A 72,089-nucleotide genomic window follows, 5' to 3' on the forward strand; every position below is an offset into this window, starting at 1 on the left:
TGTGGGAAACTATCTAACCAGTAATAATAAAAGAAAATCTTAGAGACTGTTCAAATAAAAGAGGTGTTTGCACTAAGCTGTACCAATATCTGCAGAGAGAAGTTAGCAGTATGAGACAGAAAGTGAAAAAAACATATCAGGCTGAATGTGCCACAGGAAGCAGAATTACACAGAACAAATAACATCTGACCTGGACAAGGTAGATAAGCAATAAGCATGATCCCAGCCCCACGCAAGCAACATGAAAAACACACAGGGTGAATGAACTGGGCTGTCATCCAGGGCTGCAGGGGAGTGACATCTGATATCACTGGGATGACTGCACTGGGAGGCTTTTTGTTAGTGCCCAAATTGCAGTGTGGGGGTTGGAATGGGGAAAACGGTGTCTGAAGAGTTCACATCAGAAGCAGACATGTACCTTGACATGACTCTGAACTACCTGTGGGTATGACTTTGTTTTTTATTCTATTAAATAGGATTATTTTCTTTGTTTTCTGACCATTCCTTTTTCTCTTCTTGTACTATGGCAGAGCTTGATACAAAACATTTCGTTCCTGTTCCTAGTCTTGCTTTAAAAAAGAAAATCTTCACCTGTTTGAAACAATGAGCAAATCCGTTGCTTGTGTAATACAGAGTTCATTGCACTAAAAGGGATTATATTGCTCTGTGTGAACTGAGCACCAGGCCTGATACTTTCAGACTCTAAACTCACTGGAATGGGAATTCTCTTTGTGCATGATACAACCAATACAATGTGGTTGACATGTGAGTAATACTAAAACAAGCTGATGTTGTTGTGGGCAGAAGCTGCTGGCTTTGAGTGTCTGTGCATGGTATGTAGATTTTTCTGAAGCAGATATGGAATGAGGGTAGAAGGAATGAGGCAAAGCACCTGATGAATTCTCACATTTGCATAATGGAATATGGAAAGCATAGAAGCCACCAGGACAAAGGCTTTCTGTTCCAGGATGTGCTGGACCTAATGAAATGGATTTTCCTAATTTCATCAAAGTATATTATTTCCATGGATTTACACAAAGTGCTTGTTTTAACACACACTTCTTCTGTATTTATGGAACAAGGATAAATTATTTTCACAGTATGTTAATTTTTGAAGGCACCTATTTTCTCAAAACAGCTTTGAAACATAATGTTTTTAAACAATTCTTTCATGTATGTACAAGTGCTGGTAAGCTTTCTTCAAACAGTGAACAGGAATATATGGAGACAGAATTGGCCCATTAATGTAAAGGCAGGATCAAAAGATCTACAAGTAGAGTAGGCAGGGCTGATTATACATTAATTTAGAGTATCTTTACACTGGACTAACTAAAATTATTTCAACCTTCTCAGTTCAAAATTGAATTACATTTCCTTCTGATGGGTCACTGCCTCCTGAGAGTCATTCAAACACATCATCCTTTGTGACCTTTGTGACCAGATTACACAGACATAATAAACCCCCCTTTAAGATATGTCTGTTTCACTTGCAAAAACTGTTATGCATTTTAGACTTCAAGAATTTTATACTGAAGTATTCATTAGAGTAAAATTTTAATTTTTGCTCAACTTTCAACACAATGGCAGAAATCAAAGAAAATAAAAATGCTTCATTTCAAACCACAGACTACAGTTCCTCCATTGGTTAATATACCCATTGTCACAGCAAATCTAAATTTAGTTTTCCAAATAATTATTTTTAGACTGATGGAGATGAAATGCTGTTTAATTATAGTTATAAAATAACATTCACTACTATGTTTAGACATTTTAGTGCTGTAACACTTCTGGAGAGTCTAAATTCATTTTGACACAGAGTATTTTGAAGGAAGGATTGACTGAATTACCTGTGACACTTCTGCCACTCACAGAAATTTGAACATAAAACTTATATAAAGTACCATTTTCATGATTTTGTAAACTCAATCACACCTATTAATTGTATTAGCACTCCAGTTGTAGAAATCATAAAACTTAAGCTAATTTCTCAGATAATATCACATAGATATGCATGTCCTTACAGAAGATGTAAAGCATGACAGTAACTAAAAAACAGAAATAAATGACAGTGTTCCTGCTTTAACACAACTGTCTTAGAGGTTCCAGTTAGAATTTTATATAAGTTCTCAGCCTAAATCAGGAGAATGAATTGCTTAGATAAGATAAAGAATGCAGTATTTACTGATTAATTGCCCAGGCTTGATGCAAATAAATAAAGAGAATTAATTGTCCTGTTATGTGAAGGATTTAATTCTGTGCCTCAGCCTGTTCCTAGGATTTTCACACAATTTTGATTATTAACTTTATCTATAACAATATATTTTTAAGAACAAAAGAGCTGACAACAATAAGATTGTCAGCTTTTACAGCAACCAGACTGAAAAGACTATTTGCTTAAGCAAAATTGTCGTTGTTCCATTTAGCTCAAATTTTGTGTGATAAAAAAATTATCACAAGAATTCAATGGATGATTGTGCTTTGGATTCAAAACAAGCACAGTCCTTGGCTCAAACTGTAATCACCAAAATCCCCAATAATGGAATTAAAAGAAAAACGCTTCTAAGACAGATTATCCCAAAGCAGTGTTTTACTTCTCCCCCTGATTCACCTGATACAGAGCCTTGAGGTTAAAGATCGGAGAGATCTGAAATCTGTGCTGCCAGATTAAAGTGTCTTCAAATTTGACACAGAAGAAATGAGAGGACAGTGTGGAAAGATTTTAGGGCCACAGCTCCCTTGTGCCTTGCTGTTACAGAAAGCCCTGAGAAGGGAAACCAGGAGTCCTTCAGGTGCAGGCACAGAACCCACACCTGCTGCAGTGGCTGAAATGGGAAAAGTACCCTTTTAAATGTTACACACACTTGTTAAAAAGAAAAAAAAAACAAAAAAACAAAAAAACAAAAAAAAAAACCCTGCTCTTACCTGTTTATATTCTGTCATTTCAAGTATTTAAGAAAATTGAGCATTAGTGAAAGAAGAAAACACTAAGTAGTAAGGGATTGCATTATCTCACTTTTTCTTTGCAGCAAAAGTAATAAACCTTTGTTTACTTTGGATGAAGGGATGAAGATGTGAACTTCTGGGTAGTACCTGAAGAAGCCTCCCCCATCAGTTCACTGGTGAGGGAGACAACAGCCAGAGTCTGCCTCTCCTCCTGACAGGCTGCTCACAATCCTCCATCTGCCTCTTTCTTGAAGGGAGATTAAAACCCTTTTCATCCAGTTTATGACAGACAGAACTAATTACAGTACCTGGGAGAGTACAGAATTATCTCACTTCAAAGCCAAGCAAACCTGCTTCTTGTAATGCCAAGTCAGGGACAGAGTGCCTGCATTCACCAGGAGCCACCCACAGCACAGTCCCCCCTCTACCCTGGTCTGCACAGAAGTGAAGAATTTTTCTGTCACAGAGAGAAGTACCAAATATTGCTACTTGTCTTATAAAACACGTTTTAGATACTTCACTCTCTCCATGGAGTTACAGAATTAACTTCAAGCTGACCTATATTAGCAGTTAATTCTTAGCCCAAAAGAAGAAAAAGCTTTACAAAAAATATGTATTAATTTTCTTATTATCATAAGTGCAGCTGTAACATTTTTGCTACCTATAGTTTACTTGGTAGTAACAATGAACTAATGAAGATGTTCAGTTTTACAATCCCCAAGCAATAACTTTCAGAACCTATTTGCAAGGATAATTTTATATTGCTAGGCACTCTGATTTGGAAATTTCAGACATATGGCTGAGAGAAAAGCCACAAATTTCTCAACAGGAGTTCGTTTGCAAATATCCTTTTCCTCTTTGGGATTAAGATTGCCATTTTAGTTTTTAAGTATTGCAGGTACTGTGAAGAAAAGATTGTACCCTGGGAAACAGACCAGCTTTGTTTGAAGTTCTCAAAGCATGTTTTGTACTATTTTGTTCTGAACAAACAATACCAATGATTTTAGTTTGCTGTGCTCTGAAAACAGTATTCTGGGCAGAAGTTTTGCTGGTCATGCACAGATGTATTAGACTGATGAAAAGCTAGATTTTGGGCTGCAAAGCATTTTTGTCCATGACAGGATGGCGGAGACGTGTATGATCTCTCATTTCTTGTACGTGTGTGCACTTAGACACCAGTATGTATTTTACCTGAGCAGGATACACGTCTGTGTTTGAACAAGCATACACAGGAATTGTGGTCTTGGCTGAAGAAAGAACATGTTGATGATTTCAATGTTATATCCTTAATCTCACATTGTGATTGCTGTGCTTTATCAGGGCTCAAGCTTTTCTAAGCTTTTTAAGATTATATTTAGAGAGCTCAACTGTGGCTATTTACAGATTTGGAGCCAAATTGCTTTCTGATGAGATTGCCCTGGTACAAGTGTACCTCCAGCAGGGTTGATAAATTTAGCCTCTCTTGTTCCTAATTTAAATACTCCTACCCTCTTCTGCATTGATGATATTTGGATCAAAGGAGTCAACAGAAGTCTCTGTTTCTCAGTAGCCAAGTATTTTGTAGCAGAGAAATGACTTTGGGGAAAGAGCTGCTAGGACATAAAGGAAGCATTGAGGTTCTCACGGGTTTGCATGGTTGGATGTGGATCTAGGGCAAAAAGAAAGGCTCCTCCGACAACATTCATCATCAAGACTTCTTATATTCTTTGAAGTAAAAAAAGACTTGTCTAGTGGTTCATTTGTTATAGATCCCTTTTTTTTTCAGTGAGGATGAGGAAAGGGTATATCTGTTACAAAACCAAGTACTTGGTTCAAAATCAAGTTTGGTTTTGCAATGCACACACTGATGCATTCAGAGATGTTACCATTACAGATGAGCATTTTGGTACATGATCAATGCTTTCTGCCCTGCCTCTAATTCCAGTTGCAACAGTTCCTGGAAAATTGTAGTCCCACATTTGATCATTTGACAAAATAATCCTCTCAGTTTTGCTTTGCCCTGGTCACTGCCACGTCTCATTGTTGACTGAAACTTTTACTACTTCTGATGACATCACAGTCCTCCTGTCATCATCTCACATCTTAACACAGAGGTCGAAGAAGAAAGATAAGAAATGATGTCAAGTATATTGGCTGGCATGTGCAACTGTCAGAAAACGGTTACAGCACTCAGGAACTGTGACGATACAAAAAGTAAAATCTCTAAGCTAAAGCTGTCAAACTGCAAGGATCTCAGCGGGACAGATTCAAAGCAAAAGCAACAGCACAGTCAAAACTGGCAAGAAGTTAAAGTGGGGGGGGGGGGAAGGGAATGTTTTAGAAATCTCTGCAACTAAATAACGTCTACTTATACTCTAAAAAAATGGTCACCTATCAAGCACTTAGAGGCAGATTAAATACCAGTATTTACATGCCACAAAACCCTGCACTACAGTGCCTTCAAATGAAGGATGAAATGAAGTCCTAAATAATTGTCTGAAGGAAAAAGGAAGATAAAAAGAAAGGGGAAAAAAAAAGTGAACCAGACAGAGAATCCAGTAGATTATCAGAGGCAGCTGTAGGTACTGTATAAAAATATCTACTTATGTTAGAAGAGTAATTCCTTTGTTAGGATGGTGGAATGTTTAATCAGTTAATTAGAGAGTCAGTCAAACTGCTTTTTGATTTTTACACTGGAATAAAACTAGATCAACTCTTAATTTACACTATGTGAGCTACTCTGAGTTTATTACTTATATAAAGAATGTAAGCATGACTCCAGAGCCGTATTAGCTTATGAATTAAATATAAATTAAAAGATACAAGCTCATCTTTTCTATTTACTGAATGTTTTTTACCTGCACATTGGGCATGCATTAACAATTGCAGTCATTCATAACCCAGGTCCTGTGTGCCTGAACATCAACCCCAGTTTTACTGGGGGGAAAAGCCAGACATTAATGCTAATGCACAATGGTTTGAATGGCAGCATCTTTGCTAGAATAAACTAGAGTCCTAAGATAAAATTGAAGGATTTTTTTTCCTCCTTGCATGGACTTCTGTAATTTTTTTTTTAGGAATCTGTTCTTTGATTTTATTAAACTTTTCTGTGCTTGTCAACTCTTCTTAAATCCAGTTTTATCAGTTTACAAAAGACTACAAAACTCAACTTTCTTTTTAAGTGTCTTTTCATAGTAACTATGAGCCCAGATCATAGGCTAGAACTTTGCTGTGCCAGAACTGTATGAACACAGAGTGAAAACATAACTTATAACGTCTTTGAAACAAGAATCAGAGTTAGTTAATAATGAATTAATGTAAATTGACCATCAAAGAAATGGAAAGAAAAGCTTCCATGAGCAGGTCCTTCAAAATTTTGCAGTTTTAGATCAAACCATGGTAAACAAATATCTGTTGACGAATACAATTCCTCCAGAAAGAAATCTGTTAAAGGGGAAACCTTTCAGGAAGAAAACAATAATACTTCAGAACTTCATAATTCCTGAGTGTGTTTTGGAAATGCCACTGTTAGGGCCTTTCCTCTTGCTAAGGCCATACTCTCTCTGCCAGCTAGTCTGTGGGTAACTCCAGATTATTTTTTAGGAATTATCCCTGACTGTACCATCCTCCAAACTCTGCACTGGTCTGAGTCAAATCCACAGACATGACCATGCTAAGGCTTGGACAATATCAAAATACTGGTTATGTACTAGTCCTTGGTCCTCGAGACAGAACTAATTGAGAACAGTTATGAGCTGAAGTGCAGCACAAGAAGGATTTCTTGAGTTGGCAGAGGTTGTTCCAGGGAAGCAATCTGAGTGTCACTGTCAGACACAAAATGATTCACATGGATGCAGCTTGAAGTGTGGTGAATAAAGAAGTTTATTTTGTTCTTTCAGTATTTATAGGTTTTTGACAACAACCAGGGATTGGCTAGTCAGGTTACCACCTTCCCAACCACACTGGCTATGAGAGATGTCCATCAGAAGACATATCTTTAATGGAATGTATAAACACTTATGTTTATAGTTACTTTCCTGGGAAAATGGCTAGAAATTATGAAAACAATATCGAAAGGTCTGATTCTCAGGGTGACATCTGAGTAAGACCACTCTGCACACTGGTCACATCATCAATAAGAATAGAGTGAAAAAGCACAGAAGGATGGTGCCCTGTTATTAAGGGAAGCTCACTGATGCTGTGCAAGCATTTGGCACATCCCACAGCATCTTGTGTGCATTGTGGCTGTATTTACTCTGCTCTGTAGGAAAAGAAAACGTGACCTTGGAGATGGAATCATTTAAAATGTAGAGCATTATTCTGTGGGCTATTTTACATCAAGCAGCAGATGGCTGGACATGATAAGCAGCTAAACACAATATCGTACTTCCAAAAATGAGAACCTAACGTCTGTATTTCTGAAAGGAGCATGAAAGGGTGGGTGTTGTTGAGCTTGTGGAGAGACAGTGTTTTTGATTCAGTATGTTATGATCATGTTTTGACTTCAGCATAGTAGTAGAAGACCATAATGGAGCAATATGTTAGAGGAGTCCTCCCACCTAACAGAGACGGTGATGGCTGAAGGTTACCACTCTCTCAGAGGGAGCACAATATAGGATTGTCTTCCACACAAATGTGGTGGGCAGATCACTGGTAGTATCCACAGTCAACACTGATAAAGCTTATTTTATTAACAGGCATGGGATTATTTACCAGCATTTCTCACTGCCTACTGACTACCTACTGGCAAGAGATTAGATATGAAATGCCTGGGAAATGAAACTGCAGTTGTGTATTACTTTCTCTTCGGGACTAAGACACCCTTGTTTGTCATGCCTGGGCAGAAACTGTCTTCCCTGACTTTTCTGTTCTAAAACTGAAGTGCACTCAGTTGTACAAGTAACCAGGAATAGAGGAGAGAACAAGAGGTAGAGGCTGGAGTCTGTGAGTTTGCACTGGGTCCTATCACCTAGTGTTTCTGTCTTAGCTCTGAGCTGTACAAAGATTGGCCAACTTAGAAACCTAAGAGAGCTATAGGAGGAAGACATGTCACAGAAAAACTACTCGAAGGGTTACAATCGACCTAGAGAAGATTCTACTAAGATTGTTTTGGTGTGTAACCATTAATTTAACAGAAATGGAAGGCTTAAGCACTAATTACTCAGCAGGGTACTCTTCCTGGGCTTCAGCTGCATGTACATTTTGGGGGCTACAACACAGAGATACAGCTCTCAAAAACTTGTTCTCAGGCCTAAAACTAGCAGAGTGCTTCAATAATGACCTCTGATTTTTTTTTTTTTTTTTTGTGTGTGTGTGTGTATAATTTTTGTCATTTTTTTTTCCTCCCGTGTTACTCGTTTCCTGTTCATTTGTTTTGTACATAGCACCACCCTCTCCTGAGTTCTGTAAACTAGTCTCCAAAAAGGCTTGGAAGATTCCTTCAACACGAACATCCACTTCCCTTTTTAGCTGTCTAAGGCTCTCAGAGCAAAGTGAGGTTACAACACGGCTTACATACAAGGAAACAGCTGGAAAAGCTTTATTTCATCGCAATTATTTAAAGCTATAAAGCGTCTGATGCTGAAAGACGTGTTCCCGTCGGCGATGAACGCTAGGCTCCGGCAGCCCAAGCGACGCCTATCATGGACCTGCCTTTGGTCAGCCTGGGCTGAGCGATTCTCATTTCCACCCCGTTTTTCCCAGCCAGGAACCTGACTCGGCCGCGGGATCACCCCACACCAGCGTGTCCCGGCCCCGCCCCGGCCCGCGGCGGCTGCGGCAGCTCCGGGCCCGGCGGGCGGGCGAGGTTGGCCGGGCCCAGCGCCGAGCCCCTGTCCATCCGCACCTTCTCCGGGCCCAGCTCTGACCCCCACCGAGCCCCTGTCCATCCGCACCTTCCCCGGGCCCAGCGCTGAGCCCCCGCCCCGCCGCGCCGTCCCCGGGCGCCGCGCTGCTCCTCCGGCCCCTCCTCCGGGGCGGCACCGTCAGCCGGCCCCAGCGGCCCCGCGGCCGCGGCGCGCACAGAGACGGCGGCGAGCGGAGCTGCGGGAGCCGGCCCGAGGCAGAGGTGGGTGCCGGGGCTCTGGCGGCCGCTGCGGGAGGAGGGAGGCCCTTCCTCCTCCGGCTGCCCGCCGGCAGGGAAGGCAAGGCCAGGAGCCGCTGGAGGCAGCGGGTCCCTCCGGCCTGGGCATCCTGGTGGGGCTTCGGGCGGCTGTCCGCATCCCCTGCCCGCATCCCCTGCCCGCCTTTCCTGGGAAGCCGGAGCCGCCTGGCTCCGGGCAGTGACAGCTGCGCCCGGGTTGCCGGGCCATCGTGGCTGAACGCTGCTTTGTGCACGGGATTAGAGGGAAGATGTGATGTGCCTCAGAGGGAGGCACCCTGCGTGGGGATCTCGGTGTGGGGTCCGTCCCGCGCCCAGCTGTGTGAGCTGGTGCTGCCCAGTGCCCCTCTGTGTGCCGCTGCTGCTTCCCCTTCGGCTTTAGGAATTTTCCTTCCCTTTGCCTGGCAGCTGCTGATGCAAATCACTGCGTTATGCCACAGCTTCAGTAATACTTTGCCTGAGCTGGAATAATGACAGCAGTAACAGGACAGAGGGATTTAATGACATAGCAGAGCCTGGCTGGCAGCAATGCAATGGCTATACAGGAAACTAAACTTTCGGATATTTTGTATTTCTTTTATGTTACCCTCCCCGCTCCCCAGTTACTACTTTTCTGTTGATTAGTGTATCTTCTCTACCTTCAAGAAACAAAACTAAAAGCAAGTATGTCTTGAGGGGAGGAGACAAAACACTGCAATATGGTTATCCCTGTCAAATAGAGGAATTTCATAGAGGTTGTATCCCAGCCTTGATGTTGCAGATCATCATCAGATCATTTTTCTTTTCCCATCTAAAGTCATCAGCCTTGATAGATCTTCTGAATCCTAATTTGGCTCCTAGTCTGGAGGGTGTTTTGAAATGGTTTATTTTTTTGGATAACTTTATCTGTGTCCCTGCCTCTACTGTCTCCGGAAGCAAACACTGGTAAATGCCTAGCTTACATACATAAGGTTTTGTTGTCATCAGTGCAGTTACATAGGTGAACTCCTGTTATTAAAGTAAGATGAGCCTGCTTCCATGAAGAGAACTGGAGAAAAACTGCAGGGACAGTGAAGGAAATCAGATGGAAAATGCTCAACATAAATATATTACAATTTAAGGCATAAAGCCAAGGAAATAGCTTCTAATGGTTTTAGATTCTTTCTGCCTTTCTTATAGCTTCAGGTCACTGAGGCACATATAGACTAGCTGATAATATCTGCTTACCTGATGCAGTGGGGCCTGTTTCTAAGGGAGTTGGGCAAGTTTTAGTCTTTGGCCCTTTTCCATACCTGAGCATGTGCAGATGTACAGATTTGTTAATCTGTGAACATATATAGATACAGCAGTCATCAAAACCAGTTGAAATACACTAAAAGCTTACTTTAAACTCTAAAAATGCAGAATATACAGAGTCTAATGAACAGATTTGTTTTCCAGTTCTGCTGAGAGAAAGCATGCCAAGTCACATGAGGTGTCTGTATAGAGCAGAACTACTGGTGTTTTGCCACTCCGATTGCAATGTTCCCTCACTGACATCAGAACAGTAGCACAGGGCAGCACAGTACATGACTTACCACAAATTCTTCAGCTACTGCAAAGGCTCTTGGTTTTAGGCATCAGTTTGTGCTTTTCAGTTAGGTGTAAAGTTTGAACTCCTTTATGCAGTCAGTTCAAAGAGGTCTCAGTCCTTCTGTACATTCCCTCAAAGTGTCTCCATGAGGTGGGAGACACTGTACAGTTGGGAAGGTACAATGAGACCAAGGAAAATGTGGAAGGTCTCCCAAGAAATCTCTGGGAAAGGAGTAGACAAATTTTGAGATGTGATTTCAGGACTGCCTGGAATTTCACTAGAGGTGTCCCTTGTACTGTGTACTGCTGACTCGTAGTTTCTCTCTTTGGTAGTAGCAATTGTACAGGTATGTGGTGAGTCACATCATCCCACTGATCTAGCTAGATATTATTTTTTTCTGGCTTTAGTGGTGTTACTTTTCAGTGCTGACAAAAGGGCAAGATTTAAGAGAGTGAGGAATGTGCAGCTGGGAGGTTGGTATGGGGACTGTGGTTGTACCCTTCAGCTGGCCTTGAAATAATTCTCCTGGACTCTTGGGTGCCAGTTTGATACCATGACTGTGGGGCTATGGGCCAGTTTTCCCTTTGTTTTGAACATGGGGATTCATTGCAGGCAAGTTTTGAGTCTTCAGTTTGAATTTTTGATTTTATCTGCTCTCAGGAAAATATTCTGTCATTTACAGGGACTTCATGAAGTATTTCACCAAGTAAAGTTTTAACTATTTGAAATACAATATCAGAACCAGAGGAATAATCATCTCTTATTCAAATCCATGACTATGAGTGGGTGTGTTATTGCAGGGACAGGCAGCTTGGAAAATAAGTTTGACATTTGATCCATTTGACTCTGCTGTTGTAAGAAGTCACAATTTTTGGCACTGGCCTTGGGTAACTTGGAATAGAAGTCAAATAGAATTAAGCCCAGAATAATACCAACCCTGAAATATTTCTGGGAGTTTGACTGGCAGGAAGCATAATGCTGTTACTCTGGTGTAGAGCCAGCCACAGGCTGAATTTTCCTTTCTGATGAGGGACATACAAGTGAACTGCACCTGTCTCCCGACTGACCAGATGTATTGTCAGATCACCTGCAGGAATGTGGTCTGTCCCGTGCAGCTGTGACTATAGGGAAGGCTGTAACAAATTTGAGTATAAACAGACTTGGACAGAGATTGTTCTCCTGTTTACAGAACAACCAAACTCACACTGCTCAGCAGAGTGATCTGGAGTTCTCCTACAGCAGCTTGTCCAAATTGGGCTCATGGCTGCTCATCATCCCTTTCAGGTCATGTGTCCAGCTTTCCTTTCCTGGAAAAAAGAATATGCAAGGAGACTGCTTGTCTATGTCTCACTTGGGTGAGTTTGGCCTGCTGCAGCTGGCATATGGTCACAGTCGTAGACCCTGCTTGAAACCAATGGGAGTTACACTCTCTGAGGTAAAAGCTTCAGTAACTTGCCCAAAATTAGATGTGGATCTTGTAGGAAAGTAGAGCTCTAAACTGGTCTCCCAAAATCCCATGCAATATCTTCATGGTTCCTATAGAGGAAGTAAACCCAGGCTCTGATTTTGCTCTGAAAAATGCACAACTTTGGGGTTCTGCCTGGGCATGTACTCAAAAAGTTAGGGTGGGAATTTGTGCCAGTGACTTTAGGTTGGATTGATGTAGGAACTCACAGATAGAAAAAGGCTTTTGAGAGCTCTTAATGATTTTCAGTTTCCTACTGAAATGGCATAAAATACTCAGAGATTTGAATGTGATGATCAAACAGCATTAGCCACTTTACAGTGTGTTAACAACTTACTAATAAACAAAAATAGATATTTTAAAAAGAATAGAATGATTGTTATTAATAGCTTTTATAGTTAAGTCAACATTACTATGGTTGTTACACAGACATGAAGGGCTAAGCTTAATTTTGAAAATATTCATCTAGAGAATCTTCATCTGAAATATTTTCTTATCTCCCCTACCTTTTTATCACAAATCTTTTTTTAGAATGTAACCTCTGAAACTGTTTTTCATGGTAAAGAATATGTCAATAGTAAAATTCCGTTAGTTGCAGTATAAGGATTAAGTGTTAAGTAGTGCAGACAAAACTGAATTGTTTCAGTCAAGAAAATAAGTATTTGATATGCAGTAAAAGAGTGCTAATAAGCACTGACTTTGAAGTATTATCATTTACTTAGTGTTTTTTGTAAATGAGGCATAATTTTCTTGAAGGGACCACAGTCTGGTTCCCAAACGTAATCTGGTCTCTCTCAAGCTTTACATCTTCAAAACAAAAACCAAGGGCACATCAGGGGACCAGATGGACCAGATTTGTGAAATTGTCGTGGTTTCAGTGTCAGCAGCAGAGCTGCAGTGATGTATTTTAATTGAACACTAGCCCATCAGTTTTTATCTTCCCTTCACCATTTTCCCACTTGTATGGAAGCTCTTAGGAGGAGAGTTGATTTGTTTTGTGCTTATGCCCATCGCTTCACCATGGACCTCATCATCATATCAGGTATTGAAAGTGAAACTGAAATATGGGTTTTTTTTGTTTTTTTTTTGTTTGTGTTATGTTTACCATTGCTGCAAATCTTCCTCTTCTGGTCTACAAAACCAGTGTACAATCATAACCATAGGGACTTAGAAAGGGACTGAAAGAGACCTAAATGTTGTCAAAGCTCATTCTTGGTGACCAGACCAGCTAGCACCATCTGTTCTATAAAGCTGTGTAAAGCTTTAAAAGAAGGTAACTAACTGCTTCTAAACTGGCCATGGGAGTAGTGCCCAGTCCATCTTAGCTCCTTGGCTGTGCCTTGGGATTGTTGGGTGAGTGCTTATTGGCCAGTGCCTAAAAGGAGCAGATTTTGAAAATTACCAGAAGCAGATTTTGAAATTTAAGTGGATTCAATAGAGATGTCCAGAATGTAGTGGTTGGGTCTGTGATGGGATATGGGTTGATTTACTGTCTAGGGCACAGGCACAGCAGCAATGTCTTTCCCAAAGGCTGCAGTCGCCTCTTCTTAAACCATTCCCAGCAAATGTTTATCCTGTTTTCAAAATGTTCTGCACTGGAAATTTCATATCTTCCAGAGGAAGTGTGTTTCATATTTTAATTACCCTTACAGCATGCCACCTAAATCAACTGTCTGTTTTTAGAGTGTGTTGAATAGCACTTGCATCCCTTAGTAATTTGGGTATGTGTGGATATCTGATCTATTATTCATTAATGCCGTGGCACCTGATGAGGCAACAGGAAAAAAGGTCCTTAGTTCCTATGATTTTCAGTATTTTATTTTGAAAAATGCAGTGAAGAAGAATGAAATGGTAAGGGGAAGAGCTGAGCTGTAAAAAAATCTCCAGAAAAACAACCAAAACCATGCCACAAGGTTGGAAAAGCCACAATTACTGGCTTTTCCAGTGGAATTAGGACATAGTCTGGTGTACCTGTATGAAAGAAGTGGATTATCTGGATGACAGTGTGTTTGATCTTACTGTGGCATCCAGCAGAGTGGGACTTGAAAGAACTAATTTTGTTAGGTCAATCTTTGCTAAGTGAATAAATCAGTTAAGTAATAAGAGAGATCACCTAGCTATTTATTTTTGACTTATTTTTCCAGATGATGATGAATTCTGAAAAATGGCTGCTGTCTTTTAGTGATCAATTTTTCTAGGCTTTCTGGAGGGTGATGCTAGTTAGATTTACATTAAAAATTATACTAGAAAATACCTTTAATTTTGTAATAGATTCAAAACTTAGAGCTGTGCAATGTCTTCTGGCAAAGAACAAAACTCAAACCATTTGAGAATCCTGACAGAAGCAGTACAGACTGTTCTCACTTGCAAGCTTAGATCAAAGGATTCTGAATTTTCCCAGCATGTAAAAATATTCTGTGCTGTGTCCAGTAGCATGGTATGAGAACAAGAGTTTTACTAAACTGAGTATAATGAACAGGCAGGCACTTGGGGTTTAACCCATGATGAAAACTCATGTTTACTGCTGAAGTTGCTGCTGCCTGGTCAGTAAGTGAAAGACTTCTTGGAGTGGCCAGATTGAAGTGTTTTTCCAAAACCACATCCAGTCCCTCTGGGGTTTGAGGAGTGTTGGTTTCCTGGAGTGCTGACATGGCATGGACCAACTTTAGATTCAGAGTACAAACTTACAAACCTCAGACTCCAAACAATCTCAGCTTTGGTTGGCATGTATAAAAGGTAGGATAGAGGGCCTACAACCACAAGAGTCTAATTTCTAAACTGTTCCCCATTTTAACTACAGCATCTTTTGTTTTATACACTTGAAAAATAAGCTCATTTTTTGCCAGTTTCTTAGGGAAGTGGGGTTTATGTGATCAGTCTCCCAGTCTGTCTTTTAATCCCATAATGACTTTTTTGCACATGCCCAGCTTGACAGGAGTGTCCATCACCAGCTCACAATTTGAATGTGGCGCTTTTTAAGGAATAAGAGATTTCCACTCTATGGAAGCAAACTGTGCTGAGCCATTTGGCCTCAGAGCTTGAGGATGGTATCCAACTTTTTTAATTTGTGGGTATAAAAATAATCTTTGTGTCCAAAGACAGGACAGGCAGAGTAGCTAAGATTTGTTGAATTGCAAGAATAGTTGCAAAATTTTAGACTGTTTAGGACTTCAGGAGCCCAGCTGTTGTAACTTGTAAAGAGGGTGTGTCAGTCCTCATATTTGCATTGTCTGCGTGGAGCTCTCCCAAACAGTGGGGTTTACATACTGATCCAGCCGCTCATTCTCCACCAAGGAAGTCAAGGCTGTTTTGCACCTAGAAATTTTGTTACTTAAGCAGACCAAGCATTAACTGGGGTGAACTATACTGTGTAATTTTGACACTAACTGTAGCTGTCTTTGCATTTAATTTAGCTCAAGAAGAAATGTGTTTGTTTTTGTGCATTAGGTTGGAAAAATCCGCAGTGTTTTTCCAAGGCAAAGGGGTAATTTAAAAAGTTTGCTTATATCTGCCACCCTCGAGGCTGACTTCTGAACTTAGATTTGTGCATATGCCATGGCAACTTTTTTAAGAGGTTAGATGATGGCCCCCAAGATAAGGCTTCTATGACTTAGAAGCAGAGGCCAAGAAAACTAGTTTTATTTATTCTTCAGAATACTCAGTTTTTGGGGGGTATGGAGGAAAAAGCTGGGATATTAGAACTGCACAATTGTAGGACAAGAGGCAGTGGCACAAACTGCAAGAAGGGAAACTCAGATTAGGTATGGTGAAGAAAATTTCCTCTATGAGGACAAGGATACATAGGATCAGGAGAGCAGAAAGGCTGAGAGATCTCCATCCTGAGGACACTGAGTACTCTGCAGGGCCAAGGTTGTGGGCAGCCTTGGGCAGGTATTTGGACCAGGTGACCTCTGGAGGTCTCCAACCTGTTCTGTGACACAGCATAGGGTGAGGCTTGAGTTCTAACTGCTCTTCCCTATGGAGCAGCTTGCCACTGGATTTGCATTCAGGAAAGCAATGTTTCTAGTGTGCAGTAGGAGCCCAAAAGTGCTGATACCAGTTCAGTGCCGCAGAAAGGAATATAATTGCCATGAAGTTTTTTTGTTTGTTGGTTTTTCAGTAGGTGGCACTTTCTGGATGCCTGAATTGAGGACTGTGCAGAAAGGCTTCTCCAAATGCTATTCAGGGATTATTCTTCCATTAGTTAACATCTGTCCTAGTTTTGGCTGACGTAGAGGTTTCTTCCTAGTAGCTGGTTTAGTGTTCTGTTTGGGATTTAGGATGAGAATAATGCTGGTAACACACTGCTGGTTTAGGTGTTGCTGAGCTGTGCTGACATTATGGCAAGGATTTTTGGTGGCTTATGCCCTGTAAGTGACAGGGCTGGAGGAACATCAGAAGTCGTGAGGGGACACAGACAGGGCAGCTGATCCCAACTGACCAAAGTAATATTCCATACTGTAGACCCAGACCTGTATGCACAGAATATAAACTGGGGGAGGGAATATGGGCTGCTGCTTGTGGAATGGCTGGGAATTGGTCAGTGGGTAGTGAGCAATGACATTGGACATCACTTGTTTTGTATGTCGAAATTCTTTTATTCTTCATATTATGATTTATTATAATTTTTATTACTTTCTCCCCTTTCTGTCCCATTAAACTGTCTTTATTTCAGCCCATGAGGTTCATCACTTTCACTTCTCTGATTTTCTCACCCATTTTCTGATTCCTGCTTAGAGTAGGGAGATGGTTGTGAGCAAGGGACTGTGCAGTGCTTTGTTTCTGGCTGGGGTTAAACCATGATAACATCTTGTATACTGATTATCACTGCAAATCAAACAGAATTTTTTTTAAGTTAGTGCCTAGTTTTAGTCTTAATCTTTCTGTGATTCCTCTCCCTAGTTGTTGGATGGGAAAACCGTGATTACTTTTCAGGGACAGGGTAGTGATAACTGCCATAAATAATTCTTCCTTCCGAGCAGAGTTTGTGTTCTGACCCATGTATTGCAACAGAAACAGAGAAGAAAGCTAAATGTGGAGGGACTTTTGAAAAAGCCACAGGTGAACATTAGTTAATTAGAACAGCAATGCATGGAAGAAAACAGCCTAATTATAGCATTTCCTAACTTTCTGATTTTTTTACTCTAGTGCTTTCATGGTATTCTTTAAATAGTCTTTTGTTTATAACTGTAAATCACAGTTTAAATTTTGAGCCATTTTACAGCATCTCATACATCTTTTTGTTGTTTATGAAAGAACACAGCTGAAAGAGTCTCTATTGTAGCAGATGCTGCTGCTGTGCAGTGACTGTCTCAGGCTCTGAGCTCAGTTCTGTTCTCATCACCATCAATGGGAGTTTCAGCATTGCCTACCCTGCAACTGTTACTTTTATTGATGTCCAGGTGGTGTGGTACAGCATAGGAAAGAACTTGTATGTGAGTCTTATGCTCTGTCCTGTATGCATAAGGACTTTGATGAAACCAGCATCCTGAAATCTGCAAGAGGTGCTGGAAAAATACTGAAAACAATAGACATTGGAAGGCTTTGAAACCTATACTTATAGGAAGGTATCTGCTTAAATTCACTCATACTTTGAGAGCCATTGAAAGACTCATATTTTAAGCATGTATCGATATGCATGCTAGTCATTTCTGGGGGACTAAATATTTTAAACAGGATGTGTATTAATAATTGTAAGCAGCAAACTAAATTCTAAATGCTAAATATAAAATAAATTCAGGAGCAGGGGACATAAAGCAAATCGCTTCAACCGTCCACATAGGTATAATTTTTAATAAAACTGCAGATACTGTTTGAAAAGGCTGTTTGAAACAGGAACAGTAAAGTTGCATTAGGAAACAACAGTCGAATGCTCTGGGTTGAAGGTTGCTTTTCCAACCTTAATACATATCTATTGTCTGAATGCATTATAATAATCTTTTAAAGGGAGAAATTGCTCTAAGATGGGAAAATATTTTTTGCCTTTTTTGTGGTGTAAAATTAGATATGTTCAAAGCTGTTCGCTTGTCCTGCCCTTAAAAGCCTGTGGAAATACACAAGAAAGGTATTTCTGGTGTTGAGGGGATAGTAAATGATATGAGGAGATGTTATTCTGGAAGTAATGCTTTTCTCTTCAGAGATAATTGAGACATTTATGAGCTTCAGAGTCTCAAAGTCTGACAGTGGTTTTGAATTCAACTGATTTTAATGAACTTTTGAAAGTTGTTACAATTTTCTGAATTACAGGGTCCCTTTTGTCTTTTAATAGCTCTCCACAAACATGCTGTAAATAAATTAGGTGGGAAATCCTTTTTTTTTGTGCATAACTGTTAATTTGTGAAACAGCAGAATACTCCACTTCAGAATTCATCATTGCTCAAATGTCTCTAAAATACAAAGCAGGGATCAAAATCTAATTTGTTCCACCTTTTGCCTTTCAGGTCCAAACCATGAATTACGTTGGACAATTAGCAGGACAAGTGTTTGTAACTGTGAAGGAGCTCTATAAGGGTCTAAACCCAGCCACGCTGTCAGGATGCATAGATATAATTGTTGTACGTCAGCCAGATGGAAATCTGCAGTGTTCCCCTTTCCATGTTCGCTTTGGGAAAATGGGAGTTCTGCGTTCCAGGGAGAAAGTGGTAAGAAAATGTGACAATTTTTATATGTCCTGTCTGTGAGTTAACTGAAATAGCATGGAAGTTACTGAATGTTCTTTGGTCTGCTAGTTGAGGTTTTCTTTAGACATCCTTTCTAAAGAGGCTGAATTAAGCTTTAGTTAAAATGGTTGTTACTGATTCTTGCAGTTCACAGCATAATTTTAAGACATTGACTATAATAAAAACAAAACTGGCCATGAAATTTGTAACATTTATGTTCAATAAAGCAAATTTTCTAATATGCTAATTCGAACCTATACTGGATTTCATTAGTGACTCATTAAAACCTCTTTCTCTGACATTTTCAATGATCCTTGCAAAAAGGGAAATATTAATGAAGTAATATTTTCAGATAATAGAACCTAGAGGTTAGTTGAAGCTAGAAAAAACAGTGAGGACCTTGAAATAAGTGTAACTAGGCTGAGTGATCTGGCAGTGTATCAGATGTGAAGTTACCAGTGTGACAGATTATTTTAGGAAGTAATTTGTAACAACATATAGTCTAGGTTCTAATGTAGGTAGAAATTTCAGCAGAAAGATTTCAGCTGAAAAATCAGCGTGGACATTGTTCAATTCTTACTTAGATCAGAAAGAAATTCCAATATTTAGAATCTGTAAAAGTTGAAAAATATTACTGTACCAATGGTGTACTGTGTCCTGAAATATAACATAAATGTAGACTTGTGCAAGTCTCCAAAAAATTTACAGTGAAAAAGGAGTTGGTGGCAAGCATGGTTATAGTCAAAGAGAGAGAGATCTTCCTGAGAAGAAAGTAGATAGATAGGGCTGTACAGTGATATGATAACTGTGTGGAAGGAGTAGACACAGGAATTGAATTTAAAATTTTTTCCCATTTGTGCTTCTCATAGTGTAAAAAGAAGTTTCTTTAATGAATTTGAAAGACAACGTCTTAAGAATTTGTATTGGGAAGTGCTTCTAGAACAATTAAAAAATAGGCTGTGAATTAAAAGAGCAAATAGATTTGTGTGGCAAGTGGAGCATATAATATTTTAAAATATTCAGAACTTTATGTAATAACTATAAACCTTTCTGAGTAGAGGAGCAAGGTATCAATGAGCTGAACAAGTTAGAAAAAGATTTTTGTTATTGATTGCTTTGTGAAGGGGCACTGAAAGAAACAGAGTAGGTCACTATTTCCTATTTAGTATAAGGTTTTCTACACTTCCCTGAGAAACATTTGCCCTGTGCTAGCAGCAGGACTGTCTTTTCATATGCGAATATATTTATTTCCTTACAGGTTGACATAGAAATTAATGGAGAGGCTGTAGATTTGCATATGAAACTAGGAGACAATGGGGAGGCCTTTTTTGTGCAGGAGATGGATAATGATCAGGTAAGAGCAAAAACTACTTTTAATTAATTAAAAATCCTATGCCTGCTCTTCAAAGTCAGTTTTGAGTTTAGGAATCTTGTTTTTTTATCCATTTTGTAGTTTTGAAAGTTTCTGGACCATTTTGTGCTATGGAAATCTAATGCTATGCTGTTACTTCGGGTTTTCTTTTGAATTGCTGAGATTTGGAAGAGCTAAAGATAATCACATGAGAGAAAAATATATCATGTGCATGCCTGTGTGTGAACAGAAATGGCAACTACAGAGTTCACATGCTTCAAAGTTGTGTTTAAGAGATTAATGTCCAGGGGCCTGTTTATTAAAGAAATCTTTAATTTGAACATATGCAGCAGACTGCCAGTAAAGGTGCACATGCTCTGTAAACATCTGTGCACGCATTTATTCTGGTGCTCCTCATAAACATGATCTCACAGCTATTACTCATGTGAGGCTGCATTTAAATGAGAGTGTCTGCTGTTGAGCAGTGGTTGAATATTGGTCTGAATAAATTATGGGCACAGTAACTTTGAGTAATCCACATTTTAATGTAATACAAGAAATTTTTTGCAGGCATTTCTCTTCAGATATCCCCAGTAATTTTTGTCACTGTCCAGAGTAGGATGAGTGCTCAAATTCCTGTGTTGAGTACGATTACCAGTTTCACATGAGAGTTTTGTGAATGTGCATCTCTATATCTTCATCTTTATTTTTTTTTTGTGTGGTAACAGTTATTTTCTGACTGAAAACTGCTGGAAATACTTCTATGAATGTCTACAGATGTATATATATGATTGAATAGTAGGGTATTTGTATGACCTAATTATAAACCACTGACCTATCTGACTACTGTCATCTGTGTTGGGGAGGAGAATTGTATTTTAGAAAATGTTCAGGTTCTAAACTAAGATTTTGTTTCTGCTCTGTGTCTTTCATGAGGTGGACAGAGACTAATCCCATAACCTGGCCAATATTAGATGCTAGAGGATGCTGTATAAGAGTACTGTCACTGGTTTGTCTAAGGAGATGCAGCTGTGGAAAAATTTCCATATGCTGTAGGAGTATAATAAGCATCCAGATGTCTAATCCTTGTTATTTTTCTGAGGAGTAAATAACTTAGATTTTGATAATTTGTGCATAGGTCTTAGAACCAGTTGTATGACTGCTGAAAGAGCTAATATGTTTTATGGTTTGGATTTTTTGTTTTCAGGAGGTAATTCCTTATCATCTCTCCACATCTCCCATTCTGTCTGAGGGGACTGCCTTAATGGAATCCCAGCTGAAGAGGAATTCCATAGACAGGATACGAAGCCTGGACACCAATGCATCCTCACAAGTCCTGTCCCAAGCCCACGGATCCCAGCCTTCTACTGAAACATCTCCAGTCTGTAGCTCTGTCAAAAAAAGGAGGAAGAAGAGGAGGAAGTCAACTCATAAAATAGACAGTTTAAAAAGAGAAGACACACATGGAGACACATCAGAGGATGAAGACATGTTTCCCATAGAGATTAGCTCAGAGGAAGAAAAGGAGCCGTTGGACAATTCAAGGTGTCATAGTGGAACTGAGATATGTCATGAGAACCTGGGTTAATGTTCCAGTCCATGCCTTCTAGCAGTGATTTTTAAGTCAGAACATATGGCTGATGGAGGTGTTACTTTGAAAACAAAGCTTTAGGCTAGAAAGCTATTGGGAATGTTAGTAATGAAAGTAATGAAAATGACATTAAAAGCATAAGATTCCTCTGTGGTGTTGTGAACTAGATGGCTTGAATTAGATAACATTTCTTTATCTCCTTTTAGTTCAGGTTATACTAATTCTCTGTGACAGGGTTTGTTAGCTGAGGTATATGAAAATTCAGTAATCAAGTATGTTTTTTAAATGTCACTTCTTCCCCCCTGTTTAGGATCCCTGTTCCAGATGTGCTTGTTGATGATGTATCTGACATAAAGGCTCCTGCAGTTTCTGTGCTTTCTCAGTCTGCACCTTATCCTCATTCAGATGGAGAATGGTCACCTCTTCAAAGGTACTTTTCCTGATACTGCAATTCTAGATAGTACCCTAATTTTAATTTCTCCATTAATGTCTTCTATGTGAGTACTATATGAAGTCTTACTAAAGGTTTTGATATCAAACATAGTCAGTGACCATTATTAGGTGAATGCTTTTATATTTACAATAATAGTGTACCAAAAACATCAGGTTGGCTTTGTCCTTGATGCAGCAAATGGATACATAAAAATGCAGGTCCACAAATTCTGAAGAATATTTTTATCTGTTAATGTCACTGTTTGCACATAAATACTGTAGAAAAGATGAATGTTTTGTGAAATCTGAATATTTGCCTGATGCACACACTCTGGGCTGCAGTCAATGTAGGTTTATAAGTCTTCAGTATTTTGAGTGTAAGTATTTTAAGAATTTCCCAAATACGAATTAATATATAAAAATAAGATTTTTTTTAACAAATATGAGCTTTTCATGTTGCTTTTAATATAGATATGATATATTTACTGTTTAAAAAGAGCACCTACAGTAATTTGCTTACTTTTTTCTGTATGTGTATTTGTGTGCATATGTATATGTGCTTTCATGTCAAAGCACAGCAGTTTGGACCTCCCTTTTGTGTCTGTCAGAAAGGGATAATTTTTTGCTTGATGCATTGCACTATATTCCAGTTAGGTCTGTGTGTGTGTGCCCCATGCATGTGTGTTCCATGTCCCCCATGCAGACTGCTGGAGTGCAGCAATATTCACAAGACCTTGTCCTAAGAAGGCTAATCTCAATATTCTGCCCCTGTAGTGGAGGGACAGAGGAAGGGAGCATGAGGAGATTATTTCAGGGTAGTGGCTAAATTGAACTGTTTTGAATTGCATTCTGGAAGAAACGTTCTCCAGTGCCTGTAAAGCTTAATGTGATTGGCTTCACCAGGCTGCTGATAGCATTTGTCAATACCCTGCCCTTTCGATGCCTTTTGGAACTGTGTGTTCTGTTTGTTTCTTGATTGCAGTATCCTGGAGTTTGAAAACTCTCAATGTAAATTCAGCTTTTGTGTAACTAATGCACAAAGAGTTTATGGCAATCAGCACTTGTGAATATGACACCCTGTCTTTCTTTCTCCCAACATGCTCTGCTGCCCAGTAAGGCTATATAGATTGTACAGGGCAAACCACTCTCCTCACTGTTCCAGCAGATGGAGGCCTATCTAACTCTTGTCCTCAACAATCTTCTCATTTTTCTCTTCCAGACAGGTAGAACAGTTGTCTGCCCTCTCTTCTGGACTGTTTTTTAATCCTTTTAACACTTTAATACACCTTTAACACAGTAAGACTATGTGAACTGCTGTTGAGTTTATAACTGTACTGTACTTATTGCTAACCTAGACACTTTGAAAGTGACATTGGAAACCACTTTCACTGCTTGCTTCTTTGTGTGCATTGAGTAGAGGTAAGTTGCCTTGATGAATCATCAATTGAAAGAGGATGGCTGATACAAAATCATGTCAGTGAAAGCCTGGCTTAAAAATCAAGTTCATGAAGATGATAAAAACCCCAAAAAGGAGGAACTTAGCTAGTGAATGCATTCCTCTAAAGACTAACATTTACACATAGATTTTTACAATCAGTGTGCATTTTAATGATATTTTTATCCCATGGTTTTCCTGAGTTCTTTGCTTGTGCATAGATTGCTAAAGTAAAAGCAAAACAAAAACCTCAGAGATTAAGTGAGCAATAAAAAATGCAAATCTTGTAATAGGAGAAGCCCAGTGCCAAAAGAACACTTCTCTTCTTTGTTCCATGGTTTGGGAGGGGGGAAAGAATTTCTGTATGTTGGATTGCAACAAGGGGGAAAACCTTGCAGAGTAAAGGTGGCACAGTAGATAAGGCATCTTGGTTCAGAAGACTGAGACTAAGCCTTTGCAGTAGTGTAGGACTCCTCTTTTCCACAGACTGGATACAGACACTCTCAGTGTTACCTTAAATTCAAGAAGTCTCAAGATTCTGCAGTCAAGCTGTTTCACTCCATTAAGTCAGTGGAGAGAGGTCACAGCAACATTAAAAATTTTAAAGTAGTAGAGTATGGCCTCTATAATTCTCCATTGATGCAGGCTAAATTAGTCATTGTTTATGTCAACACAGTTGTCATACAGGGTGCCTAAAGCCATATCAAAAGTCATAATCCTGAGGTTTTCCCATCTTCTAGGTCTGCCCTCTTTAATCTGACCATGTTGCAGCACCAAGTCAAAGTGAGATCCTGGGATATTCAGAACTGCTGTCCTGCATGTTCTGATGGCAAGGAAGGGCAGGAGCAGAGGTTGGGATGGAGCAGTGATGTGCTCTGGGTGGCTCCATGAGCTTTGCTCTGGTGTTAACCTGCCTTACAGACTAGATAGACATTTAAAGTGCTATAGCAACTTGTCTGAGTGAGGCTTTGTGTTTGCAGCTGTTGAAATAAGAAATGCTTGGTGGGACTTTCAGCATTTTTTCCCCCCCTCTGTGTGAAATAAGGAATGCTATTATGGCTACTTAAGAGGAGGTTCAGAGGCTCTCAGCTGTGACATGTGCATGATGTAGGCCTCTTTCCTTCTGATCTACTTTATCACAGGTATTTTTCATTCTCCACAAGACAGGACTTTTTCTCAGGTCACATTGCTGCTTTTTCAGGGATCTCTTTGCTTCCAGTGGGAAGCACTGCAAAGATCATTGTTGTCTGTTAGGCTGAACTGCCAGCTACAGGTCAGGTTCCTTGTTCATTGTTATTAGATTAGATTAAGTGCAGTCATAGCTGCTAAGGAATACATAGGACTGTGACACAAATATTCAGCATCTATGGGATATGAATCAGAGATGCTGATCTAAATATTTGAAGTTTCCCTTCCTTCTTGTGAACTGTTGACAGGATGGGTGGCTCTGGTTTGATCTGCAGTATGTCAGCAATCTCTGCAAGGCAAGGAAATTTCAGCTGGGCTGAGTCAGGGCATAACTTGAGGACATAGGAACTGCAACACATAGTTCAGCCCAAGGCAAACCGGATCATTGGGCAGCAGTTGCAGCAAGAGCCTTCACAGAGTAGAACTCTGCCTGCTTTAGCATACACACATATGTGAGTGCTGTATTTCCAGAACTTCCATTGTGTCACTGAGAATATAAATCAGGTGCTGAGTAACAGCTCAGGCTCTTCTCCACTCAGCTTTGTGTACCAGGGAGATGTATTTTCAGGGAAAATTATAGAGAAGACCAGGTTCCGCTCCACCCCAAATCTGTTTTCCTACTGCAAAATGCAGAGGTTCTACCCAAGCTGAATCAATACCTCTGTTCTCTCAGGGTGTCTGAGTAAGTGAACATGGGCTCAATAAAGACAGTCTGGAGATTTTTCTAAGTAAACAGTAAGTATCTTGGAGGTTAAAATGTCTATAGTGCACACAGGAAGGCATGAAGTGACAAGGCTTCCTTATATCTAGATATTTTAGGCTTAAAGCAGCAGTAGGAGCATTATTGCCTACTGAGATTTTCTGAAGTGCTAAGGCTACTCCAAGGTTTCAATGGCCTCTAAGTATGAAATATTCTGCAAATCCTACAAACTTTTCAGTGGGAGATTTAGAAGTTGCTGAAAAACCCAGTAAGCATTTCTTGCATCCTTAGAGCTTGGAAATACTTCTAAAATTGCACTATATTGATTCCTTCATCTGTCAAATTATAGGTTATACCCTACGGGCTGATAAAAAATTGAAATTCTTAGGCCCAAAAAGATGGGTTATAAATTTTATAATTTAATTAGGTAACATAAATATCTGTAGCTGAAAGGTCCTAGTGTTTGTCCATATTCAAATTGTATTTTACTGCATAGATGAAAGCAGTGAATGGTGTGATAATTAGGTTGCTGTTATTTCAGATGTGAATGTGAAGCAATTATTTTGCTGTGACCAGTGAATTCCCTACCAGCTGGCTCTACAGAACATTGAAAAAGGGAGACTTTACAACACCTTCCAGTAGCTAAAAGGGATAGGGACTTTTCATAGGGACATATAGTGACAGGATAGGGAGCAATGGCTTTAAACTGAAAGCTTGGACTTTTGGCAAGAAATTCCTCACTGTGAAGGTGTTGAGGCTCTGGGACAGGTTGCAATGAAAATTTGTGGATACCCCATCCCTGGAAGTGTTCAAGACCAGGCTGGATGTGGCTTTGAGCAAACTTGTCTCATGGCAGGGTGGTTGGACGAGATGATTCCTTCCAACCCAAACTATTCTATGATTCTATCTTTATATAAATTCTTCATGCTTGATTTATTCTTTATCTTTTTATGAATAAACTGAATATCCAAACGAGCTTAACTCTTTCACAGAATTGTAGAATCACAGAATTATTTAGGTTGGAAGGGACCTTAAAGATTATCTTGTTCCAACCCTCCTGCTATGGGCAGGGACATCTTCCACCAGACCAGGTTATTCAGAGCCCCATTCAGTCTGGTCCTCAGGGATGGGAAGTTCACAACTTCTTTGGGCAACCTTTGCCAGTTCCTCAGCTTTTTGTCCACAAGCACCCTCAAGAAATTCTTCCCAGGGCTGCTCTCAGTTCATTCTCTGCCCAGCCTGTATTGGGATTGCCTCAACTCAGGCATAGCACTGGCCCTGTTGAACTTCATTGCATTAGGCACTTCATGAGATGTAAGCCTTTTGTTTTTGAGAATGAAAGTAACTCAGTTTGGACCTTTGATTTAGAATGTTACAGATTCTTTTACTGCTTTTAGTTTTTAAATCAGGATTGGATGAGTATACCAAGACATGTTGTGTCTCAGTTAAAAAATGCAGGCTTTCTTCAGGAGGTTCTGGGGGAAATTCTATGACCTGTGTTATGCAGAAAGGCTGAGCAGATAATCTGAATTTTTCCTTCTGTCCTTAAAATCAATGATTCATTATTTATTAATGACTGACTTGACATCACATTCTTGACTTCACCACACTAAAAATATGCTAAAAGCTGATAATTTACTAATTAATTTATAAATATTTATTATCAAGTAATTATCAAAACAAACAGTTAGAGATGTTTCAACTCTCAAGTTCTTTGTGTAGCTCTCCTGATGTTTTCCTTACAAACATCCATCCAATGGTTGAATTGAACAAGTTAGAAAGGAGTCAACTGGATTTCTTAAAGTATTACTTAGTCAGGTTAAGGTGTCTTGTGAGTAATTTCTGCACTTTGCATACATTATAACAATACTAACTTCTATTCATCTGATGCTGCTGGTATCATCCACATTCTTTTTTCCATGCAGAAAACCAAAACTCCTCCTGAAATGTTCATGTCCAGTGTTCTTGTTCTATCTCTTTCAGCTTCTCAAATACTTCTTCTCTGACAGCACTTACTGAAAAAGGGATAAGATCTCTGAATGCCAGTGAAAGAGGATCCTGAGCAGTTTAAACTATTTTTCTATGCTTTCATACCTTCAGTTGGCTTTTGATTATTTCAGTCTTCAGTTCCTTGTATTGGTGGACATCAGTTTGGAAAGCACTTAGTGCACTGTGGTTACTTTTGCTTTTGTAATATTTTCTGGTTTTCTTTAGCCCATCAGATTCACGTCCTCCTACTCCTCAGAGTGACTCAGAATTAGTCAGTAAACCTACAGACAGAAGTGGATTGAAGGATAATCCCCACATGCACTGGGCATGGGGAGAGCTACCCCAGGCTGCAAAGGTATACAACCTAAGTTCTTTAATTTCTGCTAGCATCTCTCATGCTTTAGTAGGGCACATGTGCTTAGTCTACTGCAGACTGATGAAGAGGAAATGGATCCTGGTTTTACAAAAAATTATAGTGTTTTATGTAAGACAATTGAATCTTACTCTGTAGGAGGTATAGGAAAGTACCTTATGGCATGCATATTCTCAATACTGATGATATACAGTAGAAAATTAAGAAGTGCCTGAGACCCAGTCTTGTAAAAATTAGAAGATTAAAAACAGAAAAAATCAAACCTGAAGTCCTTTGGTAAATCACTGAAATTCATAGATGATCTTAAATGGAAATTAAGTGCTTGGTATTAGCAGTCTTATTCATGAAAATGGGCTGCTTCAGTACAAAAACATCCAGAGATACCTGTGGCTCTGTATCTGTGGATGTGCAGACGTGCTGTTCTCTTGGCTGATAGGACTGGCTCGGTGCCTGTCTTCCTCCTGGAGCTGTTTGTCCCAGTTAGGTGTGGGATCTGCAGCCGGCAGCGTTGTTTCCAGTGCTGCACAGAAACCGTGGGCAGCTGCCCGTGCTGCAGGCTGGCCAGGTGCTGGCTGGCTCCTTGTGATAACTCCTGTGGAGTCACAGCATTCCCTCTGAAAGGGGAGCCTGAGGGTTTACACATGCACCAGGGTATGAGAAGTAGAGGTCAGGTTTCAGTGGAATACTGCAACTCTGGGGGCTGGGATGGAGCAGAGTTTGGCACCTCTTGCTGAAGGCTGGCTTCTCTGCAGAAAGAACTGCGGGAGAAATGGGCTCACACACAGTATAAAGAGGAAAAATTGCTGCTTTGCAGGCCAAGGAAGTGGGCATCCTGTTCAGAAAGACTTCTGTGTTCTGGTGATGGCAACAGAATTATAGTGGCACTATTGTAATTTATTGTAGTTAATTCCCTGTTGGTAATTAGTGAAAAAAGAAGGGGTGGGAATCCAGAATTCTTAATTTCTTTGGAGGAGCTCTGGCCTCTTCTTTAATGTGCCAGTGGTGAGCTGTCTCATTAGCTCTGCACTATTCTCCTATCTGTGTGTATTACAAGAAATTTGGGAGCTATTTTCTGCTCAAAGAGAAGTGATTTAGGTGCACAGGTCCATGCAGAAGTTCCAAATTGTCATTTGCAGTCTATAATGGAGGGTTTCCTGCTAGGAAATTTAGGGATTTTTTTTTTTTATCCTAGTCACGCACCCTGGTGTGTGTTGCAAATATTACTCTCAGAGGCTTTTCTGTCTGCAGTCCCTATGTCCCTAGTCAAGCTAATCTGATCTCGCCAGACCTGAACTGGGAGTCATACTTTGGCTGCTGTTGAACTTCATGGAAGAGTTGTTTGTTTGCTATGACATGAGGGTTGTAGCAGCTGTGCGGCTGCTGCTGTAGTTCAGTTCCTCTCTGTCCCTCTGTAAGAACACTTTCTGTCTCACACTCAGAGAAGATCTGGAATTGTTCCTATAAAGTGATTTAAATTCTAAATCTGGGGTTTAGATGGTGTTCTGGTGCCTGAGACCATCTTGACTGTGCAAGGAGTCCAGTCTGCACCACCTTCTTTTGTTTGTCAGGTCTACCTTCTGAGGGAAACCCAGGATTTTCACACGAAGAGAGGAAGACAGGGTGGGAGGTGGGATGTACAGGTGAATGGAAAATAAAGACTCTAAAGCACATTGCAGAACAAATTTTTCCTTGCCCCAAGATGCAAATGAATTTTGCAGAAACACACAGCAGAGAGGTCTTTTGCATATTGTAGTCTCTATCTCAGTGGTGGCTTTCTGCTGTAGTTGGTCATCTTGACAGTCTGATCTCATTGGAGTGAACAGAACAGGTTAAACTCTGGCTGTTGTATTTTTAAAGAGCTTTTCTTTGTACTAATCTGTTTAATTTTCCTCACAGGCCAGTTCTCTGCTCAAAGCAAAGGAACCCAGCGTGGCAGATGTAAATCCTTCTGAGAGCACTCACTTTCGGGTCATCCAAAGTTCTCCTGTAGAGGAGCTTAACACAGTGTCTCCTCTGCCTGCCCTTGGACAAGCAGATGCAGCAGCTGCTGATGAAAGTGAGCCCTTACCAGCTGAGACAAATAAGGCAGAGTCAGAGCTGCCAGGAACAGCTGAACCCCCATTACCTGAAAATGAAGAAATAAAGCAAGCTGCAGCTTGCTCAGCCCAACCAACTGGCAAGACGGATTCCCCTTCCAGAAAGAAAGGTAAAGCTGTTGATCCTGTGCTTTTATATGCATAATTTTATTTTCAAATTTCATGGTGATAAAGCATCTTATTGCCATATAAATTAATCTGTGCCCTGAAGGCACTTTCAGATCAGGAAAGGAGTAAGCTTGGGAATGAGCCTTCAAAGCCTGAATTGTGCATCAGGCTGTTCACATGAGATATATACTAGAAGATTCTTCTTGGTCTGAAGTTTTTGGCAACATCTAGCATGTGAGCAAGACTACAAAACTTGCTCCATTTGACAGATTCAGGGATTTCACTTTTATGTATAAGTAGACTGTAGATCTGCTGGTTCACCTGAATGATGTGTTGCTGGTAATTCTGGAAACTCTCTGTTCTAGTACAAAGTTGTAGTATGTCTTTTGCACAATGAACATATTTACCATAAAATAAGGTGCTTTTGTTTTACATGCTTTTCAGTTCTGTGGGGTACATGTCCTGTCCTGAATATGTGAAAAATAACCTCATCTGCTTTTCTATCCTAATTTCTGGGCTCTATTTCCATAGTATTTTGTAACAAATGAACAAGTGGTACAGTCTTCACATGAAATTTATTTGCTTACTAATGTTCTGTTTTAGAGCACTGATTATTCAATAATTATGTAAGCTCTATATAAGCCTCGTTTGTGCAGCTGCTTTTTAATCAGTAAACATACAAGTTTCTTGCCCTCCTCCCCCTGCATTCCACTGTCTTTGAAAACAAAAAAAAATTATTTTTCTCTGCTTACTATTCAGTCCTTGTATAGATTTTCTGATTGCTTTTGTGATGCTTGGTGTTGGAAATAGGGACAGTGAGAAGTTGTGGGTTTCAGAATGAATTCCCAGTTAGGTTTTGGCCTTACAGTGGTTATTTATCTAGGTGTAATGGCCAGTGGTGCCTCTGTGTTGGTCCTAGTGACAGGCCTAGAAGGGGTGTGTTGTCCCCTACAGTGGTGCACGTGCACACACAACACATCAGCTGTAGATACTTATAAGTGACTTGTCTCCATAACAAGTCAGTTATAGTGTGTTAATGACTATATTTTGTCTGTTATTTCTCTTTTTCAAGGGGGGATGAAAGATTAAATGTTTTGACTGTGATAACACGCCTATGCTAAAACTTAAAATGTTTTCCTTTGCTGTTTGGCTCTGATGCCCACTGACTTCTGATTCTCAGTGATTTTGTCTGGGATAGGGAGTCTTTGGCATGTCTCAAAACTAGTCCTCTGCTGTCCCATTTTATTAATTCATAGTTTGAACAATGTATAAAAAGTATTTATTTTGAAGTTTTTTGGCAGTATCATTTTGTACAAATACAATTCACAAACTATTATAACTTTCTGTTTTCTCAATCTTAAAATGAATAGCTAAACAGTAATAACAGCTCTGGATTGTTACTTAGAATATATTAATTAATAAGCTTATTTGTTCTGTCCCTTACAGACAAAAGGAGCCGACATCTTGGTGCTGATGGTGTATATTTAGATGACCTCACTGACATGGATCCAGAAGTTGCTGCACTTTATTTCCCCAAAAAGTATAAGTCCTTTGCTTTTATTTTTACTTTTTTAAAGAGCTCTTTTCACCTTTCATATTTAGATCAAACTCTTCGTTGCCAGCTAGATAAGACTTCTTTTTCAGTGTTCAAGCAGAGATGAAGGCAGAAGGAAAGTAAAATTTTGGAGAGAGAAATAGTAGAACTTTTGGAAGGTGCTGCATTTGGGCCTGAGGAAAGTGCTTGCAGCTGGTTTTCTGTTTTGGTCAATTAAGCATCATGTATTGATTGTGGATGGTTATGTAATATACACTGATGTTTGTGAGTGTTACATGTCCTGGGAGAGCAGTTGGCCTTGGGATATATTTATCCCCATGTCCTGGCTTATTACCGTAAAGAGCATATGTTACTGTTAACAATAGTAGCAGAAAATTATTGCTCTAATGTTGCTTTACTGTGGTTGATTCACCTATAAATATGAATGTGATAAATAATCTTTGGAAGATGCACGACAGTTACATATGAAAATACTGCACCCTGAACATACAATTTCCAGCTAGTTCTGATCTTCATTGGACCCTCTTGTAACATTTATAGTTCTCTTTCAACATATACTCTAGTCACTTGATGAAAGTCATTGAGTAACAACTAAAGTAGCTTGTCTACTTTGTTTTTCTTTTTTTGCTTGCTTAAACTCAGCTGCTGTAATATTAGCATTTCAGTAAGGCTGAGAAGGATTAGTTATATGAGGAAAATGTTAGATTGAAAATTTCTTTCTCAAATGCATGCATATAAATCTGGAGTGGAAAGCAGTTTGATGAACTTGCAGTTTGTAATAATGATCTCATCACATTTTAAGTGAGTGTAACAGTTTATTGTTTCTGAAAATTTGAATCCTAGTAGTTTACATGTAGAGTGTTTTATTTATATATACATGACACATAAATACACAAACATACACATTATTTGTTTGGGTTTAGCTATCAGTTTATATAATTAATATAAATTAAGTAATAAACTTATATGCTTATTCTTGCTCCTGTGTGGAAATAATTCTGCTAAACTCTGCTTATTGTACTGTTATTTTGTCTGCTAAGATTTTACAGTTTATTGTCTTATTTTCTTAGCTCTTATAACTAAGTGAAGCTGTGATTTTGCATGCCTAGTTAGGCAAGTAAGTAGAAGCAATCTAGTATTGGAGGGCACATGAGCCCTATAGTAGTTTGTTTTGTTTTGCTATAAAATTTAAACAAAGGTTTTTCTTTTTTTCTCTTTTTTATTTTTTTTTTCCTAATCGTGTGTCACAGTGCTTGTTAAAGGGAGTGAATTTGGGAATGAAGAGTGAATTCCAGATCTTTCTTTTCCAGTGGGGATAATGCCCAAAGCAAGAACACGGCCGATGTGGGGCCACGGCCAGCCAGCCACTCTCCGCAGTCTGTTGGGAGCTCAGGTGTTGACAGTGGGGCTGAAAGCACCTCGGATGGAATTCGGGATTTGCCTTCCATCGCCATTTCTCTCTGCGGAGGCCTTACTGAGAACAAAGAGATAACCAAAGGTACAGGATGACTCTGAGTTGCAGACGTGCTGGCAGCTGGGTTTGAGCTTCCCAGCCTGAGGCTGCAGAGCCCTCCTGTGGCTGTGCTCGGCACTGAGTTGAGAAGATAAATTCTGGCTATGTAATGATAAACTTCCTAGAACTTCTCATGATTTTTAACACATTTGAACAATCCACTATATGTGAAAATTTGTGAAAGTATTTTATTGGTGTTTTTTCTTCCTGATAGTGCTATGTTTTGTATCACAGTAGTGTTAATGATTCTTTTGCCACTTAGTACAGTATATAGCTAGGAAATTCACAGCTGTTGGAGTCAGGAGTGAAACAGGTGGCCCATAAACGAGGACATGAGGAGAAGGGGTTGAAAAGTTTAACCTGATTCCTGCCCTACCTCCAGTTTCTTGTGTACCTTTTAGATAAATCACAATACTTTGTGCCTTAAACTTACAGTGGCATAATGTAAAAATAAATGTGTTAAGACTTGCACTTTCTGCAGTAATGTGCATCATAAAATCATATGAGCCTGACTGCTCAAAAGCTACTTATTAAAACATTTCAAATACTTGGTGATTTATTTGAGTCATACTGTCATCTGAATCACTTGTAAATTATGTAGTTTTTCTAAAAGGAGATTTTCCTCCCTCACAGTTCCATCCCTGAGCTTACACTTTAGGTTGTATTTTGAAAGGAAAGACACTCAGAAACAAAGAAACCCTCATCTTCTGATATTGAGAGTCTCTGAACAACTTGTTTCCATATTGCAATTATATCTCAGCACCCTTGTAATGAATGTGATACCAGTGTGTCTGAGAGGTGCTGAGAGGTTTAGGTTGGCCCATCTCAGGCATCTATAAATGCATGCTTTACAAATGTAACTTCTTTCCCCCACAGAAGAATTCTTAGAACATGCAGTAACATATCAGCAGTTTGTGGACAATCCTGCTATCATTGATGACCCTAACCTTGTGGTTAAGATTGGAAATAAGTAAGTATATCAGAAAAAAAAAATACAGTTGTAACAAAGACACTTCTTTGTCACTTCAGTGCATTACATCAGTATAACTGTAGCTGAAAACCAGGTTTTGAATGTCTGTAGCTTGGATTCACCCAGAAACAGTCAACTCCCTAGTGAATTCAGGTCCTTCTACTTACCTTTCTTCCTTTGCATTGAAATGAAAGAGCAGTTTCAGATGACCTATTACAGCTAACTGACACAGTTTGAATTTCAAGAAGCTGTTACTAAATGCTAATAGTATTCACATTCAATTGACAGGGTAAAAATATAATATGATGTGAACTTGCTAAGGCTTGCCCTGAGCCAATTTGAATAATTAATATTTACAGGGATATGTCAGTCTGCTTGCAGTCACTCAGTTCCAAGCAGTTTTTTGTATATACTGAATATTTTGCTAATATGCCTCTATGGAGTCATTGCTTTTCAAGATTTGTCAAACTTTATCCACTGTGTATGGGGCTTCCATTTCTGCAAAGCTGAGACATTATTATTTTGTATGTTTATATTGTTGGCAGCAGGGCAGTGCTGTGGTCTAAGCCAGATGCAACTTTTTGGGAGGTCTTCTTTAACCTGAGAGTTCCTTGCACCTTGCAAACAGTGGTAGAGGAGAGATCACAGCTTTGTTCTGCACTTAGAGAGGTTTGACTACCCTTAGTTACAGACATGGCTCACTCAAGGCTGATGTACCAGGTAATAGCTTGTATAGTGTATGCTGCAGCCTCACACCTGACCCCCTCTGTGGTCTGAGGTGGACCACTCACTGCTTCCCTGACACTGTTCTCTGAATCTGATGGTAGTATCTGTCTGCCTACTGAATGTATTGGGAAGAGAAAGAGACCTTAGTGAGGATCTTAATGTCATAGTCTCTTAATGTTGTGTGAGCTTCATCTTCCCTAGACAGTGGATACAGTAATTGTGCTATTGTGTGCAACAAGAGTTGAGCCATGTTCAACACACAATAGGAGGAGCTTGACATCCTACTGACTACAGCCCCTAAGTTTTATGTGGTTCCTTAATGGAAAAACAATGGCTTATGCTGTGATAAAGAGGAATATAATAAGGAGTAATAAATAATAATATTAATCTAAATATATAAAATATATTTATATATAAATATAAATAATAGCTGATGGAAGCAGCCAGAGAGTTGTGGTCAACAGCTCTGTCCGGATGGAAGCTGGTGATGAGTGGTGTCCCTGAGGGCTCTGTCATGGGACTGGTGCTCTTCAGTATCTTTGTCAATGACACAGACGGTGGGACTGAGTACACCCTCAGCACATTTGCAGGTGACACAAACTTGAGTGGTGCAGTGGAACCAACAGAAGGAAGGGATACTATCCAGAGGGACCTGGATGAACATGAGAAAAGGGCCTGTAAGAAACTCGTGAAATTAAACAAGTTAAAATGCAAGGTGCTGCAGCTGGTTTGGGGCAATTCCAGATATGAGTACAGGCTGGGAGATGAACTCACAGAGAGCAGTCCTGTAGAGAAGGATTTGGGGGTTCTGGTGAATGAAAATCTGGACATGAGCCAAGAGTGTGTGTTTGCAGCCCAGAAAGGCAAATGTGTCCTGGGCTGCACCCAAAGCAGCGTCTAGGGAGGGATTCTGCCCCTCTGCTCTGGTGAGACCCCACCTGCAGGGCTGCATCCAGCCCTGGGGTCCCCAGCACAGGAAGGACATGGATATGTTGGAGTAAGTCCAGAGGAGGGACATAAGGGTGATCAGAGGGCTGGAGTGCCTCTCCTATGAAGACAGGCTGAGAGGGTTGGGGTTCAGCCTGGAAAAGAGTAGGCTCTGGGGAGATTTTATTGCAGCTCTTTAGTACTTAAAGGGGACTTAGAAAAAAAAGGGAGAGCAACTTTTTAATAGTGATAAGATACAGGTGAACAGTTTTACATGAAAAAAGGGGAGGTCTAGATTAGATGTGAGGATGAATTCTTTATTTCTGTAAGGATGGTGAGTTATTGGAACAGGTTGCCCAGAGAAATGGTGGATGTGCCATCCCTGGAAGTGCTTAAGGCCAGGCTGGATGGGGTCCTGAGCAACCTGATCTAGTGGAAGGTGTTCTTGCACAAGACAGGTGAGGAGGAATTAGATGATCTTTAAGGTCCCTTCCAACCCAGTCATTCTGTGCTAAATATCTGTGAGCATTCTTTGGAATAAAATGGGTCTGTTATTACTAGTGCAGGCCAGAGTTTGACCTGTGCTTCATGGCTTTGATCTGCCAGGTGGTGAATACCAGGTAGATTGTGAATTGGGACTTTGGGATAACAAAACGATGTAGTTGTCTCCCTTGCATACCCAGGTACTACAACTGGACGACAGCTGGTCCCCTTCTGCTGGCAATGCAGGCATTCCAGAAACCTTTGCCAAAGGTGAGATTGAACATGAAGGCTGGTAAGAGGAGGAGTTTTGAAATTATGCTACTGATTAAGGGAGGGTAGATTCTCTTGTTGTACAAGAGAATCTACACATCAGTAAAATCTACTCACATATAAACATTTGTCTATCCTATGTTATGGCCTAAATAAGGACTAAGTTGGGTCTGTGAATAGTGTTTGTTTGCTAGGCTAAAGTTATGACAACTATTTTGAAGTAAGAAAACTTATTTTTTACTTCATTAATATGGATTATAAACATAAATGATATTGACCCATGTTAGTCTTTGCTGTAGCTGAATACTTGGTGTTTACTTTCTGTTTTTTATGTATACATCATGCTAAATAAATATAACTAGCCTCAGTGAATAAGCTTTAAGTACTAGATGAGGAAGGCCTGAAACTTGCTTGCTCTTTGTTTCTCAGTTGGTTGTTCATAATCTAGGTAGGTAGTGCCAGATAGCTTTGAGTGTGACATGTGTTTTGGCTTATATAACTGTGCTGAAGAAGTTCAGTGCCACATGACCTGGTGGCACGTAGGTGCTCGTGACAGAAATACTGTAAATGTATACGAAGTAGTATCACTACTGTCACTATTTTGTGTCCTGTTTAATGGATTTAATGAATTTTTAAACCTAAACTTTCCTCCTGCCATTTGCAGCACTTTACATATCTTTGGAATTGTTCTGTGTGTATTCAAATGCTATCTCTGTTGCCATCACTGTGGACTAAAATTTTCTTAAAAGCCCAGATTACTCTCTGCTAATGTTTCTTAGTGCCACATTACCTTCATATGCAGTCATGTACAGCTGCATGGTACCATCCCAGTATAAAAAAAATGAGCCTAAAAATCCCAAGTGTCTGGTAAACATGGCTTGAATTTCAGAGATGTCCCAGAGCCAGATGTTTTGTGCATTACTGCAAATGTTCTAGTAATCATAAAAGGTGGGATTCATCCCATGGAGCTCAAATGCCCGCAGAAGGTACATAGTTATCCTACTCTGTATTTGTTGGGTGCTCACAAAGTGTGGTTCAGACTTTGATAGGTGCCTTTTGGGCCTTCAGTGGCAATAAAAATAATGTAAGGTAACTGCATTTTAAATTAAGCACTTTGAAGCCTGAGCCAGATGTCTTGGGTTTTGCCTAGGATGGGTAAATGGAAAGTAGTGTCATAAAATATTTTCCCATAATGTTACAGTTCTTCAGCTTTATACTTAAGTCATTATTCATATAGCTTATCAGTTGAGCAAAATCTTCTATGAGGGTGCAATTCAATGTGCTTGAGTTTTTTAATGGCTAATTTATATTCTGAATGCTGATAACTTTCTAGAGAGTTCAGTTTTAATTTAGTGGAGAAGCCAGTATTTATAGTTGGAACAATCTGTATGATTGGAAAGGTTTTACTTGCTTTATGGTACTTCTGAAACTAAAATGACTCATTTATGTTACCAGTCATCCTACTGGTTTTCATCCTGACTTCTTACCTAGAGTTTTAATTTGCTGTAGTAGTAATGAAGCTAAGGAATTGAAATCCTAAGATACTTTATAAATAAACAGTTTATGAACTGTTTGAAAATGGAAGTTTTTGCAAAAATGATTCACTGATAGTCTATAAAATACATTAAATGCACATCTAATTATAAGCATGTGAATTCCCTCCCCAATAGTCTATAGGACATCTGCCTGAAGTTGTTGCCGTGTTAGAGAATCTCCTTAGATTGTAGCCGTTGTTCTCAATGGTGTAACTCCATTCTCTGTAACTCCATCTACTCCCTGTTTTTTGTCTTTTGTTTGAAAAAACTCAACTTTATTCCTCTGTCATTTCTTTTTTTCCCTCATTTACTTTAGATAATATAGTGAAGAAAACCTATGGAAAAACTGAGGAGTCCATTGTACCACACATTATCTGAACACAGCCCCCTCTTAATTGCCAAGAGTTCTTCAGATTTTTTTGTAAAATTTTTAAAAATTGTTAATCACAATCACAGCTTTCTTCTGGTGACCTTACTTACAGTGGAAGCTATCAGCTCAGAAATAGTGGCCAAGATGTTCTAGGGTGTACCAAACCCTGTGGCCACTTTTAGCATAATATTTTCCCATTCCATCTGTTGCTTGTCTCTGAGTGAAAGAATTTAGCTCCCCTTGTTACAATGCATAAGGCTCCAGTCATTATGGATTTTGAAAGAAACTTTTCTACTGGTGTTTAGTGTGTAGAACCAATGAAAGGTAGAAAAGGTTTATAAAAGGAAACAGTTCTAACATTTTCAGTCAAATTCATAGCATGATAATTCATATACTCATAATTCATAAATTCATAAAAGCTGGTAACTTTTTTGCTTTTTTCTAAGCTGGTGATTAAATACAAACCTTGTAAAAAACTCTCTTGCATGTCAGTTTGTTACTGTTTTGCATGATGCCTCTTTCCAGAAGTAATTTTTTTTTATGTATAATTTGTACTAAATAACTTAAAAACAGCAGGTTTTCCATTCTAGATATTATACTAACATCTCTTTATGCTTTTTTTCTTCTTTGATTTCTTTTTCATTTTCCTTTTAAAAATACCATAAGTATTCATGCTTAAGTTACTTCAGAGCAGCTCTGGATACCATTAGATTTTGCTTTAGTAGTATTTATGGTCCACAGACAGTATGTTTACTTTTATTCTATTTATTATCAGTTAAAATTGTGTGTTTGACACTTTTTCATTTACGTATGTCAGGTTGTCCTTTATTTTGGGCCTTTTTTATGTTACCATCCATTTGTCACAGGCAACTGTGGAATCTATAATGAGGGACAAGATGCCCAAGAAAGGTGGAAGATGGTGGTTTTCATGGCGAGGGAGGAACAGCACTATTAAAGAGGTAAGTTGAAGAAGCAAGCAGAGTTTCCTTCTAGTTGCAGTGGGAAGGCTGGGCATCTGTATATTCATCTGTCAGAACTTTACTTCAGAGAGTAACTTGGTACTCAGTTTGACTGAGGATATATACATTAAACATGGTCTGAAGTCTGGTTTGTTTTGACTTCAGAAATCTTTGGATCGGACCCTATCTGAAGCTTTTGCCTGGAGAGTTTTGGTTGTGCATTAGTTTTCGTTACATAGATCTGAGGCAGTAGTATCTGTTTAATGTTTTAATGTTTTAAATCTCTGATTGGAAGCCTAGAATCAGAGAGTTGTGCCACTAATTTAAAGTTTTCACGCAGATTACCTGCCTTTCTGCAGCTTTCTTTTGATGGTCGAAGAGCAGACAAATTTATGAGTAGCGTGAGCTGTAAAACTCAGCAAAATCTAAGATGGCAAGCTGATTATATCTATTGGTTTGAAAGTATTTTTGAGTTTCTTTTCAGAGCATTAGAAGTTGGTGATAACAATCTTAAAGTAATTAGAACATTAGAAAAGTGAAAAAATAAAGCTTTATATGAAATATTGTTGTAAAACTTCTTCATATTAATTTGTGTTACTGAAGCATTAGTACTTGAGGGGAGAAAATGACTTCTAATACAATTACATGGTTGTGCCTCAGTCAAGAACTTCTTTAACTTTTCATGAAGTAACCATTGTACTGATGTGTGGGTACAGGTTTCAGAGCATGAGATTTTTAGTTTTTCCATTTTATAGTTGTTTGAAGTTCTTAGGATTTTCTCTGGAAGCATTTGGTTGTCTCTTGAGCTGTGGCAACTTTATGGAACTACATCAAGCAGTTTCACTGTTTAAAAATCTCGTAGAATGACTTTGATAGTGTTCAGCATCTACTCAAGATTAAAGCAATTTAGAAAGTTTTACTGAATTAATGATCTTAATGATTCTATGAAAAGTAATTTATGTATTTTTTTTCCTTCTCCCAAGTCATACTTTGTTTTCTCAGGTGAAATTTAGCTATTTGAGGTGTATGAACTGGGTAGCTATGGAGCTGATCCCAGAATTTTAAGAGTACTAGATGTTAAACCTGGTATTTCTGTATTTTTTTCCTTGCAAAACTAAATCTTAATTACTCTTCTGAGTTTTATAGTTGCAGTTTTTAGTTCTTTGTACTGCCTTTATCCTTTAAGGTTTTTATTTTGCCTACAAGCAAAAGAGACAAACAGGTTGTTGATTTTTACCAAATCTGCAGGATTTGATTTTCTAAAAGCATCTGCTTTCTGCTCAAGAGGAGATGCACAACTACTCATACTTGTATTTTTACAGGAAACAAAGCCAGAGCAAGGTATGAGTGAGAGTGGACTTACAGAAGACTCTTCACAGATGAGCAGGGCAAACAGGTACCCCCCAAATCATCTGTACCTGAAAAAAGCAAGAGTAACCATTTAAAAATCAAAGTGCATTACTTCAACTATTTGAACAAAGAAATATTGTGCCAGTGAAATACTTTTAATTTGTTACTCCTTGCACTACGTAAATGGAAATAGGAGGTCTCTACCCATGGCAGGGCTGCAGACCTTGTGAGTGCACTCGGGCATTTCTGTGGTTTGGCTAGCAGCTCTGGGACACACAATCCAGCCCCTTGGAAACAAACTGTAATTGGAGCAGTTCTCCAAAGATACATGCATTTCTCTAGAGTTTTATGGGAACATCATAGATGAACCCAAGCTGTTGTCAGATCCCAGTGCTTATTTTTTTTAATTTAGATTTATGGCCTGACAAATTAATTGGTTCCTGCATATTTTGGAAAGTTAAGAGACTTTCCAGAGTGTTTTTCACAGGCAATAGTAATGGTTTTCTCTTAGTTCTTTCCAGGATTGCAGAAGTCTCTTCCTTCTTGTTCTCCTAATGAATCACACTGTGTAGCTAGAATCTCACCTTGGAGGGTTCCATAACATGAGTTGTAGCTTGCTTTGGAGTGATGAATTAGCCAGAGACAGCTCTCCTGCCTTGTCCCTTTTCCATGCATATAGATCCTAATGTAAAGACATCTTGTTTGTGCTGGCTGCAGTTACAGCTGAAAAGGGCCAGATTCAAATATGCTTTATGCTCATTAAGTGAGATTCAGGGCTCACCCTTCTGAAACAAAGAGCTCTCATTCTTTCTGGTGGTCAGCAGTTTCAGTCCAGGAAAATCTGATGGAAGGAGGATTCCTCGTTCTGTAGGAGATTAGCTGTTGTCTCTGTTGCTTCTCTGAGACTGAGAACAAGAGTAAATTGGAAAGACTGATTTTCTTTTTGAGGATGACAAGTAGCATATAGGTCTGCTTCTTACATGGTTGTTTAAAGTGGGATTAAGAATTTAAGCAGACTAGATTCTGAAATTGGAGTTCTTTGTTTAAATTTTAACTGGCCACAGAAATCTCTCATTAAAAATTTATTATTTGCAAGCAAAATGTGGCAAGTGGGATGTTGAGTAAAGCTTTTGAGATCACGTGTCACAAAGGATAAGATAGGCTTTTAAATGTTCGTAGTCATGACATGCAGTACCTTGATACTGGGTCAAGACTTCCCAACATCAAACAAAATGCAGATGTGATTGAAATAAAAGACCAAATACTGATTGTTTTAAAGATTAGATTTGTAGGATCTGAAAGAGTTTTAACTTACACCTAGAGTGATAGATTTTTTTACTGTAGGAAAACTTCCTTCCTGAGAAAGAAGAATACCTTTAACAAATTTCTAACAAATGGTTGTAGCAGAACAAAAGTAATTATTCCAATGTGTATTTAAACAAAATACTATGAGGGAGCTCAGGTTTTATGACTTTTCATCATTGTATTCTGAACAGGGTAATCCTGAAAGTCCTGGAAAAGAATAATTCAGTTATCTGAAGTTGCTCATTGAAAGAAAAGACGTTATTTTGTATATTAAAACCTCCACAACCTGCATTTTTTTAAAATGAATTTTTAAATTCTTTGGGAGAGAAGAGGGAAAGAGAAAGCCAGCATTGCAAGTGTCTTCGTTCTTTTGAGAACGGAGGATTTTTTTTTTGTAGTTATAGTATGTAATGGGTATTATTTTTTATCATATGAGATTTGAGTTAATACAGTAGACTAATTTATATTCATTACATTTAAATAATGAAAACTGTTGTTATTGCCATTCACTTGCCTATAGCAATCCAAGTTTGAATAATGGGGAATGTGTGAATGAAAGTTTGGTTTTTCATTGATATATTAAAACTCATGATATGAATGACCTCCTGTGAGACAGTACATGGTAGCAGAGAATCAATGACTTATTTGGTGAGTCACTGTTAATGCATTTTTAATGGATACTGAGATGCATTTACAGACACGATAACATCATTTTCTCTGTGTGCAATGTTCCAGAATAAAAGATGAATCTTCTTCAAGCGATGAAGACCCTCAAGCTGCCAAACAAAACCTCGGGTCATTACAAACCAACTCCAGTCATCTCTCATTATTGTCTGGAGTCAGTTACAAAAAATCACTTCGACTCACTTCTGACCAGCTTGTGAGTTAATTTTACATCCTTGTCCTGAAATGTCATTTCTAATAAAACAGGAACCTTTACTGTTATTCAGGCTTCAAAGCTTAATTAGCTCTTATATTTTGCATTTAATTCTCTCTTGTTATATTTTTCAAAGAAGCCTTTTCCCTTCTCTTTTCTGTATTAAACATGAATTTTGTTCCTTGCAGCAAGTGCTGGGGTTTGGAGATGGGATCTCATTTAGAAAAATATCAAAATTAAATTACCAAGTGTGTATTTGTCTCCTGAGTAAGTGTATTGGAACTACAGCCTTTCTTGTAGTATGTGAAATGTGTGTGTATTAACAGGCCTCTCTTCTTTCTCCTTCCTCTCTTTTCCTTTTCTCTCATTTATAGGCAGATAATCACATTTTGTATAAATGCAGTTTTCTGTTAGTAACTTCTGAAAGAGCTGCTTGTGTATTTATAAGGAAGCCAGGCTATTGATTTTTTTGGAACTTATTAATTTATTTGAAGCCAGTTCTCTTCCTCTGTAACAGAGGTGTTTTGACTAATGATGACAAAACTGTTGCAGTTTTGTGTTCTGTACATTTCAATTTGATCTGGAAAAATGGGCTACAAGTTAAGAAATACTTCTTGTCATCTTAGGTACAGATAATTAATTTTCTGAAGGAAATCCATATGAGGCATACAGCATTTAACAACCCATCACTCACTGCCTGGATAATTTGTAAGAAATACAGAGTTTTTCCCAAAAGACAGATGAGATGTGTTGGTTATTTTCTGTTGCAAAGAGAAAGCAGGGGTTATACAAATAAATTGGGATTTTTCAGTTTCAGAAACCTTGCAGAAATTAACTGAAGTTAAAACTGCTCTTAAATTGGTTTCTTGATGAAGCAGTGGGTGAGATTCATCAGTTATCCATGAGTTCTGTATTCTCACCTCCTTTTCACTTTTTAGCTAATTGAAGAGTTGCAATGAAAGATAATGAAGAAAAAGATATACTAAGAGTATTAAATTCCTGAAGGTCTTGGGAAAATGAACAACTAGGTTCTCAAATAGAATCAAATCAGTAGCCTCTTGTCCCACATGTCACAAAGTGGCACAGGAGACAGTGTAGGGCAGCAAAGTGGGAGAGTTAAGGATAGTTAGTGTAGGCTGAAGGATAATAGTTCATGTGGTATAAGAGGTTGATTATTGTACAAAGGAGGTGTAATACTGTAGGACACAAATCCCCCTAGAAAAGGTCTTGATTAGAGTTTATGGAACTTTTTCTTACTCACATTTCTCTGCATATGCATCTGGCTTTCAGAATGGGGAGTGCCCATAGATGGTGCCTATTCCATCATCTGTTACTGTTTATGTAAACATTTGGGTTGTTTTTTTTTTTTTTTTAAAATTTATCTCATTGTGAAACAGAACTTTTTTGTTTATTTGTTTTGTTCTTTTCTATAAATCAATGCCTAATATACACCACACAGAGTAAGCCTATGCTGTTATTTAGAATACCTCTACTGAAAGGAATAAAATTCAGTGTGACCAAATTGGGTTGACTGGTTGGATGCCAGGTGCCCAGCCAAGCCACTCTGTCACTCCCCTTCTCAGTGGGATGGGGGAGAGAACATAAGGTGGATCAGCAAAGAGAAAAACAAGTGTATTCTCTACTTCCCACCAGTGAGGGATGCTCAGCCACTTCCCAGAAAGCAGGGCTTCAGCTCCCTCCGGTTGGCAAACATCATAAAATAACAAATACCCCCCTTTCCTGTCCTTTCCTTAACTTTTATATCCGAGCTGATGTCGTATGTATTACCGTACAATTAATAATTGTATTTGTCCTGGTTTAGGGCAAATCTGGGAGAAAACCTCTGAATGGGGTCCTTCCAGAAGGCAAATTCAAGTGGCCCCTCCCCCAACTGGTTTGAGAAAAAGATTTCCTTGGAGAAAAGTGGAAAAAAAATGTTTATTTAACAGAAATTGAATACTATTAAACAATAAAATCTCTCTCTCTTTGAAGGGATGGCAAATACAGAAAAGTCCTTTTCATGTGGTGTAGCTCAGCTTGTTCAGGCTCTTATCAGTCCCTCAGGTGCTGGAAAGTGCCAAGGCCCAGGCCCTGGTAGGCCACAGGTGTGAGCTCCCGGGGGTTTTCAGCCCAGAGCAGGTTTGAACAGATCCAAGGAAAAAACAGTCCAGGAACTTCTCTGCCTCAGCTAGCTAAAAACTAACTAAAAGCAAAGGAGAGCTCTGTCCTGCTGTCTGTCCATGCTGCAGATAGCACAGTCTGGAGCAACATGCAGGGGAGTGAGTGCTGTTTCTGCAAACAAACTGCAGCTTCTTTCCCTCTTCACTCTTGGAACCAGTCTTAAAGGTGCAGAACTTAATATGTAACATAAACAGAACAGATGACTGGGGATACAACAAGCATCATAAAGTCACCCCAGAACCATATGGAATATCCCTTGGTTAATTTGGATTATCTGGCCTGGTTGTGTCCCCTCCCAGGATCCTGCCCCTTGATGGAGGAGGAATGTTGGAGAGGCAGAGCTGGTGCTGTGCCAGTGCTGCTCAGCAGCACCCAAAACTCCAATGTGTTACCAACACCTTTCCAGCTGCCAGTGCAAAGCATAGACTGCGAAGGCTGCTGTAGGGAAATGAACTCCAGACCTAATATTATTTCCACCCCTTATTCCATACTGTTTGTATCATACTCAATTCCCATACATATCTTGTAACTGTTCATTGTATTTATTTCTCATTTCTGAAATCCCTCTTTACCCACAGATACCATTTAACTACATTCTTAAACCATTTCTATACCAAACATACATTTTATTAACTACTCTCCCACCCTTCCATAGATAAATATTATATATTACTTTCCCATTTCTTGGGCTTCCTCCACCCCTCCAGATTTGTGTCTTGGGCTCTATTGCATCAGGATGGATGGTCAGGACAGGAAAGCAGCACACCTGATTGTTGGGCACCAACACTGGCCTGGCTGGGGTCATCATCACATTCCCCTTGCTCCTTGCAAAATCCATTCCTCATCAGTTCATGTCATTCCTGCTACTTTGCTTCCTGCAGCATACAATTTACACCACAGATTACTTTTCCCCCCAAGGTTAAATCTCTCTGAGGCACGTACTGGGTCTCCCTTGTGCATTACCCCCCAAATACACCCTGATCTTTGGGCAAAAACAATCCTACAACTGGGTTTGACTTTATGGGAGGAGAAATCCCATCAGCTTTTTTATAACACACCAAGGCAGTGATCATGTGCAGCTTTTATACTCTGTCCATTTCACATGCTCAGTTTTTTGACCAGTGTGCTGATAATGTCTTGCAGAAAAGCTTAAAGCTCAAGAATGGCCCCAATGATGTGACCTTTAGTGTTACAACCCAGTACCAAGGCACTTGCCGCTGTGAGGGCACCATTTACCTATGGAATTGGGATGATAAAGTTGTTATTTCTGATATTGATGGAACAATCACACGGTGAGTTCATGAACAGGCAAAGACACTATATGCAAGGATTTTTCCCTTTAGTTTAAAGGAAAACATAACAGGGAAATGTTAATCACAGAATCTTCATATACCAGTGTTTTGGGAGGTTTTGTTTCTTGTTTTTGGTGTTTTGCTTTGTTTTTATTTTAAATTTGGCTTTCAAACAATACAACGTTTAGCTGAATTTTTAATTTAATAGACATATGCCATATGTGCCCATTATTTGTCACCTGTTGGTGTTTTGTGGTAGTATTTACAGTAGTATTGGAGGACCTTCTGCAAAATCCTAACCTTTGTGTTGCATCACACATATGAAATAAGGAGCAATTAAAAGTAGCTAAATATGAAGGAGTAATTAAAAAGAAGAAACTTGTGAAATTAGCTTTAAGTGGCTTTCCTGGGCATTCCAGTGATAGGCATTATTACTTGGAAGACCAGACTCCAAAATCAATGTCAGAACTAGAATCTGATGGAAAGTTTCAGATTAGCACTTTGGGTAAAACTCATGATTTTGGAGTGACCAAAATGATTCACCGACTTGCTGGTTTCTATTTATTTAGTGTATTTAATGCTGGGAAAAATAATTGTGTGTGGAACAGGGAAAGCATGAAATAAAAATGCAAGCATTGTCTTTTGAAGTGAATGTTTAATTTGTTTCAAAATTACTTTCTTTGAAAATCAAACTTCGCTATATCTAATTAAGAAAAAGAACAAGGAAAAATAATTTTCAAGAGCAATATGAGGGAAATTAAAATACTTGATTTAAACTGAAACTCTCTTCTTTCTTGTGATTTATCCATTGTATGTCAAACTTCTCATTTGGTGCTAATGTAAATTAGCATCTCTCTCCACTTTGCTTTCTTAAGCTTCAATAAAGTGTGTAGGATCTAGTCTCTCTGCTATTGATCTGCCCAGAGATACCGAATCACTTCACCTTACAATGCCAATGAAATCCATTCTAAGCCACTGCACAATATTTCTTCCTCTAAGATGGAAGTTATTCAGGGTGTGGGACTTCTTGCTGTGTATCTCTACAATGCTTAGTCAAGCAAGATGCTCATTTGCACTATTCATTATTATAGCGTAAATAATTTTCTCACATATAAAGCAGGAAATACATTGAAGCCAGAATGAATATTTCTTATTAGTTTATACCTGACCAACTCCTGGCTTAATGTGGAGAAGTTAGTTGGAAGTAAGCTAGAATGTGACTCGCTTCATAATTTCAATTTCCCATAAACTTCAATTATGGGTAGGTTTGGTTAATTTAGAAAACATTTAACATAAACCTCAAAAAATATGCTTAGCACTGGTGGTCTTGGCACCAGAGGCCCCATTGATGACCTGTGTGCTGTGACTCCCATATTACCTTTTGGGGTACAAGCTTATCCATGTTGGGACACAGCAGTAATTTAAAGAGTAGTCCCTTACAGAATACCTTATTTTCATTTGCAGCTACCCAAGTAAGTTAGTGGAATTTGTATTAGACTTGACTGTTACTATAACTGTGGGGTTTTTTTCAGTTCAGTTATATTATTTTTCCTTTATTCAGGTCAGATACTTTAGGTCATATTTTGCCAACTCTTGGCAAAGATTGGACACACCAAGGGATTGCGAAGTTGTACCATAAAGTGAGCCAGTGAGTATTCAGTAAATCTGTTCATGCATCTGTGACTTCTTTGTGTTTATTCATTTGTGTGTAAAAATTTAAATTTCTCCAGGCTTCCCTTAACCTATAAGAGTGACAATTTCATCAATATCTTGTCGCTTCAGTGATGCTTACAGAGTGTAAACATCTCCTGCACGATATCCAGAGCAAAAGCTGCTTTGTGATAACAAAAGCAAAAGCTCCCTATTTGTGAGTGGTGATTGCTCTTCCAACCATCCCAAACAGATACAGACAGTTCCCAAAACTGCAGTAATTTGAATGAGTTATACAGTTGTAGCAAGTGGAGCTTTCTTGAAAACTGGGAATTGCAGGAGTGCTAATTCCTAAGATGGTAATTCACCTTCCTTTCACTCCTTGTTGAGAAGACTGTGAAATGCATGAAGACTCTGTATCCCAGAGTGGTCACTGTAGTTGGAATTCTTCTTGCTGAACTTGTCTTACTTGGAATTGTGCAGGGTTGGAACCCAAGACATATGGACTGAATCTGTTTGGGGGGGTTCCCTTTCTTTCCAATGAGTAGAAAGGTATTTCAGTGAAACAGCTTTGATTTAAACTGTCTAAACATCAGGCTTCTAGTCAAGCAAGATAAATCTCATCCTTAAAGCACAGCATAATGTTTTGATCTTGACTAGAAATCTATCCATTTTGGATACTCACTGCTAATATTATTGTTGTTTTATTTGTTGTATAAATAACGAGCTTCAAAGACATTGATTATGATCTTCTGCTGATTGTATAATATTTATTTTATTTTGGTATGTAAGTGTTGCTAATCTTGTTAAATTACAAGGTTAGGAAGGATCAGTTTTAAAATATTTCTGTCATTGGTTAATTTTGAGAGCAGGTGATAAGTAAAAGTTGCTTAAAATGCAATTTAAGGTTATTGAAAGTCAGTAAGGACCATGCTGTGAAGGGCTTAAGGAAAAGGCTTTAACCTGGCAACATCAGTGCTTTAGCTGCTGTATTAACAGACCTGCACTGATGTCTGCTGGTCCAAGGTAATAAATATCTTCCATGCCACTGGAGCAGATAAAGGACTTGGATTCATCATGTTTACTTGTGGCTTTTGCATCCTATGTAATTCTTGGAGAAAGATGGGCATCTTCAGAGCATAGCTCAATATACCTGGTATCTAAGCATGTTCAGAAAAAAATATTTTTTCCCCATTAGCTCTTGAAGAAGTATCAGGAAACAGTATATCAGCTATGCTTTAGGTCAGTTAATGTTGTTAATATTATATCCAGGTATGACCTAGAGCAATTTATTCTAAAACAATGGTGATGTTTCTTCTGATGAATATGAGCAGGAGAGGAGCAATTAGACTGTACCAGCTCATGTGTGTTGATGTGTGGAAATGCCTTTAGGTGAGCAAGGCTAGTGCAAAAGTACAGGTGTACTGTTGGTTCCCTGCATACATTTTGGAATGTAGTCAAGCCTTTTTGTACACCAGAAGATCAGAGGCAGTGTATGGGGATTTTTGTAGTTACCCATTGAGAGAAGAAAAGGAAATCAGATGAAGTATCCGATTTTGAATTTTTACAAGGAGGATTAGTGATTGCTGTTTTCTTCTGCTGCAAGAATGTCAGCTTTTCTTATATATTTAAATTACCATAAATGTTTGAAGAGCCTCTGGTACACATCACAACTCTCCTCTTAGTTAATCTGGTTTGTTCTGTGTACTAGAGTTATGCTAAGGTTCATTTATTGCTTTTTGTTTTATATGGGTGATGAATTTTAAATTATGGATGTTGGAATCTAAATTATGCCAGAGACACTTGTCTGTGCATTAGACATAGTCCTGTTCACAGAAAGGACTGGACAGCTTGGGAATTCACATGCCGAGTTCTGTGTATAACCTCTGCATTACGTTTGGTGAAAATGTTAATTAATTTTTTTAATTGCAGTTGTTATTTCTGTGCCTGCCAGCATTATCAGTTGTTAGGGCTTTGATGATCATAAACATAGGGGAAAAAATAGATTTGACTCATGTTGGTTTTCAAATTACTGAGTTAATTATGTCGTGGCTAGATATTACAGCTGAACACCATATAAATGCTTAATAGTTAGAGCTAATGACCATGCATGCACTGAATACACTATTTATTTTACAAAAAGTAATTTTTTAACAGGAATTGGCAAGTAAGCTGCTATTAAGCTGAGCTAATATCAGATAGGATTCTGTTCTATCATTAACAGAATCAAAGGCAACCTGTGACGTATGCCAAAACTTTCATTTCAGTGTCAAGTTAAAGATTACTTCTCATACTGTGTTTTGAAGCTCAAGTTGTTCCAGCTTGAGGAAATATGTTACTGCTGCACATTTTTTTTGCAGAGGCCTGAGAGGCAGGAATGAAACACTGTTAATACAACTAAGGCCAATATACCATTGTCTGCTTTATGCCAAGTGTTTTCCTCTTCGCAGATGTCTTTTTAGTTAATTTTAAGGACAGTGGTTCCACCACACAGGGGTGGAAAGGTAACCATAAGGACTACATGTCCTGAGAGGAGGAGAGAAAAATGATTACTCTTTCAGTGTAATCACTAAATGCACCAGGGCTAGGTGGGTTTCAATTATCCAGTTCCTGGTATAAATGTTTTTACTCCTTTTAAATTAAGTCTGGGTTAAACATAAGGCTGTTTAACAGCCAGGATTTGATTCATGTAAAAGTAACCCCTAAAATTATTAATATCTAAACACCTGCTTTATTTTTACAGTAATTTCTTCTTTTACATTTGCTCACAGAAATGGATATAAATTTTTGTACTGCTCAGCACGAGCTATCGGAATGGCAGGCATGACCAGAGGATACTTGCACTGGGTCAATGAAAGAGGAACTGTGCTGCCTCAGGGGCCAGTTTTGCTGAGTCCAAGCAGCCTATTCTCAGCTCTTCACAGGTAATGCAATTTTTTTTGTAATTGCTTTTACAGAGAAGGAAACTCTGAGGTTGGTGGAGGCTGAATTATAAGCTTTTTAAAAATACTTGAAATAATTCCTAATTTATTATTTTTTTACATATTGGTGCAAAATTTAATTAAGAAGAAATTTTGTTAAAAAAAGACCAAAATTCAGTAGTTACTCAATATCTGTTTTTTGCCTAGTTTATATCTTAGATGTATATTAAGTCACAGCTGTGTTCACTGTTTACCAGTAGGTACTGCTTGGTGACTTCATGTGTTTAACATTGTGTGTTCATATTTAGCTGTGGGAGAAATGTGGATGTTTTCATAGCAATTCCTCTTGTCTTTACCTGTAACGTGTTCCACTTGGCAGAAGTATATTTTTGTGAAAGGTTATTTCTTGGTGGGTTTTGAAGAAATTCATATGAAAATGGAATGAACTTTTTGTATGACTGACTGCACTGTGGGATTCTGTGAAGACAATGTTATCTTTTCTAGGTGATGAACTGTGGTGAGTGAATAATAACAGCACAGAATATGAATATCTTACTTTCTGCCTAATTCAGCAAAGCATGTCAAGTGATTACTGAAAATATTTTAAGCTGTTAAAAGCTGCTGTGACAGGATGTATTTCATTAGAATTTTTAATAGAAGGTTGTTCAGATGTTCTCCTGATTGAGTGACATGCTACAGGCCGTCTTACCAGTCATGTTCTAAATATAAGAAACCATGGAAGTATTACAGTGCGCTTTTCAGACTTATTAAGTAATAGATGCAATGAAAGGTAGCTACTGTTATTTTACGCTCCTTGTATCTAGAAATACATTTAAATGATACTCCTTTTTGTTTAGACTAAGTAATGCCCATCTTTCAGTGTACAGTATTGTAACTGCTGAGGTGTGCAGGCAATAAATGACTTCACTCTTTTATCCATATATTTAATCCTTGTAGTTTTGCGATCAGATGTGTGTGAGACTGAGGAAAGGTGGTTTTATTAATCTTTTGCACATTCTCAGACGTGGATTTATACATGGATCTGCTGTTCCAAAGGGCTGCTGTACTCCTATGAAGCTTCTGTACTATTCACATCTTCCTTGACATATGTGTTGGTGCTAGGATCTTGGATTCTGAGCTTCTTAAGTGCTTTTGTGTCATGCTGGCATCTTCCTATGTTATGGGAACTCCAGACTCTGCCACCTGTTCAGTCCTCTTGCCAAGAGAAGCTGTTGTGAAAGGGCTTTTGCCCAGAGATGAGATAACTCCTCTGTTCATTAATGAATTCTCTATTCTGTAAGGAGCAGCTGAAGAGAAATAGAAGATTCCTTTATTCCTTAACTTTTGCTAATCTGCAGTAGTGGAGAACCTGACTGTAATTCTCTCTTAACAGGCTGAGGTGCTTCTAGCACATATGGTGATTGCAATCCTTTTAAAAATATATTTTTTTAAAAAAGCACCATAAACAGTGAGGGCTAATATAATCCATGAATCATTCTGCAGTTCTCAGGAGGCACTTTACTTGATAAGAGTTTATGCCTCATAAGGATTGATTTAGCAGCTGCTCCCTGTAATCTGCTATCTTTGCTCAGTAGCCATCATTGTAATGTAGGTTTCAATAGAAATTACCTTGTTTTGGAGGATTTATTTACTGTGCCCATTATGTAAGCTTTGGGAATTCTGATTTGTCTTTATGAGCAATATGAGTTCTAAATGATTTATTTAGAAGGGAGAAGGGTGAATGCTATGCAGTAGTATCTAGCTAGGTGAAAATGTTAAATAAAGAATATAAAATGGTTTGTGGTTATTTCATGGGTACTTATTGAAATCCCCTTTTTATCATTTCAGGGAGGTCATTGAAAAGAAGCCAGAAAAATTTAAAGTTCAGTGTTTGACTGATATCAAAAATTTGTTTTATCCTAACACAGAACCCTTTTATGCTGCTTTTGGAAACAGACCTGCTGTAAGTAATAGCTGAATTCATTTCTATTGCAGAGAACAGAAATGTTACTGTTATTTCATGGTTCTGTTGTATTAGAACCTAGAAGCTATAAATGATAGTTAGGAACGTTTTATTAGGCCCTGTACAAAAGAGGTTATTAAGGTTCTTCCTCAAAAATGTCATGATGTAGGATTCAGAGATGGAAGAGCAGCAAAACAACTATGTTATATCTGCATAAATTATCAGTTAAGCTTATGTAGAAACAGAGGTCTCATTTTAATCTACATAAATACAGTTTTAGTGAGATACCTGTGGGCAGACAGAAAATATTTCAGATTAATATTGGTAGGACTTACACTTCAAACTCTAAGTAAACTCAAAAGACCTTGAATTGTCCTACTGAAGTCAAAAGATTCTACTTGGTACCCAAAGTGATACATTGGACATAGAAAAGGAAAGACAGATCTCTGACATGCATTGGAAGACTGGATATTTGGGCTATAGAAGGCTTCTGCTCTCGCCCTGGGCCAAAGAGTGCTGTTATCTCAGCAGAGGAAACTGTCTCATGGGCTTGGGCTGAGAGGGATCCCTGGCAATCCCTTCTTTAAAAGCATTATGAGGTCCTCACTTATCCCTCTGCTGTATTGAATTGTTACATTATAGGCAGCTTAGTTTTTATTACCAGGGCAGCTTTAAACATGTGATTATGAAATAACATTGAAAAAACTTCTGTGATGCTGTATTATGGATAATAACTACCCCTAGTTCCATTTTTTTGAACCTTGGGGAAACATGCATTAAAATAATTATTTTATTTCAGTAAAATTTCAAGTAAAATAGTAAGTTACTGTATCTAAAGTAATTACTGGTAGCTCATTCCCATGCTTGGTGCCAGAGTGCAGGCTTTAGGTGTGTGATGTGCCATGGGCTTTGTATAGCTCAGGATCACAGCTTTCTCAATTTTCTGCTCTGGGTTTTCTATTCTTTTTCTGGTGGTGTTTTTTTTCTATTTGTTTGTTGGGGTTTTTTTGGGTTTTTTTTTGTTGATTGATTAGGTTTTTTGTTTGATTTGTTTTTTCCAAGAACAAACTCAGGGTAATTTCTGTACACATGGGTGTTACAGGTATAGACAGTGCGTGGACTGCCATGATGTTAAATTCTTGAAGTGACTGCTCCTCCCTTTTGTTTAGTTACTTTATTTTTTTTTTTAAATAAAAATAAAATTTTTGATTTCATTAGCATTCTAATTTTTCAACATCTTGGCTTTTAAAACCATGATTTAGATTAGAAAAATTGAAATTGTTTTTGCTCTGATCTTTTGAGAGATATTTTCGACTTTGGTTTTGTCAAACTTTTCTTCAGAACAGGTCAAAATTTCTTTATTGTTTCCCTTAACAATCTGAATTTCTTAGAATTCTTAATTCTGACTTCTAATTGTACTTCCCATAACTGTATCTGCATTACCTGCTAGGCCTCACTGCTGCTGTTCTGGCATGTGTTTTTTATTTTCCCTTTTTTTCCACTTGCTCTGACATGGAGTATGGCATATGAATATGCCACAAATCTGAACTCAGGAGCTAAGTGGTTCCTTTACAATCACAATTGTGTTACAAATTTTGTGACATTGTCCTTAAAAAAAGTAATTCCTGTTTATGTGTCAGTTACCTTTTAACCTCTGTACACTCTTGTGACATACTTGGTACAATGCACACAGGACATCAAATATTCTCTGAAAGAAGAATGAAGTTACTGAAAAAATGAACATGATTTTGATTAACAGTTTAAACTGAAGCGGACAACTTCTTACCTAGCAGCAAATTGTCTGTTTCATGAACATTTCATTAGATTGACCTCATTTGTAACATATTGGAGAATTTCAGGCACACAGTAACTAGGAAAATTTAGTACTGGTTCTGTGTTAATATGTTCTTTTGTTCTGTGTAAATATGTTCTTTTGTGTAATATATTACAGAAAGATTGCACATGATTTTGAAAAGGCAGAATCATGATTTTTCTTCTTTTATATTCTTTTTAGGATGTTTATTCATACAAACAAGTGGGGGTTTCTTTAAACAGAATATTTACAGTTAACCCCAAAGGAGAACTTATACAAGAGCATGCAAAGACAAACATCTCATCGTAAGTAATCTCTTATTCCTAACACTTTATGTACTAAATTAATTTGCTGTGCTAACTTATGACTCAAGTTGCCCAAAGAACCATTCAATTTTAGTAATTAAAGATTCCTTAGAATACCTGAAACAAAACAAAAAAGATTTAGAATAAAATACAGACTTTCCCTTCAGTTATACTGACAAAAAGAAATTCTTTGTATTTAGTATAATATATTCCATCTACCTTAATCATTCATGTAAAAGATTTAGAAGTGGATGATTTAGTCTGTGTAAAAATGAGACTCACTAGTTTTCTGATGCCACCTGCCTTTCCCTGGCCTTTTCAAAGTTTCCTTTTCCTGGATCTCCTATCTAGAAGATCCAGAAAACAAAATCTGAAGAGAGCGTCAAGTGCTCCCAGCAAGATGCTTAGGCACTGGTAACCCCTAACACTGGAATGGCTTTTAGAAATGTTAAGTGTTGGTGTCCTTAATTGAAAGGGAGCCATATATGTATAAAATATGAATAATCAGTTGAGAAGGGAGCTGGTTGAGCCAAGCTGGACAGAAATGGAGAAGCAGAATGTGGTGCTTGAATATTTTAATAGACGATCTGGGTGTAAAATGGCACCTGTTTCTCACTAGGTAAGTATCATTTGTTAGAATGAACAGATTAGAATGAATTTCTTATCTTAACTGTGAATCCTTTCTGGAAGCTGGGAACCAAAATGAAATTGAGTTTTATTCCTTTGAGGAGGGTGACTTTTCCACTTTGTCCAATTGTAAATGCAGTCATGCTTTAGTGGTTGTGAACTTAAAAAAAGTTCAAAATAAGATGATCTGAAATGGTTCAGCATTCTTTTATTTTTTTTTTATTTATTTTCCAGCTATGTCAGACTCTGTGAAGTGGTAGATCACATTTTCCCTTTGCTGAAAAGAAGTCATTCTTCAGACTTCCCTTGTTCTGATACCTACAGCCAATTCACCTACTGGAGAGAGCCTCTGCCACCATTTGAAACTCAGGATGTCCATCCAGCATCATCTTAACCCCATCTCCAAATTGTTGGTCTCACCTCAAAGAATGGGTTGGCTTGTGTTGAAAGGACACTGGCTTTTGCTGTTGACAGTTCAGTTGGAATCTGTGAAGTTGTGAGCATTTGTATTCTGTTGTGAGCAAACTTAGGAATGCTTTTTCATACTTAGTCAGGTTTCCAGACAAGAGGAGTCTTTCTAGGAATAGGAGCTGTGTTTCTAAGTCCTCAAATATTTCCAGCTTCTCAAATTTTGCCATGCACTTTCATTTTATAAGGTCAATTAAAAGAGCAGTGATGTTGGAATTGCAGTTAAACACGCTGTAAGGTTGTGAAGTGATCCCATGTCTGTTCTGCATCACTGAAGCCGTCTTCTATCCTGTCAGAACCCCTTGCCAGTAAAGGAGCTGAAGGTGCTCACCATTCCTGTTATTTGGTGACACAGACAGGGATTGCAATCTGTATATCAACATTCTTCTCTCTGAAGGAGCAAATGAATTCTTCCCATCTCCCCTTGCTTAACCAACAACTGTTTGTTTAAGAGTTAATTACTGGTCTAGATCCTCAGCAGATGTAAATCAGTGTAGGTGTCAAAACCAATTGAGCTGTGTTTGATTTATTCAGTTTTGACATGGGACATTTCTGAGGAAATAAATTATGTGTAATCTAAATAGAAAGTAAATGAAATAGGATGGCCAGATTATTCCAGTCTTTCTCAGTTTGAGAACTATCATGTTTCAAGAGTATCTTTTTGGATCATGGTAAGTGTGCAAGTGGAAGATACAGGCCACTGTGGGTAGTGCCCACCTTACTGAAGGGGGTGATTTTCAGTAAACACATCTTTCCCATACACAGTGTGCTGACGTTGAAGATTTGTTACTGAGCCAGAAATAGTATGGATTTTATCAAAATGAAATAGGTTTTTTTGAAATATTATTTTGGTTAAAATGTGAATTTTGATGCTGGTGAATGATGCATCTCAGGTTTTTACTATATGTATTTTTTTGCTTTGTTTTGTATCATAAAGAATGGATACTTCTAGTGCAATTTATTCTCCTTTAAGGTAATGAAGTCTCCTCCTTTTTCTTTTTTTTTCCTTATTTATCCAGACACAAGCTGTAGATACTGTTTTTGACAGCCTTAAGATTGAACTGTGTGCAATAAAAGCAACACTGTGGATCAGTTGATAACATTTTCCAAATGGTCTGCCTTTACACAATGTGGTACTTAAAATATGGACTCCAAGTGCCCACATGCCAAATAATTTCAAATGTGTTGTAGTTAGGAAAGAAACTTGATTTTTCCTTTTGAAATATATTGAAAAGTTTAATTGCTTTCTGAAATGCTGAAAGGGGCATCCTGGGGTTCTATTTACATTGTATTTCAGTATGAGTACACTGGTGGTTCACAAGCTGTGGTCTCTGCCAGCTTGTGATCAGAGGCTATGGGTATGTGTTTTGCAGCTGTTTTTTAGTGTTTTCACTTAAGAGTTTAATAACAGGAAGGCAGAATAGTCCAGTAGAAATTTTAAGATGTAGTTATGATTGGTTATCACCCAGAAACTTGGAAATGGCTGCTCTGTATCACATTTGTTCCATCTCAACAAATTCTGGTTTTGCACGTCAAGAGTGATAGCTATATAGATAGGACAGTAACTTTCTGATAGGGATTTTCTAAGTTTTACTACTGAAGACTTTATCTGTGATGTTGGTAGGCCAGTTTATGATTTCTCTGTGCCTTCAAAAGTAATGAAAACAAGTGCAATGCTTTGCATACCTGCAGTATGCAGTGGAGAGCCCTCCCCAAGTCTTCCTTTCACACGAATATTGCTACTTCAGGCAATGTAAATGTCCACTTTGTACATACCAGGATTAGACACAAAGAAGAAGAAATGACTGTTTGACAGCCCAGAAGTGATTGTGTTCTCTTGAAAATTTAAAGGAAATACAAATATCTTTTTACTCCAAGGTGTAAGAAATATGGGGTGGATTTTCTGAAAGACAATCAGTGGGAATTGCAGATTGCCAAACTGAGATGGTTGCATCTCTAGATATAGCCACACTTTAATTATCTATTAATATTTGTCAATAATGATTGAATAAATGGGTGAATGTACTAGCTGCATCCTGTTTAAATTCAGTTTTGGTAAAGGCCTATTTCAAGCCATTTGTTATGTAAAATATATAAAATAAAACCAACCCTTCTCTTCAATGAGAGGCTGTCAGTTTTGTGGTTTTTAATAATAGTTTTAAAATCTATTTTCCCAAGATACTACACACAGCAACTCCCATTAGAAAAGATGGACCCCAAAAGCTCTCCACAAAGCCTGTGATATATTTATTTATAACTTAATAAGTAGGCAATCCAGGGTAGTTTGTTGCCTTTAGTATTTAAAACCAAATGACAGTGTGAATAAGGAACTGTTAGAATTCTGTGAGATTGTGGCCACAGTGCAGTGCTGGTACAGGTAACCCCGAGGTGCTGCAGAATCTGTCCCAGAGTTTTTAAGATTTGTTTAAACAGGGTTATGGCTGACTTGATCTAGTGTTGGTAACCATCTGCCTCAAGGCTGAAGTTGGACTGCATGACCTCCAGGGGTCCCTTCTGACCAACTTTTCTGTGATTCTGTGACATTGAGCACTTCACTTCTGGCTTGCTGCATCCCCTTTGTATCCAAAATTGAAATATAGCTGAACAGTGTCAGGAATGTGTGTTGCTGTAACTTTTATCAAAATTAATGACAAAAAAGAGACTTACATGAAAATCAAGGGTTTGACCTTCTAGAAACATCACCATACATTTCCAGAAAGTATAAGACATTTTGATTTGGTAGCTGAATAATTTTAACACATTTAAACTGCGTATATATTCTTAATTCACATAGAAGAAAAAAAAAGGTATGGTTTAAAAAATTGCTACTCTTTCTGTGAAAGAAAAAAATCAACTTTGCTTGCAGTGTAATGCTGGTTTTTGTTACAGAAAGACTATGTTAACATAAGTATGCAGACATATTAAATCACAGTATATTCTATTCATACAATACACAGAAACTAGAATATGCAGCAGTGAGGAGTGACTAATGTTTATTTTCTTGATGCTGATGACCACACCACTCTAGCTGTGTCATGGAAGGGAAAGAATGTTGTACTTGTGACATTAGTTATGCTGAAGATAAAATGTTACTGCTTTAATTTGGGGAAGGAGGAGAAAGAGGTATTGGGTATTTTTTATTTGTAGATATGGTTTGTTATTATTTCAAAGCCTATTTATATACAGTGTTTACTCTGTATATGTATGTGCTACTGCAGTTATGGAAATAGTTTTAACACTTAATTTTGATTTGCTGAATGCAAAAAAGGGTAGAAATATATATTGTAATAAAGGTGGAAATAAATTTTTTCCTGACTTTTCTGTTTTTCTGTATTATTTGATGGCCGAGTGGTTTTGCAGAACTGCTGAACCTGTAAAGCATTTTATCTCCTGTCTCCATTGCCAGTTTCTTACTGGAGCTGTCCAGTGTAACTTACATTATTTTTGCTGTTCAGCTCTGGTGTTTTACCCAAAGCCTTTTAAAACTGAAAGAGTTTACTGAGGGAGACGGGGCCAAAATCTGGGCTCTGGCTGTTTTGAGACATGGGAACAGCACCTTGGAGCCAAGAGCAACCAGGTGGAAACTGGAGCAAAGTGGAGCAGTCAGGAATCCTACCCCACCCCAGAATTTCTTGAATCTTCCTCTTGTCTAATTCCTAGTGTGACCTAAGCAAAAACTGTCGGTCTGTTTTGAATAGGGATGTTGTCACCCATGGCAGTGAGACCAGATTAGCCTGGTTTTTGGGGCTTCTCTTCTTTGACATAGGCCATCCTGCTGGGCAAAAGCCAATAACCTTTTTTCCCTCCTGTCCCTGAGAACACAGTGCTGCCTTTTGCTCCCACTGCCAGGTTTGCTGAGCAGGCTCACTGCAGTGTAGTGACACTGCCAGGCTTGTGCGTGCTGGTATGAAAACAAAGATGTTTGGGGCTGATAAGGCTCTGCGGCATCTCAAGTTCTCTGTTAAAAATACTAAAGTAGCTGTATTTGGGCAGCCTGCAGTCACTGCTTCTTCAGTCTTCTCTGTTTTCTGTATGTCTCTGCCTTGTATAAACATTTACCCTGGAGCTCTGGAGACAGACTTTGAAATGAAGGTGCCCTTTTAATTAAAAGTCAGAGAAATGGTGCTTTTGCATCAGCAAACCAAACTTTATAAGGACACAGTCATTACTCCTAAAATATCCCATTGACACTAGAGATACAAGTCTGAGGGAGGAAGCTCCTTAGGAGCAAAGACCATAAAGTAGTTGTTGTTGTTGGGAGTGGGGGGGAAAAGGGGTGTCTTTTGATGCCATGGGGAAGGTAGGGAATGCTTTTTGAATACTGAATACTACATTTTCATGCTTATAAATAGCCTTAATTCGATATGCATTGCATATACAATGAAGTACCTCAGGATAGTTCATTGTAAGAGACAGAAGATGGTTGATGTTAAGAGCTAGTGCCTAAAAATATAACTAGTATAACTTTCAGCTCTTTCATGAATGTATGAGAAGGTGAAGTATGAAGGTTGTTCTTAGTGGGTTTTTCTTTCTTTCATGATGATTTATTTATTTATTTTTTCTTTTCATAAAAGTCCAGCAAAGTGTGGTGGTGAAGGGAATATACTCACAGTGCCATGACCTTAGGTAGTCTCACTCTTGTGCTTGCAGTAAAATACAGCCACTCATTGTGTTCAGCAGCATTTTGGAAATATGCAATCAAAGAGCTACTTGTAAATGGGAGCCAAGAGATGGTGCTGAGGAATTGCAGCTGTTGGATGCTTTGGGAAGAGACCTTCATCGAGACCGTTCCAGCCATTGGGAAGTGAGGGAGGAAAATAAAGGTAGAACGAGAAGTTTTTTTCTAGGGGGAGCTAGAGAAAGGGAACAAAAACACAACAAGTGGCTAAAAAGGAAAAAGCACCTTCTTGTTCCTACCCTTGTGCTGACCCTGGGTGCTGCTGGGTCAGTCACTGAGCTCTGCCTTGTGCCCCTTTAGCAGTGCAGCCTGACATTCTGTGTGTCTGTGCTGCACAGAAGACATCAGAAGGCCATTTTGGCTTCATTTGCCAGACAGAAGAGAATAACATTGAACAAAAGGAATTCTATGCTCAAGTGTCAAAGGAGTACTGCTAGCAGCAAAACAAAGTTGCAATTACAGCTAAATTTTAAGCTTAGGTAAGGACTAAGGCTTCTTTTATTATTATTATTTCATGAACTTGGGAAACAAAGGTTTCACCTGCAATGTCTGTACCTCAGTGGTACCATGCGTGCATCCTCTTAATACAACTTGCTTCAGTGAATAAATACAGACATCGTCATTTTTCAGCCTATTTTAGCAAGTGTTTAACTCATCCCTCCCTGAGCTGAAATTTAGGTATTTTCTTAAACACTTTTCTGGATTAAGCCAACTAATTCCAAGAAAACTGTGTACTGAGGAGATACAGTTTCTGAGCTGAAGAATTGATCTGACTTTACTAATGGTTATCCTTGGACTGGTTTTTAGCCTCCAGCACTGTCAGGTGTTCTGCCTACTGCCAGCAATCTATTTATTGATACAGGAAATCCATTTTGCCTTGCCTTGCTTTTAATGAGTTTTGCAAGCAAGTGGCCCCTTCCTGTGACTCATTCTGTGTTTTCTGAGCAGGAGATTGTGGTTTTAAGTTTCACATTGGAAAGTAACCGCTGTGTCTGCTTTCCTTGTCTACTGGAATCTCAACAAGAGGAATACATTTTGGAACAAAGAAATGTAAATGGAGTAGAACAGTTCATGTTTCTTTGCAAAATTGTATAAACATCCTTCTTTTCAGGACAGTTAAAAACACTAGTGAAAATAAGTCGTCTTTTAAAATAACAGCTTTATCTTAGAACATTACTGTTAACACAGGCAAAAAAAGGTATTTCCCCCGCTATCTCAATATCTATTGGCCCTTTGATTATAGGCAATTTTTATAATCCAAAAATTAAACAATGGAGTCCTTCCTCTAATCTTACTGACACAGGATCAGCTCCATTAGCATCTGGATGGCTGCTCAGATATGCACAGCTATGGTTGCAGTGTGAATAGCGAGTGCTACAGATTTCTGTCCAATTCATGATCCCTTTCTTCCCTTCAGAATACTGGAGACAAAGAGGTGGAAGGTGTGAATGTATTTGTTTCTGACTTTTGCCAAAATATGGTGCCAGGAGAGAATCCTCAGCAGTGTTGGACCGTTAGCACTGAAAACTTAGATTTACGTTAAAAACAGCCATAAATACATCAAAACCAATGACCAGGACAGTTTCCATTCCCCATTGCTAGATAAAACTATTTATATTTCAAGCTTGTGGCTATGTCTGTGCAGATAAATTGCTGCCCAGTAAAGGGTAGGGATTGTTTTAGGCACCCACACCAACGGGCTCGCTTGGCCGGTGTCCAGGTGCCTGCCTGCACACAGGGGCACTGCTGACCTCTGCTGACCTCGCACAGGGCCCAGACCTTGCCTGGGTGGATGCTTGGTGCCCTGGCTGAGCTCACAGGAGACTGGACAGCCCTGTGCCAGGGCTGGGGCTCGTGCCCTGATGCTTCGCTGGCATGTCTGCGCTGTACCTGGGAAGAGGCAGGTCTGTGGCTTGGGTCTGGCAGTGGTTCCTTGTCCCACGTGTGTCTCAGCTGACTGGTAAAGAGAGACTGGGACCTCTCTTTCCAGAGGCTTTGAGGTGAGCTGAGCTCTTCCTATGGCTTGAGGTGGTGCTTCAGTTCATCTGAGTGTGATCTCAAGAGCAGGCACTCTGGTTCTGAACTGCTTTCACCTCTGTCTCCTGGAGCCTGTGCAATATTAACGTGTTAGAGAAGCTGCAGTTCTGCAACAAGGCCAGAAAAACCTAAAAGCTTTGCTAGCGTAGGCTTCTTGGAGATGAAGTGTGGAAAACAAAGTGTGTACAAAAAACCATACCTGAGGGCAAATAATTACATTGGGAAAGCAGAAATTCAACTGGTCATGCTTAAATGGGACCTTCCAGTTACTCCTCTCAATTGTTAAGTACAAGGTGGCAGACACAACAGCTGGAAGGAAAAATTGTGAGGCTCAGAAAGTGAAGTAGCTTTATTGGGAATGTACTGAGAGGAAAGAAAGAAGAGGACTCAATATTATCCTACTCCTCTCCTGCTGGGATCCAGATATTATGTAAAAATGATGTGGCCTGCATATTGTGGACTTTTTTCTGATCCATATATTGTATGAATGGAAATAGCAAGACACTTCTATTTCTCAAAGTATGATGGGGTGGGGTAGTTCTTGGAAACATTGTTTTGTGTCAGTAACAGATTTTATGGAGTTCCTTTGAGTGAGGGAGCAGTTCAGCTGTTCACACACACATTGCTTTCTGGTGTGCTCTGCACAGCCTGAGAGCCTGCATAGGTATTGCACCTCTCTGCAAAGCTCATTTCTTCTCTTGCTTTGTTCTGCTTTTCTGCACATCACTGGCATGGAATCACTTCCCTTTCTTTTGACCTAGTATATTTGTGTAAATCAGGGCTGTGGTTTTATGGGTAGCTGATCTGATCTACTGGGAAAAAGTCACTTTCCCTGTTTGTTCCTCCTGATTCTCCAGCCCCACCCCCTCTCTGTACTCCTGGGATTATTTTGTTCTGCATTAGGGAGTTAAATGGTCTCAGAGGGACACAGAACCTTATGCTTCTGTCTAAGTCTCATGAAACTGTAACCTCAGTTTTACTATGTCCATCCCAATGCTATACTTGACCTCTTTATTCTTATAGTAATCATCATGTAATTGTGGGCAGACCTTATGAAGTGACATGCCTGGTGTCCATCGGTGAACTTGAGAGCATGGGATAATCACATTCAGTTATGAATCTGAATAGTAACATAGCACATGTAAAGCAATTGCAGGATCAAAACCACCTGCCTAAAAGGGAGGGACTAATGCAAATGGAAAAACCTGGTTGCAAGTAAGGAACTGGATCCAGTCTACACTCTGGCACAGAAATCTTGTGTTGATTGAGTGAATCCTTGACTGTGCTTTATGCCTTATGTCTCCATGCAGAAAAAGGGGATGATGGCAGTTCCTTTGTCCCAGACATGCCCTGAAAGCAAGATGCTTTTAATGCCTAGAGATTCTGCAATATGAAACTGAGGGATCATGCAAGAAAGATATTTGAACCACCAGCTCAGCTTCTGAACACCCAACAGTCAAGTTTTATCCTTGCTGAGCAAGAGAGGTGGAAGAATACTGTCTCCATTTAATGTCAGGAAACATAACATCTTGGGAGCCTCAGTAACATCAGCTTTCATTTCCTGAGTCTGTTGTCAGGGTCCCAGGTGTCAGCCTTCAGATTGTTAAGAACAAGGATTGAGAGGAAGCAGGGAGCTTGGGGCAGATGCTAATTTGTCAAGTAAAAGCTTCTGGCCTTCAAACTCATGAAGGCTAATAATGCCTTCTGATACTGTGGTAGCCTGTAGGATGCCTCATCATCCCTGTAGTAAGAGACCACCTACAAGTAGAGTCCAACTAGAAGAAGAGAACTATCTACCAGAAAAACCCAGAAAAAAAGGTATTGTAAGTATAAGGTTATTTGGATTTGCTGGAAAGGAGCAGTGGGTTAGGCTGGTGCGGAGAAGCACCAAATTAGCATTAGTCCCTGTAACAGAGAGCAGTACATAACAGGGCATCTTGGCATGTGTGAGCTAACATTTGCTGCTGGAGTCACTGCCTGATGTCTGTTTGCTTGCTGGTTATGTCCCAGCTAATTTTGCAGTGCCAGTCTAAATCCTTCAAACCGCACATCCAGTTTGTGATTTAAGCCTGCATAATTTTATCTCTCCTTGCTTACACCCACTGTCTCCTGGTTTATACAGGCCATTGCTGGTTTCTGTAAGAATTACTGCATTGATTGATACGTGAAACAGGAAGGTAGGATGTTTCAGTGTGGAACGGTATTTAGAGAGATGCAGCATCTGTGTCTAAAGCGAGAGATAGTTACAGGGTTAGACAAGTAGGCCATCAATTACCGGAGACTGAGGTTAGGACCATCTGGCTGTTTGAAACAACACCAGGTGTTAGCAGCAGCAAATTTCCTGTGTTGCAACATAGGAGCGGCAGGCAAGAACCAGCCCTCCAGAGTGAATCTCAGCCACAAAAGAGGCCGCTTCTCATTTCCTTCTTTAGTGCTGTCTTGTGGGAAAAAAATCACTCCAAGAGCCTGACACACCTGTGTCTCCTGCTCGGTGCCTCCCAGGGCCGCTCCAGGGGCAGCTCTCAGCCAGGGCTGGGGACCCCTCCTCTGAGGAGGCTGGAGCAGGACTGGTACCTCAGACTGGCACAGTCAAAACTGCAATGTGACCCTTGCTGGTGAACCCGAGCCCCAAAGGCCCGGTTTGTATACCCAGGACCCAAGGTCCCTTCCAGGCACCCCTTGCTGCCACAGCAAGGTATCTCCACCCACGTGCATCCCTGCCTCAGTGTCCCTCCCCACCCTGAACTGTCTCCATCAGCCAAGGAGGAGGCAGCCAAGGGTGGGCAGATTGCTGGTGCAGTGCCAGGAGGTGCAAAGAGATGACTGTCACCCACAATCTGCTCAGCAGATGAGCTATTTCCAGCCATTCAGGGCTACTGGGCTGTAGTTTTAAATAGTCAGTGGCTTGGTAAACGCAAAAAATATTGCTGCATAGTCCAATTGTATGTTGTTAAACCTGAAGGAGTTTCTCATGTGGTTGTACTGCTCAAAATTTTCTCATGTATACTTGAGAATATTATTATTTATCTTAAAAGGGGGAATAAACCATAATGCTAAAATTAATCCAACCTAAAAGTTACATAAATATCAGGAAGCAATCTCCCACTACAGTTGTTCTTAATGTACTTAACTTTAAGTGTATTGAAGACTTGATGGAGGCTCTGTAAAGGGACAATATCCAAGGCAACTCAACCATGTCCTCTGGCAACAAGCAGGCAAAAGGTTAAAATCTAGGTAAATGCAATCTCAGTAACTCACAGCAGAACTTCAGATCATTTTTTCCTTATTTCTATTTCTGTCACAAAGAAAAAACCCTCACAGGTTTATTTGAAACTTTAATTATTTTACTTTAATTCTCTGGTGACAGAGGGAAAGACCCTCTGATTTGGTTATAAACACCAAACTTACATTCCTTGATAAAACACTTCATTTAGGGACCATGGCAAAGGTCTCTAAGTGACAGCCATGCAGTTCTGTAGCAGAGCATTTCCAAACCCCTGTTGCTGAGGAGAAAATTAAATAGCTGGAGACAGCGGTGTGTAGGCAGGGTGGGAGGCTAAAGGGCTCTGGCTTATAAGCAACCCATGCCTATGTATTTTTAGCTACCTATTAAATGCAGGCTGGTTTTCAGAAGCTCTGAGCACTTGTGACATCCACTGAATAATGGCAACAGTGAGGTGTCCAGGTCACTGCTACCCAGGTACTCTCATGAAAGGGGATAATAAGGTGTTAGCTCCAGCAGGATTTGAAACCATCAGCTATTATGCAAATCAGAAGGGCTCACACTGTTCATTAAAATGCAACAAGATGAGTGTTGACCTAGGGATAACATTTCCAAAATGTCCCTGTGACAAACAAGAAGGTAGAATTTTGGCAAAGAATTTCTAAACATTGCCTTCAAAGAGAGAGCATTTGGTGAGAAATACTGCAGATAACAGCAATAACTGTTCCTGAAAATAATGATAGGATTGCAATTCATACTTGAAAAACTATGGAAAATTTTGGACATCTGGTAAAATTAGTTTCTTAGCGATTTACCTGTGAAACTGATTGGTATGTATGAGCAATAACCTCATGCACAACCTTTCATATGGGTAAGCAAAGACTTATTAAATTCAAGAGGTGTAAGCACATAAGTCACATAAAACCTGCCTATTTGCAGGAGCAGAGTAATAATTTTTGTGTTTCTTTCTTTGGTGAAATATTTTGTTGTATATGACTATTTCATATTTTGTACTTAGGGATAAAAAAGTAGAATTTATTTTATATGTTGTGCACTACAAATAAATATTTTAGCTCTTAACTCTTTAAAATGCTTTATAAAGTTTTTATGTGACAATTTGCCAGTTGTTGACTGGTCTGGAATAATTTTATTTTAAAAGGAAATCTTATTTGCAAATCAAATAAAATGCTAACTTCTAAAACGAGGTAAAAATGGTTTGACTGCTAAATGAATGTATAAAATTAACACACAACCACAGGTTTCTAAGATGGGCTACAAAGCAAAATATCCAGAAAATTGTATTGACTGCATCTATCCAGGACATTTACCTTTGAGTGTTTTGGGTGGCTAGGTGCCTATTATATATTTTCTGCTTTTTTGCATCCTTCTCTTTAGCATTTCAAATTTTGCTCTCTTCCTTAAGAGCTGCCTGTTTTGTGTGCAAGTACCAGGACCTGTTTCTATTTCTGAAGGACATGAGATGGGGATGTGTTGGGCTGGATCCCTGCTATGTGCTCATCTGCTTGTTTATTGTTGGGAGGCTGTGCTGTGGGGTTGTGACAGGAACCAAACAGCTTCGTGTGGTCCCAAGGCTGACTGTGAAGATTTCACAAGGACTTCATTTGTTTACTAACCCCTTGAAAACTGATGGGGCTGCCCCACCTAAATCAACCCTCAGCCTGTCCAACAACCAGTGTTAGCTGAGCAATGATGCACTGGGTTTGTGCAGAGACATGGCACAGCATCACTTTACACCAACACATATAAAGTGACCTTTACAAGGCCCTCATACAGGAGCCAGGTGACTGGCTCTGTTTGCAGCTCCAGCCTGGCTTCACACCTGCTCTGAACCCCGTGCAAGAGCATTCAGAAAATTTGGCCCCAGACAGCAAAGATGTTCTGGTAAGAGAAGAGAAGCTCAGTCTAGCTTAGGCTCAGTTTGAGTTTTGTCTAAGCTGCAGGGTGATGGGATTGGTCACAGACCTGTTGTGCTGGATGAAATGTGGGTGCTTGGGCAACCACCACCTCTGTGGCTTCTCTTGTCACTGCCCAGCACTTGTGGTGATGGTGCAAGGCTGAAGCTCCTAAGTTTGAAAGACCAAGGCCCACCTGCCAAGCAGCTCCTCTGCTTGGTCAGGTCCATGCAGGCAGGTGATAGCTGAGCTGGCCATGGGTTGCTCCACGGTAGAAAAGGTCTGGCCAGCAGGGACATCATGTTGTCACGTCCTGAATGAGCTCCTGCAGCCAAACTACTGGTGCCCCAGGAGGTACCCTGGGATATTTAAATGCCCCAGGCTGAGGGCAGTGCTGAGAATGATTTTGGCTCCTTGAGTGTTGGGCCAGTTGCTGGGGCTTATGGTCCAGGGGACTGTTTCAGGTGCAGCTTTGGGCTGATGCCTGAACAGCTGCTCTGCAAGCAGCCCTCTCTGTGCAATTCTTGTGCACCTCCTGCCTCTCTGGTCTGCAGGACAGGATAGAAAACTTGAAGCTGGGATCTTTGATACAGCCTCCATGGTAGGAGGAGCCAGAAGGAACCAGAGAAAGGAATATTAACACAACTGTCTTTGATCTGGCTGAAAAATGTGTTCTCAAGAATAATATGTGAGAAAGGCATCGGAATTTTTGCCTGCTTAAAATTTCCCATTGTCTTCTAAGGAGCAAATACTTTGGTGTATATTTTGTTTAGCTGGATTCTTTTGCTATGATGGTCTGTCTACACTGACTAAATTCTTGTGCTAATGGCTCCATGATGCTGCATTTCAAGATTATAATACATTTTTAGCCCACAGATAAAAAAATAAAAAATAGAAGCAAGCAGCTGTACAAAAGCCAGGTATTAGCTGTTATTAAATAAAAATAATTTACAGCTTACCACAGTCAAAATGAATGAGATTGACTCACTCATGGGATTTAGGACATTTTTTTCTAGTTTTTGTTTTACGAGTCTGTACATGAAGGATGTTAGCTCAGTTGGAGATTTTCTCTTTTACTCTATGCCAAGGTTTTCAGAAGTGACTAATGACTTTGGGTGCTTAACTGGAAACATTGTAATAACGCCTGAATTTCAGAATGGCTGAGCACCCATCATCTGAAATTTAAGTCCTTTTATGGTCGTTTAAAACCAGCTCTCAGGATTGAGATCCTCTAATTCATCAGGAGCTCTTGAAAAGCTTAGAAGTTATGGAAATATATTAAAAAAATTTAAGATGCAATTTCCTCCTTAAAAGCCTCCCCATGCCAAATTTTCCATGTCCCAATATGTGTGGAATTAGAAGAAAGGAATTGGCAATTATTGAATGCAATATGCTTTGAGTTTATGATAAAGAAAACATTATGTTCATTTCCTTACCACAGTGTGGTAGCCCTGCTTTTCTGATAAATTGTGATAACCATAACTTTGTTGTTAAAGACTGTTGTGTCACTTCTCTAGATCTTCAGCATAAATCAGTGAAGTGGTTGAGGGAATTCAGCCCTTTTTTTTTTTGGCAAAGGTGGACACAGCTCTGTTGTCTTTATATAGGGAGGAATGATTCACGGGACACAGAAAGCACAACAGGCTTGGGATACCCAGGAATGAACGTCACACACAAGATGACAACACTCTTTATTTCACAGACCTTCTGGTGCTTTGCTGCCAGAAACCCACATAACCCACAATTATATAGTGGGCACATATTACCTTTATTAACATTGCCTTTGCAGGCACCAAGTCAGATCTGTCTTTGATATCCACTGGTGCAAATTACCACCAGTTAAATTATGGCATCTGACACCGGGTGGGCTTCGCATTTCATTGCTCACTGGGAGGTGGAGCCTCCCCTCATATAACGGGAGAACTCTGGCTGAACATCTCATAAAAAACAGCTATTGCATCAGGCACAGAATAGAAGGAAGTGAATCTCTTAAAGGAATTGTAACTGTAAGCTTTTACTCTGTTTAGCCAGACTGTTACCCACAGTTCAGATTAGATCCCATCTTTTTATGCTTCCCTACAGGTTTGCTCTGATTGTCTCCCCATCTTCCAATAAAGACTCTCAGAGACCACTGAGCAATTACTGAGGAAGTCCCTGGGAACTTTTCCCAGCATGTCTGACCTGTGGCAAGCACGGTCTACAGGACTTGCCCAGGATCACATGCTCCCAGATACACAGGGTACATGGATGGCTGTTCCCAGAAGTGGATGTCAAGGGGCAAACTAGTGAGGGGCATGGGAACAACCTTGTGACTGCAGCCCGTGGCAGTAGTGGGAGACTGAGGGCTACAGCTGGACTGTGAGAAATGAAGCAGCATGTTTGGTCGTGAAGTGAGAAACCCAAATGTATGTCTAAAACATACTGGACATCACTGAGTACCCAGCTTTGCAGTGACAGTGCTGCACAGAGGTGCTGCAAATCCTTTATCTCTGCCTGACTGATCTTTCATCACCTGGATGGTTCTGAAAGTTTAGCTCCAGGCAAGGACAGAAGAGTAAGTTCTTCTTGGCATCTTCTACTCTATTTTTATTAAAGGGTTGTAATAACTATGATTTCCTTAAAAAGCTTTTCCACATCCTACCTCTCTGACCCTGGTCTGTAATCCTACACTCATTCCTGCACTGGCTCATTACCTTTCCAGTCTCTGTCTTCATATCATTTGAGCGAGTTCTCTCCCTGGCTTCAGCCAGGTGACCCATTGCCTTTGTGGAGGACACACTGGAGAGAGCAGCTTCTTGTACCTTTTTTTGTAAGTTTGTTTTATTTATTCTCATTCAGATGACCCTTCTCCCCAGTGTGTTTTATTGAAATCCAGCATGACACATGGGAATCTCCCAGTGTGCAACCCCAGCTGTGACCAGGATCTCTAGCACCTTGCTGCCCAGTTGCTCTTGTTGGGTAGGCTCCATTCTTCCTGACTATGCCAGATCCTCTCAGGTACAAGGTGTGGCCAGCCAGGCCTGTTGTACAGCTGAGGCTGCACTGTCTTTAGTGGCAGCACAGAATCATAGAATCAAAGAATATCCTGAGCTGGAAGGGACCCACATCAAAGTTTAACTCCTGACCCTGCACAAGACAGTCTCAAGAGTCATATTGTGTATGTTTCAACTCTTTTTTCTGTCCCAAGGATCACATAAAGGGTGTTTTGTTTTTTTTTATTGTATTTTTTTTTCTTTCCTTCTGTTCTGCATCCTCTGAATTACCAGTCTGGTATTTGAAGCCCTCAATGAGGCAGACACCACAATGCCAAGGGCAGCCTAATGCCACGTGTCCCTGCATTATTCCTCCTTCTCTCTCTCCCTTCTCATGTTGTGATGTGCTGGAATGGTTGCAGGAAACATAACAGAAAAGGAGGGTTTGTGAAACCTTCTGGCTGGCCAGCTACCCTTTAGCTGAGGGTGAGCAGCATGTGCTCCTTGACATACCCAGATGCCCAGAAACTTCTGTTCATGGTACCTGTCTTTCAGCTAAAATATGTGATGTCTATTTTAATAAGAGCAGACTAGCAAGAGATGTATGTCAGACATCATGAGTTTTGGGACTTAAGAGATTTTCAGGTGTAAAATGAAGCCAAATTTTATTTTTTAAATTAAATTACTCTATGAATTTGGACAACAGTATTGCACATGGGAGAATAAAATTGACTCTACTTGTACTCAAGCAAAGGTACATTGTACTGAGTTAGCATCCAGACTGGGTAGAAAATGTAGGGCAATAGGCTCTGCAAGGAGGGTCTGAGAGATAGTGCTGGAGGTATAACCAAACCAGCAACCCATTGCCTAGCTCATCACCAGGGAATAAGCTTTACTCACTTACAAGGAAGGAAACAGGACCCTGAAGGTATTTCAGAGGAATGTGACACCATCATCTGTACTCAGCATGGCTTGATATGACCTCTAAACCTCCAAGGCCACATCTTCTGCTGCTAAGGAAACAGAAGCTGCACTGGCAGCACGGGCTCTGTGAACACCGTGTTTCTACAGCCCTGCTGTCTGTACCTGGCACAGTGAGGTCCCCAGGAGCCTCACAGCTGCAGGGAAAGCCTCTGACACCCCAACCACATCCCACCTTGTTCCACTTCTGCTGCCAGAGTGATTTTGGTAGCTAACTGGATGATTTTGTAGGTCCTTTCCAACACAAACGATTCTATGATTCCA

At 39.3% G+C, this 72,089-nt stretch overlaps 1 protein-coding gene across 5 annotated transcripts; it reads left to right on the top strand.

The window, feature by feature from the left end:
• Positions 1-380: 380 nt before the first annotated feature.
• On the top strand, positions 381-59,341 carry LPIN1 (lipin 1). Of its 5 annotated transcripts, none has more exons than XM_015622120.2 (21): positions 381-445; positions 18,480-18,680; positions 19,957-20,052; positions 21,257-21,594; positions 21,951-22,070; positions 27,610-27,739; positions 29,654-29,963; positions 31,408-31,501; positions 32,827-33,014; positions 33,906-33,999; positions 36,336-36,405; positions 38,977-39,054; positions 39,177-39,269; positions 40,592-40,665; positions 42,660-42,804; positions 46,126-46,274; positions 47,836-47,922; positions 50,696-50,848; positions 52,694-52,808; positions 54,823-54,926; positions 55,788-59,341. In XM_015622120.2, exons 1-21 carry the CDS (start codon positions 413-415, stop codon positions 55,945-55,947), a joined length of 2,832 nt encoding a protein of 943 aa, XP_015477606.2. In that variant the 5' UTR covers positions 381-412; the 3' UTR covers positions 55,948-59,341. The 5 variants fall into 5 exon arrangements, with proteins under 5 accessions (XP_015477606.2, XP_015477607.2, XP_015477609.2 ...); XM_015622125.3 differs by lacking the exon at positions 381-445 and adding an exon at positions 8,886-8,989 and having other exon boundaries at positions 36,315-36,405; XM_015622124.2 differs by lacking the exon at positions 381-445 and adding an exon at positions 11,912-11,929 and having other exon boundaries at positions 36,315-36,405.
• Positions 59,342-72,089: the final 12,748 nt, after the last annotated feature.

The sequence above is a fragment of the Parus major genome, chromosome 3 (genome assembly GCF_001522545.3).
Source record: "Parus major isolate Abel chromosome 3, Parus_major1.1, whole genome shotgun sequence".
NCBI lineage: Eukaryota > Metazoa > Chordata > Aves > Passeriformes > Paridae > Parus > Parus major.

What these genes read in the sequence shown, in the direction of transcription:
- LPIN1 (XM_015622120.2), top strand. Translation starts at nt 413, where the DNA reads ATGTACCTTGACATGACTCTGAACTACCTGTGG. An exon ending in TTCCCCTTCCAGAAAGAAAG is followed by an intron (nt 29,964 to 31,407) that starts GTAAAGCTGTTG and finishes TGTCCCTTACAG; the next exon opens with ACAAAAGGAGCCGACATCTT. An exon ending in GAACAAAGAGATAACCAAAG is followed by an intron (nt 33,015 to 33,905) that starts GTACAGGATGAC and finishes TTTCCCCCACAG; the next exon opens with AAGAATTCTTAGAACATGCA.